Raw genomic sequence first — 72,089 nt, forward strand, 5'->3', positions numbered from 1 at the left:
TATCACCATGATATTACGCCGGAGGGTGTACAGAAAAGCAGTTTTTACTGCTTTTCTGTGCACTTTCCCGGTGCCGGCAGAAATTAACGCCTACCTTTGGGTAGGTGCTAATTTCTGAAAGTAAACTGTGCAGCTTGGCTGCATATTTTACTTAGTGAATCTCACGGGAATAACTAATAGGGCCATCAACATGCATTTGCATGTTGCGGGCGCTATTAGTTTTGAGGGGGTTGGACGCGCATTTTCGACGCGCTATTACCCCTTACTGAATAAGGGGTAAAGCTAGCGCGTCGAAAACACGTGTGCAAATGTTGGTTAACAGTGCGCTCCGCCAGAGTGCACTGTACTGTATCGGCCCTAATGTGCACTAATCCTTAGTTTTCCTGCCAACAATGACCCCACTGAGCCCCTGTGCCTGAGCATGAATCAGGGCAGGGGCTACACTCATCAAAGAGATTGCTAATTGAGGGAAAACATGAAATGCAATTACATTCTTGATCAAATATGAAATGTGAAAGACAATATGAAAGGCATACTAATGCCTTCTGCAATTGATTTCCCAAACAGTTCAGTAAGGTCCAAATCATCCATGGAAAAATATCCTTCTCCATGCATTCATTATTTCATCTGCCTCACATCTTTTACTAGCTGGTAAATAATAGATTTTATAAGGAGGAGGGGTAGCTTTTGCAGGCAGTTTCAGAATCTGTGAGAGGTACCTTTTAAAATATCTGTTGAAATCACTGAGCGAGACTAAGGGAAATTATGAAAACATGGAGGTCGGGTGTCTGAATAGATTTTCTAAAAGTTCCACTTTAGGATGTATCACATGACATAGGTTTATTAGTAACAGTGGCCTAGTGGTTAGAGCTGTGGACTTATAAACCCAGGAAGCCAAGGGTTCAAATCATTCTTCTCCCACTGATATTGGTTGTGATCTTAGGCGAGTCACTTTTATCTCCCAGTTCCTCAGCTACCCCTGTTGCTCGTAACCTCTTTGGGGCAGGGATTTATTGTACCTGAATATTTATTGATTTTAAATTTAGCACCTGCCTTTTCATTAGTAGCTCAAGGCGAGTTGCATTTGCAGACAGTAGAGCATTTCCCCTGTCCCCAGAGGGCTTACAATCTAACAGGTGAATTTCGAAAGCCCGGCGCGCATCAAAACCAGGAGATGCGCGAACAAGTCGGTTCGGCACGTGCCCAAATTTTAAAAGCTGTTCAAGTATTGTGCATATCTCCCACTATGTGTACAAAGAAAACGTTTCCAAAAAGGGATGGGGCGAGGGTGTGGTCTGGGTGGGGCCTGGGCATTCCCTGGATTTTAACTTGAAAGTAACACCTAAATATGCACGCGCACAGGTGCTCGCCTGGGACCCCTGCCGAGTAACTTTACTTCTGCTGTGGATGATGCGTAAGTTGTAAAACAAAAAAAATTCTTGATAGATCAGATCAGCGGGGTTTGAAAAGTCGGGGCTAGCAGGGGAGAAGGGAGACTATTAAACTGGGGGGGGGGGGGGTGTGTCCCCTGGAAGCCCTTTTCCTTACCCAGGCAAACTGGGAACAAACTGGGAAAACTGGTAATGGCATAGGGATGTGCAGAGCAAAAGTTTATGTCCATATGTCCATATGTCCAAAGGGGGTCCCATTTGCGGTCAATATGGACATAAAAAAAATTAAATGAGTTGGGTATATGTCCATATGTGCAAAAAAAAAAATTTAAACCCCCTCACCCTCCTTAATCCCCCCCCCAGACTTACCACAACTCCCTGGTGATCGAGTGAGGAGTGAGGACGTCATTTCTGCAATCCTTGGCGAGAAGCATGTGACGTCGGCGGCACGTCGAGTGCCGCCGGCGTCACGTGATTCCCGGCGAGTTCGCGCCGGAAGGCTCGTTCGGCCCAAAAAGAACTTTTGGCCAGCTTGGGGGGGTCAGGAGGCCCCCCCAAGCTCGCCGGGAATCACGTGGCGCCGCGTCACTCGACGTGGCGCGACGTCACATGCTTCTCGCCAAGGATTGCAGAAATGGCGTCCTCACTCCTCGCTCGATCACCAGGGAGTTGTGGTAAGTCTGGGGGGGGGATTAAGGAGGGTGAGGGGGTTTAAATTTTTATTTTGGCTCAACAATCGCGATTTCCAACATATCCAACATAGCTATGTTGGATATGTTGGATATGTGGGAAATCCGATCGTATATGTCGAATCCTTTTTTTAAGTTAAAAAAAAATATGAGTAGCGTTTTACATATGCGGTCAATACGAATGCACATCCCTATAATGGCATCGGCATGTTGTCTTTTGAAATCCTCCCACTTAACCGGTATTTGCATGCGCAGGTATGTGTCCCATATCAAATTGCATGCACATGTGTGCTCGTTCAGGCTATTGCATGACACGCATGAATATATGCACGTATGTTACAAAACGGCCTTGTCCCTGGGCACGGGCCCGACGGATGTGCACACAAGTGCACCTGTGAGCAGGTTTAAAAGTTGCTCTCCCTGAATCTGATTTACTAAGCTATTTTCCAATCGTTTTCTCCTTCATACTCCTATTTTTGATAAAAGAGGAAATATATAATAATTAAGTATAACTGCAAGAAAAATATTAATTAGTACTGGTTATAGTTACATCTGATTATCCCATACACCTGAAATATAATTACATGTTAATAATGTAAACCACAGACCCTGTGGGAAGACAGCTATATCGTGGCCGAGATGCAAGATGTGACCTTGGCAGCAGACTCTTTAGTGGTGTCCTACAGTGGTGCAGTTCAGTGCCCTCTAGGGATGTGAATCGTTTTAGGACGATTAAAATTATCGTCCGATAATTTTAATATCGTCTTAAACCGTTATGGAACACAATACAATACAGATTCTAACGATTTATCGTTATAAATCGTTAGAATCGTGAGCCGGCACACTAAAACCCCCTAAAACCCACCCCCGACCCTTTAAATTAAATCCCCCACCCTCCCGAACCCCCCCCAAATAACTTAAATAACCTGCGGGTCCAGCGGCGGTCCGGAACGGCAGCGGTCCGGAACGGGCTCCTGCTCTGAATCTTGTCGTCTTCAGCCGGCGCCATTTTCCAAAATGGCGCCAAAAAATGGCGGCGGCCATAGACGAAAAAGATTGGACGGCAGGAGGTCCTTCCGGACCCCCGCTGGACTTTTGGCAAGTCTCGTGGGGGTCAGGAGGCCCCCCACAAGCTGGCCAAAAGTTCCTGGAGGTCCAGCGGGGGTCAGGGAGCGATTTCCCGCCGCGAATCGTTTTCGTACGGAAAATGGCGCCGGCAGGAGATCGACTGCAGGAGGTCGTTCAGCGAGGGTTCCGGCGCCTCGCTGAACGACCTCCTGCAGTCGATCTCCTGCCGGCGCCATTTTCCGTACGAAAACGATTCGCGGCGGGAAATCGCTCCCTGACCCCCGCTGGACCTCCAGGAACTTTTGGCCAGCTTGTGGGGGGCCTCCTGACCCCCACGAGACTTGCCAAAAGTCCAGCGGGGGTCCGGAAGGACCTTCTGCCGTCCAATCTTTTTCGTCTATGGCCGCCGCCATTTTTCGGCGCCATTTTGGAAAATGGCGCCGGCTGAAGACGACAAGATTCAGAGCAGGAGCCCGTTCCGGACCGCTGCCGTTCCGGACCGCCGCTGGACCCGCAGGTTATTTAAGTTATTTGGGGGGGGGGTTCGGGAGGGTGGGGGATTTAATTTAAAGGGTCGGGGATGGGTTTTAGGGGGTTTTAATGTGCCGGTTTTTCGATTTTTCGATTTTTCGATTTTTAACGATTTTTCACGATATTTTACCCCCCCAAACGGCAACAATACGATTCCCTCCCCCTCCCAGCCGAAATCGATTGTTAAGACGATCGAGGACACGATTCACATCCCTAGTGCCCTCCTCCCAGCTGGGTCTCCCACAAGGGCAGGGGCCTACAACTCATTCAGCAATGACTCCCAAGATGTGGGAGGTGGCAGGGATAGAATCAAAGGATGTAACTCTCCTTTCAAGTATTAACAGCGCAGCAATCTTTATTTTGTGTTCAACAGTTATTCTTATTACTCTAACTATAATGCCTTTTCCAAACAAGAAACATATTTATCATTCAACAGTGATAACAATAACAAAATACCTATAGTACCTGAATGTAATCTGCTTTGATGTACACTTTGAAGTACCAAAAATCGGAATATAAACATATACATAAAATAAAAATTCTCATATCTTTCTATTCTCTATAAACTCTGACTGGTGAAATGTATAGTATAGCATGCAGTTAAACTAATTAGATAAGTAATCTGCTTACTTAAGCTACTCTTGTTTCAATTGTTCTTATATGCTTCACTTTGGTATAAATAAAGAATTGATTCTTTGTGTACAATTTTATGCCTTTCAGGTACATAATGTGTATCTTCTCTGCATCCTTGGCTTGATGTTCCTTTCCTTTTCCCCCCTTTCTCTAATCTGAGGTGGCTTCCCCTTTCCTCTTTTATTCCTTCCTTTTCAATTCCTTTTCCTTTTCCTGTTCGTTAGGTAGCATTTCACTACTGTCTTTCTTAGCTTAGGTCTGCTATTTTTAAAATTGCACGTACACACTTAGATGTTTCAGTTGTTGTAGCTGACGTGTCACAGTCTTCTACCAGTACTGGAATCTCATCACCTCAAAGTCTTCTCCTTCTCCTTAGGAGTCTTGTCCCTACTACTCTATTTTTCAAAATGTCATTAAGAGAGTCTATCTCCCTTTCCCTGTTAGCTATAGGTGCAGAGTTCCCGATAAGTGATGTCACGCTGGCTTAGTATAGCTGTTTTGTTTCTAGCTAATAAAAAAAAAAAGATAAGCGTAGAAGCCCTACGCTATAAGGAAGAACAGTGAATTTAGACTTTCACTCTTCCGCACACACTGATGAACAACTGCTATTAGTCTGCTGGCACTATTCCTTTTCTCTTAGGGAAACATGTTAACCTTGTAATCCTTCCCTATTCCTGGCAATTTTCTTACTGTGGGTGCCTGAAGGAGATTCTGGTAAAGGTTGATCACTTTGGAAAATTAAGCTCCCTTTATTTGGGTTTTAACCCCCAACAATTTTAGTTTTTACCAAATTCAATTAAATAGGACAGGGTGGCCAATTTTTCATGTACCAAGGACCAAGAAATTAGAACGCACAATAACAAAGAATCTCACATTTAAAAAAATGAGGGGCTAGATGGGAATACCCTCGTCCAATGGTATCCCTCTCTTAATCCCCCAGCCCTGTCCTTACCAGGCTCTGTCTCTCAATCTCACCCTGTTCCCACTAGTCTTTCTCAAACTCCTTACAAGTCTCTCTTGAACCCTCATTCTGTCCCCAATCCTCCCACCCTCTCCCCATCATTTTCTCTCAGTTCTTCCACCAGTCTCTCTCTCTCTCTCTCAATCCCATTCTGTTTCTCCAATCTCTTGTTCTTCCTGTCTGTTTCCCCACTCTTTCGACACCTGCTTCTCTCAATCCTCTGTCCCTGTTATTACTTGATTCTGACCCGCATCTCTCTCTTTCTCTCCCATGCACTGCCCAATGCCTGCTTTCTCTCTCTTGTCCCCATCAGTCTCTCTTAATCCCCCACCCTGCCCCTACCAGTGTCTCTTTGAGTAGCATCAGCATAACATTCCCCAAACCCCACAAGAACAATGACAGAGGTGCAGTGGCTACATTAATTCTCCCTCCCCAACACCTGTGCTACTCTGATCCCTCTCTCCTCACCTCTGCCCACCACGAGTATCTCCTCTGTTCTCATACCCTCTTCTCTGTCCACACTCCCTAATGCTCACTCTCTCTCTTTCCCTCTGATACTCCCCTCTAGTGTCCTCTGTAGCTCTTTTACGAACACCCATTGCCATTACCACTACTGGCTCTCACACATCCACCATCTCTCCTCCAACATTCACCTCTTTTATAGTCATTCCTCCCCTCTTGCACTGCCCCCCCCCCCCCCCAATCCCTGTGTGTCTCTCAAATCCTTCCCCATCCAATCATCATCTCTGGCTCTATCACCCCTCTACTCTCATCACATCTCTAGCTTAATTTCTCTCCCATGCCCTATCAACCCTTCTGGCTTTGTCACCCTCCTTCTCCCCCTTTATCCCCTCTAGCTCTCTCTCCCCTTCTTTCCATCTTCACTATCTACGACTATCACCCATTCTCACCCTCTATTTCCTTTTAGAGATGTGAATCGTGTCCTCGATCGTCTTAACGATCGATTTCGGCTGGGAGGGGGAGGGAATCGTATTGTTGCCGTTTGGGTGTGTAAACTATCATGAAAAATCGTTAAAATCGTGAGCCAGCACACTAAACCCCCCTAAAACCCACCCCGACCCTTTAAATTAAATCCCCCACCCTCCCGAACCCCCCCCCCCCAAATGCTTTAAATTACCTGGGGATCCGGCGGTGGTCCAGAACGGCGGCGGTCCGGAACGGCCCCCTCAATAGAATCGTGTTGTCTTCAGCCGGCGCCATTTTTCAAAACGGCCGCCGCAAAATGGCGGCGGCCATAGACAAAAACGATTCGACGGAGGAGGTCGTTCCGGACCCCCGCTGGACTTTTGGCAAGTCTTGTGGGGGTCAGGAGGCCCCCCCAAGCTGGCCAAAAGTTTCCTGGGAGTCCAGCGGGGTTCCGGGAGCGATTTCTTGCCGCGAATCGTTTTCGTACGGAAAATGGCGCCGGCAGGAGATCGACTGCAGGAGGTTGTTCAGCGGGGGTTCCGGACCGCCGTTGAACATGATTAACTGCAACATAGTACACACGATCTCCTTTCCTCATCCACTAAAAAGAAAATAAATGATACAGATGCAAGCAAGTTTGGAAAACCACTTCATTTTTTAATGTAAAACAAATGATGGAAATATTTGTCAGTGTGCTGCAGAATCTGTGGAGCTGTATCTTAGACATTCTGTTTCCTGTTGTCCAACCTTACAGGGGAAGGAGTGAGTCCATAGCACTAATAGTGCATGGGGGTGGCAACAGGGTTGCCAGCTGGCTCCAGATTTTCAGGACAGGTCGATCCAGTCCTGGCTTTACTCCATTGCTTGCAGGTATCTACAGTCTTGCTTTTATTAGGGAATCCAATAGGGTAAATCAGAATAAGTCCCAGCGTGCAATGGGGGTAAAACCAAGCCTGGATCAACCTGTCCTGAAAATCTGGAGCCAGTTGGCAACCCTAGGCAGCAAAAACCTAAATCTGTCACTGTACCTCATGTGGCATTAGATCTGATTGGTTCATATGAGCTGTGTGTGTGTGTGTGTGTGCTGTCATTTGTCACACTGGTATGAACCAATTGGATAATAAATAGTCAGTTCTGCGGATTGCATGAGCTTCTTCCAAACAGTGAGGAAAATGGTGGGAAAGTGAGTGTAAAGAATGGATCAAAATGAATTACTTTCGCAGTAAAGTGCTTGATTGACTGGTGCCACGTGGATATTGCAACTTGGCGTGTGGCACCTTTGAAGTACTTACTGGCAGAGAACGAATACAGTTTTCCTTTCAATAATTTAATAGCCAGAAAGCTTGGCTCTGCTGCTTACAACGCTGTCAAGGAGCACACCGACCAGCTTTTTGATTCTCTCCCTAGCCCCCTGACGGTTATTAATAAGGAATGAGCCACTAGTCCAGTCTCTTCAAATTCCTCAGGCGTGTAGTAATGCCAAGTCTTCTCCTTGGAAAGTAGTCAGTCTGTTACTAGACCCTGAAATGGCAGTAGGCACTGAAAGAAGAAAAAAGATAATTTGTTTTCTATTTTATTTTATTTGAAATGGTGTGTGTTTGTGTGTGTGTGTGTCACACGAATCAGTGGAACACTTTTCTTGGATGGAAATGCTTTAGGTCAGGCCGAACTACCGCTTTCACTGCTTAAGGAAAAGAACCAGCTGCTGAAAATTACCTTTAGGGGGAGGAGGACCGGGCCCTGAATGACAGGCAACGCTGGGAAGAGTATCCCGAGAAGACCTGAGCTGAGAGAGAGAGAGAAAAAAAAGGCTGAGCTAAGACAGAAAGCACTCCATAGCCGTAACTAATTGCAGCCAGCAGCAGCCACAAGGCGGGAGAAATCCCAGTGCCGTTTTATCGTGCCCAAGCAACAAGTCAGAGAACACCCTTCCATCCCTGGCAGGAGAAAAGATCCTGTTGAGACGAGTTCCATAAATCATCCATTCATTTAGAGTTCAGGGCTCTCTCGGCCAGAGTGCTCACTAGCACCGAAGTTATGGGCTTGATGGAGACTTCCTCCTTCGTTGTTTCAGATTGTGTGGCAGGCATGCAGAAAGAACCGAGGCTGAATTAGACTCACAGGCGAGAATATGTTTTTTGGCTGTCACCATGATCACCGGCTAAGATAAGAGACTCGCATGCTATTTTTTTTTTTTTACCTCGGCGCGCACTGAGGGGAGTGGAAAACACAAACCGCTCTTGTTTCAGGCCCCCGCTAGGAGAGAATCGCCTTTTCCTCCCCGGCGTGCACCTACGTCAGCGATGACACGGCCGCTTCAGGGGGAGGGGGACGTGGCACCGAAAGGACCCTCGCCTAATTGTATCTGCGAGAGCGAGCAAAACGCATGCTTGTTCAAGACACTTGTTGTATCGTCGTAAATCAAGGCCATCTTTTTTTTTTTTTTTTTCCTTCTCTGTGGTAAACGTGAACTGTTTTTAAAGGCCAGACTTAGCATAAAATCTATTGGTTGCTATGGATACCACTTACCACACAGGACTGCACTCTGCTCAACTCTGAATTTCCCTCTATTCAAAGGTTCAGCATTGTCAAAGAACAAATTACTTTTTTTTTTTTTTTCCCAGTTGTTTATCTGAAAGTTCATTATGAAAAGAAAAAAGGATAGCATGTAATGCAAAATACAATGTTATTCATTTGCAGCTAGCAGAGATACTGGGCTACGGCTTGGATTTTACATTTCTTCAGCTTTAGGATTTTTTATTTTTTTTTTGAGGAGTGATTCTTATGAAACTTGGCTCTTATCTGCATGTCAGAAATAAAATAGGCTTTCAAATTGTTGTCTACATGAGCACGCACTGTAGCAAAGTGCTGGAAGTACCTTCGAGTCTCGTCTTGTCAGAATTATGTGGTAATAAGCCATTTCACACCTACGCCACACTGAGAAGAAAAACTATTAAGGGCAGAATAAGCCCTAACAGAGTGAAACTTTGTGCCTGTGGTGCATTTGCTTCCTTATGTAGGAAGAACGGTTTGGAATCAGGACCTTGTTTTTGTTGAACTATTCATGCTTTCTTTGCGCTCTGTATCTTTAAGGCTGAACCGAGCTATGTATACATTTTTTTAATTTACAGGAGCAAACAGTCCTACCTGCAGCAGGACGCCGGCTAGGGCTTCTGGCTAACTTGTACATCTGATCCCCCCCACCACCACTTCCCTTCTGCCCGATAGCATTCAGCCCTCAGCTGCCATCTAATTGTGCTGACTATTTTCAATCACACAAAAAAAATAAAAGCTGAGAATTTGTAGAAAGAAGTGGAGTCTCTCAAATTACCAGAGGGTATTCTGATACATAAATTACTGTCAGCAAGTTCTCTCTGGTTTTTTTTTTTTTTGTTTTGTTTGTTTTTTTAATGCAGGATTTTGTTGTAATTCCTAATTAATTGGAGAATGTCTCAGAGCACTGATGTGAAAATGGACTACTATCACCGGTTAGGCACACTCTAGCCTTCTTGATTCTGGCAAGCAGCATGACAACAAATAACACTTGAAACTAAAATTAAATTTGTGCTTTATACTATAATAGAGTATGGGCTTTAATTTTAGTCAACATCATTAAAGATACCATCTTGTCTCTCTCTCTCTCTCTCTCTCCCTCATACATACCTACACATATATAAAAGCCTTGTACACTGAACACTTAAACATCATGAGCAAGGCTTTTTAGTAAACAAATAGTAGGGGTGTGCTGGCCAAAAAATGTTTGTTTCATTTTGTTATGTTTCGTTGGGTGGTGGTGTTTTTCCAAATGTTGTTTCTTTGGGGGCATTTTTTTGGGGGGGAGGGGTGTTAAGATTTTTTTTTGGTTTCTGCAAATAGTGCATGCTATTCAGAATTTGTGTGCACTACAAACCAAAGAAAATAAAATACAAAATTGTGTGTGTGTGTGTGTGTGTGTGGGGGGGGGGTTTCTATCATTTCTTTTTTAAAAACAATATGAAATGATATAGACAATGTCGTTCACATTGTCCAAGTCGTTTCATCCCTAGCAGATTGACCTTTTCAGATTTGATCCTCTAGTTCAATACATTTTGGAGGTAATTTTGTGAGATTGTGCATAATTTAGCCAGGAAACATGCAGATAAGTGATACCAATTTTCAGAGTGGACTTGTAAGCATAAGTCCATTTTGAAAATTATCCCACCAAATCTACATGCACACAATTACACCTGCTTATTGGTGCACCAGGTCTTGCAAAGAGAATTTACATGCATACATTTTAAAATCAGGGAGCCCAACTTTCAAGAGGGCATGTGAGGCACTAAATGGACGCGTAAATTGGTCCGTGAAGATTTATGCTAGTATTTTATGAACTGTGTGGTGGGAGCCACACAGTTCATAAAATGCAACACATTTTTGCCCCGAAAGTAGGCATGTATTTATCAGAATTTGCATATGTCTGTAATGCAGAAGAACGCATACTTTCTCTCCCCATTTTATAAAATTCCATATGTAATAATGTGCGTGTAATAATTATCCCGAAATAAAGGCGAAGGCAGATATTTTGTAAAGTATGCGCATATTCTGCTTCTGAAAATACTTACTTGTGTGTATACTTGGAAACACCAGTTCGCCGACACCTTCACCATTCCAACAAAACCTTCACCAGTTCAACTAGATACTCCAGCACTTCACCTGGAGCCCCAACAAGTTAACCCAGACCTTCCACCAAAAAACTACTGACAAAAGACAAGTATGATTTCAATTGCTTGAGTCAATTAGAAGGTGCAAGAGCATATGGACAAATTTGATAATATATGCACTTATACCTCTTACAAATAGCAACTCATTTGTGTATTTCTGAACTCCAACCCAGAACACCTCTAAACCTCCCCTCTATTTTCCCTGTTAACATTTATGGATGACACTGTAATTATGTGCATACTCTCGAGGTTTATAAAATAGCATAGACGTGGATACAAGCTATTTATGAATGGATATGCTAATTTCATGCACACAATCCTTGTGTGACTCTCTGAAAATTACCTCCAAAAAGTACAAGGTGAATTATGAAGTGGAGTTAGCTCGTCTAACTTCACGCTGGTAACGGAAGTGAAGTGAGCGGCAGGGGTTAAAAAGAGGTGAAAGAAAGGTCAAAGAAGGGATAATAGTGGGAAGGGTGAAGGTGGCCTATAGAAGCAGGGTATTTCAAATGGGTAAATCGTGATTGGAGGAAAAGGGAGGATATAAAGGGAAGACGGTTGCCCGCCTCTGTCTGAGAGGAACGGCTGAGGCAGCGGGCAGTGGCTTTTTCCTGGGTTGGGATCAGCGTTAAACAAAAAACAATTCAGTAGGTGGCCTTCATATAAAATTAATAATAATTTTGGTAATACTGAGAGCAGGTTCCAAGTTTAAGCTAGTGTTATAGCTGTAGAGTGCAGTTTCAGATGGTGTTATACATATAATACTAATACCATAAGAATATATTTAACTGTAATTAGTGCTAATTATCACCAGAAGCTTTAGTTGTTTAATTCCTGCTCCGGACCCCCCCCCCCTTTTTCCCCCCGCGGCTATTATGCCCAAAAAAGCCCCGCTCGTGGACGGCTTCCACCCCGTCTCCCTGGCGTTTCGCCCCGTGCTGTGCCTACCGCCTCAGCCTCGTTCCCTCGGCCTGCGCGCGCTCCCCGCCCCCCCCCCCCCTTGTCCCGGCGCACGCCCCATACTGCCCGCGCTCCTTCTGAGCCTGTTTGTCCCGGGCTGCTCGCCTCACATCCCGAAAGCATGCAGCGGATTGCGGCGGTCGACTCCGGTGAGAGCGGCCCCGAGCCCGAAGTAGTCAGCGATGAGGTGCGAGATAGGGTCCCGCCCACGGAGGCGGGTGAGAGCGAGGACATAGCAGAGGTGTCCCTCAACGCCTCCGTTTTGTCATTTAGTTTTTTGGAGCAGCCCGTGCCTTCCCCCCCTCACAGCAAGCAAGTTGTACCTGAAGCTGTCGCCCCAGCGCTATCTCCGGTGCGAGCGCCTATCGTGCGCGGTAAGGGGGCGGGGCTAGCGATGGTTCGCGCCGGGTCGGCGTCGCTGCGTGGGTCGAGTCGCAAATCAGGAGGCAGGAGTAGGGAGAGGGCCCGAGGCAGTATGGGAGGATTGCGTAGTAGCAGTGCGGGAGGGGTCCTCGATCCTTTGCCCTGCTGGGCGCCGGTAATTCAGCTGAAGGGTTTTAAAGGGTCAGGCAGCAGAGCAGCGTGGGACAAGAGGGAGGAAGGGAAATATCCCTCCAGTTTTGTACCGGAAGTAGGAGGCAAGGAGCAGCCGGGCAGCTGCGCCGGTGTCGGAGTGAGGCAAACGGCAGGTACAAACAGTAGACGCGGTAGGGGAGAGGGTTCGGCAGATAATAAGGGACGGGAGGCTCTGTATGGGAGGCATGCGAAGGGGATTCAGACGGAGCCTTATAGCGATGACGGACAGGATTTTGGAGGGTGGAGGGCATGGGAGCAGGATAGTTTGGGGAGTAGAGTACTGGTTCCCAGCAGCGGTCCGATGGGTGTGGGGGCAAGGGGTGACTTGGGGGGCCAGTCGTTTAAGGTCAATATTAGTAAAAGTGGAAATAGGGAGGTACAGGGTTGGTGCGGGTCAAGGACCAATACAGAGGGAGGAAGGGAGGTGTTTTGTCTTTCAGAGGCGGAGGATGATGCACAGCCTGGGACATCGAGGCAAGAAGCATGGAGGACAGGGACTTCGTGGATGAAGGAAGGTGACGAGGTTCAGGATCGGAGAAGGGAAGTCGGGGAAAAATTGCTAAGCGAGTGTGGGAGACAGCACAAGCTTCAGGTGAGGCATTAAAAAAGAAAAAGTCTAACAAGGGGAAGGCTAAGAAGAAAAATGCGAAGGTTTCGAGCAGTTCGTCGGATAGCGATGCTGACTCATCTGAGGAGTCTTCGGAATCAGGTCCAAGGTATCCTGTGGTGTTGGCTGAAGGGCTGAAGGGCCATTACACGGGGCAGGGCAGTCGGCCTGTGCTACATTAGCTGAGCTGTGGGTGGGAGTTCCTAGGAAATTGCGGAGACGGATTCGTAAGCGAATGTATGTGAACATCTTTCGGTTATTGGAAGGGAGGAGAGGTGTGAAGAAGAGTAAGAAGAAGGATAAAAAGAAGCAGACTAAGTTAGGGGGGTTAAAGTGGCAAAGAATATAGTCAATTGGGTGAGGGGATTTTTGAGGTTAGCGAGCGTGGTGGGACATTATGACTCGTCACAGTATGGGGCTCTATTAGCATATGCTGATAGTATACTAGGGGCGTTCCGGGATTACGAAGGTTGGGCGTGGCTCAACTATGACGAGAAATTTTGGGACAAGATGGCGGGGACTAAAGCCAGTGTAGGGACTAGCGGGATTAGTGAAGTTAAGGGATTTCGCGGCAGTAGTGAGGCAGGGCAGTCCTTTCGGGCGGGCGGATTGGCTGGGAGGGGATTGCAAGGAGTTAGGCCGAAGGCGGGAGGGAATGACGTGTGCTGGAGATTTAATAGAGCAGCCTGCTTATTTCCGGATTGCAAGTTCAGACACGTGTGTGCTACCTGCGGAGGAGCTCATTCTGCACTCAAATGCGCACAGGGTAGCGGGCTGTCAGGAAAGGGTGGAAAAGTTTGAGGGTTTGCATGACTTGGCGTTTTCGCCGGTATCATTGTCTGCCATGAGTCCCTGGTTGGTCAAGTATCCTAAACGGGAAGTGGGGAGATTTTTATGGGAGGGGTTTAAGGAAGGTTTCGTGATCCCATTTGTGGGTTCGAATCGTGGGGGGAGGGGTAGGAACGCGAGGTCGGCTAAAATATTCGCGGAGATAGTTCGGGATAAGATAGGGACAGAAATTAGGTTAGGGAGGGTAGCGGGGCCGTTTGTGTCGCGGCCATACGTGGAGATGTATTTATCCCCGGTGGCGGTTATTCCGAAGAAAGAGGCGGGTAAGTTCCGGTTTATATTAAATTTGTTTCATCCTAGAGGATCCTCGGTAAATGATCAGATACCTCGCGAATTTTGTTCGGTGCGATATGCTTCGTTCGACGAGGCAGTGGGCCTGGTACAGTCGGCGGGAAGAGGGGCGCTATTAGCGAAAGCGGATATAGAATCAGCGTTTCGTTTGCTGCCCATTCATCCGAGCTGCTTTCCTTTGTTGGGTTTTCAATTTGAAGGCAATTATTATGTAGATAAATGTTTGCCGATGGGATGTGCTGTGTCTTGCGCTTTTTTCGAAGCGTTCAGCACATTCTTGCATTGGGTGGTTGAGCAAAGGAACGGGTTGGGCCGCATAGTACATTATTTAGATGATTTTTTATTTGTTGGCCCTGCTAAATCGGACATTTGTGGGAGACAGCTCAGGGGATTCTTGCAGGTAGCTAATGAGTTTGGGGTACTGGTTGCAGAACAGAAGACGGAAGGGCCAGTATCGAGCTTAGTATTTTTAGGAATTGAACTTTATTCTGTGAGAATGGAAGCTCGCTTACCGGAGGACAAGGTGCAGAGATTACATAAGTTAGTTTTGAAAGTAGCCCGGGCAAACAAGGTTACGCTTCGCGAAATGCAGTCGCTGATTGGGGCGTTGAACTTTGCTTGTCGGGTGATCCCGATGGGTAGAGCCTTTATTAGGCGGTTATCGGGTGTGACAGCGGGGATACGTGTCAGTCATCATTTCATTAGGGTGACACGGCGGGTGAAGGAAGAATTGAGGGTTTGGGAGGAATTTCTATGGACATTCAATGGTGTATGCCTCATGCAGAGTAGTGAGGTCACCAATAGGGAATTGGAATTATTTACCGATGCAGCGGGGGGCGTGGGTTTTGGTGCCTATTTTCAAGGAAGTTGGTGCGCGGCGCAATGGCCGGAGGAGTGGCGGGTGGACGGGCTACTCGAGAATATAACTTTTCTAGAGCTCTTCCCTATTGTGGTTGCGCTTTGTATCTGGGGTAAATGGTTAGCTAATAAGAAAGTTTTGTTCTGGTGTGATAACTTGGGTGTAGTTCAAGTTATTAACAGATTGTCTGCAAAATGTCCTAGAGTATCGGAATTATTGAGGGAATTAGTTTTTCAATGTCTGACTTTGAATGTCACTATTAGAGCGAGGTATGTGCCAGGGGAGCAGAATGTAATTGCAGATGCACTCTCTCGTTTTAAGTGGCAGGAATTCAGAGCGCTGGCGCCAGAAGCCCGAGCCGAAGGAGAGCAGTTCCCAGAACACCTGTGGAGGCTGGGACGGTTTCCGCGTGGACGTTGATCGAGAAGTCGTTGGCGCCCGCTACTTGGAAAACGTATCAGAGAGGATGTAGGGTGATCAGTCAGTATTTGGAAGGAAGGGGATGGAAGGGAGGTCCGGTACAGGATCGGGTGATGGTGGAATTTGTCTTATGGGCAAAAGCGGGGGGATACTCATTAGCAGTAGTACGCTCATATTTGGGGGGGGGGTTTCATTTTTTCAGAAATTAAAGGGATGGGGGAATCTCGGAGGGAGTTTTCTATTGCAACGGGTGTTAAGAGGGTGGACCCGGGAAGCAGGAAGGGCGCTGGATAGGAGACTTCCCATTCGTTACGAAGATTTGGGAGTGTTGGTCGGCAGTTTGCCGGCTGTTTGTGTATCCGGTTATGAAACGCTTTTATTTCAGACCGCGTTTGTGTTAGCGTTTTTTGGAGCCATGCGGGTGACTGAGTTGGTTGCTACTACTAAAAGGTGTACATCAGGAACAGGATTGTTAGCGGAGAATGTGTGGTTGGGTCACGAGTCTGTGTCCCTTTGCATTCATCGTTCTAAAGTAGACCAGTTAGGTAAAGGTCAAGTGGTGACATTAGTTCCAGCTGCGGATGTATTGGTGTGCCCGGTACGGTGTCTGCAGCGATTTGTGGCTGTAAGACCTAGGAGGGGTGGTTTATTGTTGTTACACCAAGATGGTTCGTCGGTTACGGTTTACCAGTTTGTTCAAGTTCTGAAAAAAGTGTTGCGGTTCGTGGGATGAGATGAACAGAGGTATACTTCACATTCGTTCCGGATCGGGGTGGCGACGTCGGCGGCGGAAAGGGGTCTTAGTAGCAGTGCCATTCAGTCCATTGGGAGATGGAAGTCTAATGCATTTTTGACATATGTCCGGAAAAATAAAAAAAAATCAAAAAAAAAAAAAAAAAAAATCAAACACGAGTGCTGATGGATGATATTAATATTGATATGTTTCTTGCAGAGAAGAGACAGCGATCGGGGGCACAGGAATGGGTCTGGGTAGTGGGCCATTCCTTTATTCATTGGGCGCAGCACAGAGCTGAACGGCGACCTTATGGAACACATTTGGAATTGGAAAGAAGGCATTGGAATGTCAGATGGCTCAGTCGTCGAGGAATGCAATGGGATGGACTGCTACCTTTCTTGCAAACCTGTGTGTTGGAGATGCCGATGCCAAAATTGTTGTTAATACATTTGGGGGGTAATGATCTTGGACAAGGGGCCTGCAAGGACTTGATTGCAAGAATCAAGAAGGACTTTGGTACATTGTTCAATGCGTTGCCTGATACGAAATTGGGGTGGTCAGATATAAGTGTGCGGATAAAATTTCTGGGCCTGCCATTATGGTGCAAGATAGTGAAGAAAATGAACAAACAAATTGGAAAATGGGTGGTACAGCAAGGAGGGTTTTGGGTTCGACATGAATGGGCATGGGAAGTGATTCCGGGTTTTTTCAGGGCTGATGGCGTGCATTTATCTGATATAGGGAATGATCTGTTTAATAATGATATACAAGAAGGTTTGGAACATATGATATTTAACTTGGAGGCCGCAGGTGGGGGGGAACAATGATAAAGGAGTCATCATTGTTCCTGTGGCGGTAATACCCGAGCCCATAAGGTTTGGAAGTTATGTAATGGTTAAAAGTTGGAAGAAGAGGGGGAATCTCGTGTAGTGCGGGGGGGCTGTTACTCGAGATTAATGATGAGCAGGAGGGGGGCCGATGCTCAGAGGATTGTATTAATTATGCTCTACCACTGGAAGAGGTGGGGAGCAGGATTGAAATATGTAAAGGGATTATGTATTGTATGAATTGGTTGAGGGCTCGGGTAAGGTTAATAAAACTGCGGCCTTTATTGTTCCAAACAAAAGATTCTTGTCATTTGTGAAAGTGAAACGGGGAAAAAGGGTAAAGGGTGGGGGTGAAGGATATTAAAGCGAATCTGATATCTTCCAGTTATCATCAGACTGTTGCAAGTCAGGCTTCTGCGCATCAACCAAATTTTAAATGCCATCCAGATGCGCATATATCAGCGCATCTCATTTGATTTTAAAAAGGGCGTGGTTTAGCCGTGGTCTGGGTGGGGCGTGAGCATTTCTGGGTGTGGCTAAGGGAGACGTGAGTGTAAATATTTATGCTCCACGGTGCACGCTCAGGTCCATTGCCATGCAACTTTACTTCTGCTCTGGAGGAGATTTAACTTAAAAAATAAAATAAATTAGCCATTTCTGCCGGGTTTAAAGGATTTAGGGTAATTGGGGGCAGTGCAGGCTATCAAACTAGGGGGACTTAGCTCTTAGCTGGGTGAACTGGTTGATGTAAATGTAAATGTCATGGACACACGCCTCTTATAAAATACCCGGAGTTACGCAGTAGAAATGGGATTTGTGTGCCTAAGTGTGTGTCTACTTAAAATTGGGCTCACACGTGCACACGGCAAGGCAGTTTTATAACGTGTGTGCATTTGTGCACACACATTAAAATGAGCCACATATCTGGGCATGTGCCGATGCAAAACGCCAAAGTGCACCCGTGTGCCGGTTTGAAAGTTACCATCCGTGTGCAAGTCCTAATCTCTGCTGCCCCGGAGCGCCTCTCCCCTTATACCTGTAAAAGTACACACTATGTACAGTGCGTATGAACACAATTTTCCAGGCGTATCAGCCACACAGTTTTCTATAGGGCCATTTCTGCAGGTAAAGCATTACTTCACCTACCTTTATTCCCTAATCCCTGTTGGAAATTTAAAGTGTGTTCTTCATTTAGCTTTTTGCAGTGTTGTCACGGTCAGGGAGAAGCATCGTTATCTTTTCCCAGTGCAAACAACTTTTAAGTTCCATTAGATATCATTTCTACAGGGTGTGTGCACAAATAAGCCAAAAGTGTGGACTGGTGGTAGAATGTCAGGCAGATGGTCAAAGACCTGCTGAATATTTCTTGTATGCACATTTATTATGGCTATGTAGTATTATAACTGATTTGTATGTTCTGCATGCCTGCTCTGGGCAGGTTTATTCCTGGAAAGGCAGGTAAGAAATGCAACTACATAAAATAAACACATACAAAGCCCATAGAAAATCCATTTACCCATGGCAGAGGCTGTTTATAAAGGAGGCCTTCCACAGTGCGGGTCAGTTTAGGAAAGAAACCTCTCCCAAAAAATGTATGTACATGTACGACAAGTTGATCTTAAAAGCGTTGCTCGCGCAAAAATGCCCACGTATGCATGTATGTGGGCCGCGCACAAGCAATGCAAATTTTAAAAAGCCACGATTTATTTGCGTATGTACCTGTGCGCGTGTGAAAAATAATGGGTGGAAAGGGGGCGGGGCATGCCATTCTGGGGCGAGGCCAACACTTGCGCGTGTCACTTTGTATTTTAAAAACGGAATCCACGGCGCAAGAGGCTTCTTATCTGCATAACTTTACTGCTGCTTCTGATGGGGAGCAAGTCTGTAGATCTGGAGTTTTAGGGCTTATTGGACAGGGTGAAGGGTGGTGGAAAAACTGGGGGTGTGCAGGATGAAGGACGAGAGGGGTCTGGAAGACCTCGTTGTTAACTGGACAAACTAGTGGACTAATTAGAAAACTAGGAATGTCCCTCACATGAGCATGTTTTAAAATTTGCTTACATAGGCATAAAAGCCAACAAAAGTCCTATGGAAGACATGAGCATTAGCTTTGTTCGAGTAGCCTCTTAAAATTAGGAGCATACATATGCGTGGTTGGTGTATTTAAAAAAAAAATACATGCACAATTGTGCGGAAGATTTAAAATCCCAGCGTATCTTCACTCACGCGTCGATACATGTGTCTATGGGTGCATGTACGTTCGTTTAAAAATTAGGCAGCAAGGATGTTGCCTTGGTGCTATTATTTTACCCTGATTAGCAGTAGTTGCTGAATTTTTAAAACGTTGTATTCCTTTATAGATTACGATTTTTTTTTGTTAGCCTTCATGTTTTATTAATGGTATTAATTAGCTCTGTTTTATTAATGTTTTTTTTTTTTTTTTAGAGATTACATTGTTTATAATCTTGCCATTGTTTATTGTTCTAATGGATTGTTGTAGCTTGTTTTGAGCATGCCGCTGGAAAGGTGTGTCATATATGAAAATGTTCTGTTATGTAACGAAGACGAGGGATCCAAACTTTAAAAGCCTGGCACTACAGACATGCAACCCCAGACCTCCCTTGGATCCCTGGTGGAAGAGTTTTAGAGACAGGAGAACTAAAAGACTTGAGACCCTTGTTAATAAGGACCTGGAGCATGAAGGAGATTTGATTGGTTTTAGTCATTTCTGATTCTTAATAAACAATTATATAAATGTGATAATTCATTCATTCCAATTAGGACAGTAACTTTTAAACCGGCGGACGGGTGCACATTGGCGCACGTGCACCGCCTCGTGCCCAAAGATGTGGCCATTTTATAACATGCACACGTATATGCACGCGTGTTATAAAATAACCTGGCCGCACGCACATGTGCACCCAACTTTAAGTGGGTATACGCATGTGGTACAAATCCCACTTCTACCACGTAAGTTGGAGGATTTTAAGAGGGGCGCACGCCGATGTCATTCCCAGTTTTACCAGTTCATTCATCGGTTTGCTCAGTAGGTCCTGCCAACCCCCTCTAGTTTGATGGCCTGCATTCCCCCCAATTGGCCCATAAACCCCTCAGATCTCTCTATTGTTTAACTTTTTAAAATGTACACTTTGCCCCTAGGAGAAAGAAAGTTACACGGTAGGGAACCTAGGCGCGCCCTGGTGTGCGAAAGTATTTATGCACATTTCTCTTGTATGTGCCCTGAAACGCTCATGCCCCACCCAAACTCCTCCCAGACCACACTCCTTTTGAAAACAAATGAGATGTGCGTGCCATGACAGATTCAAGTGCATCTCGGGAGCTTTCAAATTCGTTTGGCATGCACCAGCCCAGCATGCGCAAAATTAGGGGCATGTGCGCACATGCTGGGCTTTTAAAATTCACCTTCAAGCATTTAAGGTTGACGGAGTGATTTATTTTTTTTTATATCTGGCTAAAATACAGAGTGAGACTTCATATTACAACTGAAAATTTAAATCCATTTGAAAGAAAGGGCAGTGTGGGTACATCCCCTGGAGGAGTTTGGGGTATCTGTGTCTCCTGTAAATATAGTAGGGGTGTGCATTCATTTCCAATGTATTGGCAATCCACAACGTATATGCCATATTCGTTGTATTCGTGGGGGTCACGAAATGTATGGCGAACCCCCACGAATACAATGTATCACTAACGAATAAACCCCCACCCTCCTGACCCCCACCCCAAGACTTGCCAAAAGTCCCGGGCTGTCGGCTGCCGGTATTTAAAATGGCGCCGATAGCCTTTGCCCTTACTATGTCACAGGGGCTACTGGTGCCATTGGTCGGCCCCTGTCACATAGTAGTAGCACAAGATGGCACCGGCTGTCCATTGCTCCTACCATGTGACAGGGGCCGACCAATGGCACCAGTAGCCCCTGTAACATAGTAAGGTCAAAGGCTATTGGTGCCATTTTGAATATCGGCAGCCGACGGCCCGAGTGCAGGAGATCGCTCCAGGACCACCAGAGACTTTTGGCAAGTCTTTGGAGGGTCAGGAGGGTGGGGGGTTGTAGTTAATTAAATTTAAAGGGTTGGGGTGGGGTTTTTTTGGGGGAAACCAATACATATGTAACTAATGAACGGATCGGGATCCCCCGAGAACGGATGCAACGGATTTGGGTCCCGACGAATACGAATACCGAATGGGACGAATTTCAAACTGTACACGCTAGGACAAAGACCCTGAATACGTTTTATTTTTACCAATTCTCAAAATGAAAGAAAACGCGTACTTTTACTTTGGAGCTTGCCGTGGGTGCAAGTAGGCGATTTTGCTTGCACCTGCTTATTCTGCGTAAAAGGTTTTGCTGGAAAGGAACTCATGAAGGTCTGAAAAATGCTATCTGTGGAGGAAACCTTCACAGAGTTATGCGGTGGCTGCGTGTGTAACAAGCACTTAAGCATGCAACACGCGTATATTATATTCTATAAAGCTGAAGAATATGGGCATGCTTGCGGCATCCCAGGAAAGCAGCGCTGGAAGTGTAAGTTTGAAGGCAAGCTTACGCTTCCAGCGCTGCCTCCGTCAGAGTGGGGCAGAGGGTCTCTCGCTCCCAGCACGTTAAAAGATGATATGAGGGGGGGGGGAGTGAAGGGGGTGGGGGTGGCACCTCTTAATATCCTGTGGGCTGGTGGATGGGAGGGAAGGGAGGGGTGCAGGTGATCGCATAATTTTTCAAAAACTGGGACAGCAGGCAAATACAATACCGGAGATTTCTCACAGATTACAAATAGGTTTGAAGGTGGTGACAGCACGGCCCAACAAGGCCTTTGTATGATGGTTTAGAGGGAGGGAGGGGATTGTCCCTTCTGGCACTTTATTTTCCTGTTTTTTCATTTGCTTATGACAGCGCTACTTAGCCGGATATCTTTAAAGATAGCTAGTTAGTTAGCACTTTATGTAAAAACCTACCCAGCTATTTTCAAATATAGCCGGTTAGGATTTTTGCTATCTGGCTACGTGTGCATGTAGCCGGATACCTTTAAGCTTGTATAATCAGCGGGTTGTTTATCCCGCTGAATTTATGGGTTTAGCCGGATAACTTGTCCACTAAACGGCCTATTGAATGAATATTGGCCTCTCTGAAAATTGTAGGAGGCCGTCCCCTGCAAACCCTGCTTCCCCCCCCCCCCCCCAAAAACAAACCTAACTAAGTCTTTATTTTTCCAAGTTCTAAAAATCTCTGCAGACGACTCAGGGGGACAAGGCTGGATCATTCCCTATCACGCTTAATGGTGACAAATGCTTAATAAATGTTCCATTTTTTAACATGTTGATCCCATGTTCTAAAAAACTGAAATTCACCAGAGGATTTATTCTCTGAGATGATTTATCTGTGTTGCTCAAGAAGCCATAGAGCCTCTCCCAGCTCCCTATGAGGATTAATGAGTCGTTCAAGTTGTACCTAAGTTTTAGACTCATTCCTTAAATATCAGTCATTGACGGCTCTCAGCTGACAGGTATAAGTGTTAATGTGTTTGGCACTACTCATCCTCCCTTGGCTTTCTCTCTAAAGAATTGTTTACTTGGCAATTCTGGGAATTTAATTCCAAAGACTATCTGAAAATTTCCTTTGCAATCTTTTAATGACTCCTCCCGGTACAAATACTGGTAAGGGCTGGAAGAAATAACATAACTGAGAGATTACTGACATTTTCAGAGTAATGATTCTTCCTATTCATGAGACACTGTTCTTAGTCTAGCACTCTACTTTTTTTTTTTTTTTCTGTGTTCTGGGAAATTAACTTTATATAACTTGCCCAAGTTCCCTGCTAATTGTATTCCAAAATATTTAATGCTATGCTGTGCCCAGCTGAATACAAAATTAGTTTGGATCCTTTTAACTTTTGCCTCTTCTAAAGTTAAATTAATAATTTCTGTTTTATCGTATTTGAATTCTGAAGCTGTCCCAAACTCTTAACACTTTCTGTAGATTTGCAAATTATGTATGAGATTTTGGATTGCCAACAGGATGTCACCTGGAAATACCGCTGAAATGAGTTTTATGTTTATCGATCGTGACTCAATCAGTCCTGAGATCATTACGTATCTGGGATGCCAAAGGTCCTACCACTAAGGGAAACCTTACCGGGGAAGGCACACCTGTTTAGTCCTCTCTTCAAATCTTAAATCCTTCCACGTACTTCCCTTTCACTGGAGAGGGGGGAACTTTCCAAAGATGTTTATGCAATTTACCAGGGGATATTCTCCCTCCATCCTGCTACAAGTATGTGTGGAACTTTAGCTGCATTCAGAGGAGGCATTCCTGGAAGCGTTCCAAGCGGGACCAGAAAAATAGCACGCATGGGATGAAATATCAAAGCCACGCCAGCTACTTTCCATGAAAATTCTACCCACACAAAAAGCTGGTACAAAAGTCCACAGGTAAAAAGATACTTGCAGGTGTTCCATCTACGCACATGGTTTGAAAATTGCTCCCTCAATCCTAGCTTTTGGTTGTTCATAGGACTTGTGAATTGATTGCGTCCCAGTCCAAATTGTTTTTTGACACACTAATTTTGCAGACATCTAAGCTACTTGGTGAAATGCCCTTTCAGCACAGAGCTTACATAGCTCCTGGCGTATTTCCCTTAGCTGCCTAAGAACATAAGAGGTTGTCTTACTGGCTCAGACTGAGAGTCCATCAAGCCCAGCATCCTGTTTCAAACAGTGGCCAATCCAGGTTACAAGTACCTAGCAAGTACTCAAACATTAAATGGATCCCATTCCACTAATGCCAGTAATAACTAGTAGCTGTTCCCTAAGTCAACATGAATAATAGTTTAAGGACTTCTCCCCCAGGAACTTATCAAAACCCTTTTTAAACCCAGCTATACTGTCTGCCTTTACTACATTCTCTGGCAATGAATTCCAGAGCTTAATTGTACATTGAGTGAAAAATAATTTTCTCTGATTTGTTTTAAATGTGCTACTTGCTAAGTTCATGGAGTGCCCCCTAGTACTTGTATTATCTGAAAGAATAAATAAGCGAATCACAATTTTTTCATTTTAGTGCTTTCATGATTTTATAGACCTCTACCATATCCCCCCTCAACCTTCTCTATTCCAAGCAGAACAGCCCTAACTTCTTTAGCTTTTCTTCATAGGGAAGCCATTTCATGCCCTTTTTCATTTTGATCACTATTCTCTGTACCTTCTACAGTGCAATCATCTCTTTTTTGAAAGGTGGAAGCCAGAATTGCATACAGCATTCAAGATGCAGTCTTACCATGGAACAATACAGAGACGTTTTAATATTCTCTGTTTTATTCACCATTCCCTTCCTAATAATTTCTAACGTTTTGTTTGCTTTTTTGACCACCGCAGCACACTGAGTCAACAATTTCAATGTATTATCCACTATGACAGCTAGATCTCTTTCCTGGGTGGTAGCTCCTAATATGGAACCTAACATCATGTAACTATAGCATGGGTTATTTTTCCCTATATGCATCACCTTGCACTTATCCACATTAAATTTCATCTGCCATTTGGACATCCAATCTTCCAGTCTTACAAAGTCCTCCTGCAATTTATCACAATCCGCTTGTGATTTAACTACTCTAAATAATTTAGTGTTATCTGCAAATTTGATTGTCTCACTCTTCATACCCCTTTCCAGATCATTTATAAATATATTAAAAAGCACCAGTCAAAGTACATATCCCTGAGGCACTCCACTGTTTACCTTTTTCCACTGAGAAAACTGACAATGTAATCCTACTCTTTGTTTCCTGTCCTTTAACCAGTTTGCAATCCACAGGATTATCCCATGACTTTTAATGTTCTTAGAAGCCTTTCATGAGGGACTTTGTCAATTCCCTTATGAAAATCCAAATACACTACATCTACCTGTTCACCTTTCTCAACATGCTTATTCACCCCTTCAAAAAAATGTAGCAGATTTGTCAGTCAAGACTTTCCGTGAGTAAATCCTTGCTGACAGTATCCATTAAACCATCTTTTTTCTAGTGCATATAATTTATATTAAAATCTTTACACAACTTATAGCTTCAATTTGTTAAAACTTGTTACGTATTAAGTATTGTAATTATGTAAGTATGTTTTAAAATGTGACTAAATTATGTATGTTCAAATATGTGAACCGCCTAGACGGATAGTTTACCTACCCATTGTTGCGGTATATAAGACTTTTAAATAAATAAATAAATAAAATGTCTGTCTAAATGTTCTCTGATTTTGATCTTTAGAATAGTTTTCATGATTTTTCCAAGTACTGAAGTCAGGCTCACTGGTCTATAGTTTCCCAGATTACCTCTGGAGCCCTTTTGAAATATCGGAGTTACATTGGCCTCTCTCTAGTCCTTAGGTACAATGGATGATTTTAATGATAGATTAGAAATGACTAGTAACAGTTCTAAAATTTCATTAAGTCCTTTCAGATCCGTGGGGTGTATACTATTTTGTCCAGGAGATTTGCTACTCTTCAGTTTGTCAATCTGGCCTACTACATCTACCAAGTTCACCGTGATTTGGTTCAGTTCATCCAAATCATCACCTCTGAAAACCGTCTCCGAAATGGGTATCTCCCCTACTTCCTCATTAATAAATAAATACAGAAGTTAAGAATTAATTTAGCTTTTCTGCGATGGCTTTATTTTCCCTAAGTGCCCCTCTTGATCATCTAACAGTCCAACCAACTCCCTTACAGACTTCCTGCTTCAGATATATTTTTAAAAGTTTTTATTATGAGTTTTTGCCTCTAGAGCTAACTTCTTTTCAAATTCTCTCTTCAGACTGTCTTATCAATGTTTTACATTTTACTTGCCAGTGTTTAAGCTTTTTCCTATTTTCTTATGGATTCTTCTTCCAATTTTTGAAGGAAGTACTTTTGGCTAAAATTGCCTCTTTTACCTCACCTTTTAACCATGCCGGCAATTATTTGGCCTTCCTTTCACCTTGCTTAATGTGTGGAATACATCTGGACTGTGCTTTGAGATAGTATTTTTAAGCAATGTCCATGCCTGTTGTACACTAAGGGGTAGATCTTAAAAGCCCTGCGCGCGCCCGCGCGCCTATTTTGCACAGGCCGCCGGCGCGCGCAAAGCCCCAGGACTCTCGTAAGTCCCGGGGCTTCATAAAAGGTGTGGGAGGGGGTATGTCCGGGGGGGAGGGGGGCGTGTCGGCCTGCCGGGGGTGTGTCTGGGGGCGTGTCCGGGGTCAGGGGCAGTCCAAGGTGGGTCCGGGGGCATGGCTACAGTTCGGGGGCGGGCCGGGAGGGTGGTCCCGAGTCCTCCGGCACTGCAGCCTGTGCCGGGGGATGCCGAGGCAGCGCACACAAGTTACGCCTGCCTCAAGCAGGCGTAACTTGTACAGCAAAGGTAGGGGGGATTTAGGTAGGGCTGGGGGGGGGGGGTTAGATAGGGGAAGGGAGGGGAAGGTGGGGGGATGCGGAAGGTAAGTTCCCTCTGAGGCCGCTCCGATTTCGGAGCGGCCTCGGAGGGAACGGAGGCAGGCTGCGCGGCTCGGCGCGTGCAGGCTGCCAATTTTGCACAGCCTTGCGCGCGCCAACCCAGGATTTTATAAGAAACGTGCGGCTATGCACGTATCTTATAAAATCCAGCATACTTTTGTTTGCGCCGGTTGCGCGAACAAAAGTACGCACGCACGTACTTTTTAAATATCTACCTCTTTGAACATAAGAACATAAGAAATTGCCATGCTGGGTCAGACCAAGGGTCCATCAAGCCCAGCATCCTGTTTCCCATAGAGGCCAAACCAGGCCACAAGAACCTGGCAAATACCCAAACTCTAAGAAGATCTAATGCTACTGATGAAATTAATAGCAGTGGCTATTCCCTAAGTAAACTTGATTATTAGCAGTTAATGGACTTCTCCTCCAAGAACTTAACCAAACCTTTTTTGAACCCAGCTACTCTAACTGCACTAACCACATCCTCTGGCAACAAATTCAAGAGCTTTATTGTGCATTGAGTGAAAAAGAATTTTCTCTGATTAGTCTTAAATGTGCTTCTTGTTAACTTCATGGAATGCCACCTAGTCCTATTATTTCAAAGTGTAAATAACCGATTCACATCTACTCATTCAAGACCTCTCATGATCTTAAAGACCTCTCATATCCCCCCTCTCATGATCTTAAAGACCTATCATATCCCCCCCTTAGCCGTCTCTTCTCCAGGTTAGGGACTGAACATCCCTAACCTCTTCAGTCTTTCCTCATAGGGGAGCTGTTCCATCCCCTTTATCATTTTGGTTGACCTTCTATGTACCTTCTCCATCGCAACTGTATCTTTTTTGAGATGCGGCAACCAGAATTGTACACAGTATTCAAGGTGTGGTCTCACCATGGAGTGATACAGAGGCATTATGACATTTTCTGTTTTATTAACCATTCCCTTCCTAATAATTCATTACATTCTGTTTGCTTTTTTGAATGCTGCAACACACTGAGCCGATGATTTTAAAATATTATCCACTATGAAGCCTAGATCTTTTTCCTGGGTGGTAGCTCCTAATATGGAACCTAACATCATGTACAGCTTTGTAGCTGTACTTTTCAGTTTTTTTCAAACTATTTTCCTCATTTTATCAGTTTCCCTTTTGAAAGTTTAGTGTTAGAGCTGTAGAGCTGTCCCCCTTCCAGTCATTAATTCAAATTTGATCATGTTATGATGACCATTGCCAAGTGGCCACACCACCATTATCTCTTTCACCAAATCCTGCATTCTACTAAGAATTAGGCATGTGAATTGTTTTTCTAACGAATTGAAATATCGTACGATATTTCTAAATTCATTAACACTTTTCCCCCCGAAGTTTCGTAAAAATAGTTTTTCGGGTTAGTGCGCGCTAAGAAAAAAAGTTTATTTTTGTTATTTTTTGTTACTTTTTGCTACTTTTGTCAATGTGAACTAACATGAGTTAGGGCGCACTAACCCGAAAACCAATTTTTCACGAAAAAAAAAAACCCGGGGGTCCATGGGAAAACAAGATTTTCCCGCGGCCAGACGAAACCGAAAGAGGGAACGACTGGGCACCCGATTCACATCCCTACTAAGAATTAAATAAAAAATAGCTCCCTGTCTCTTCAGTTCCTGAACCAATTTCTCCATGAAGCAGTCATTTATTCCATCCAGGAACTTTACCTCTTTAGCATGCCTTGACATTACATTTACCCAGTCAGTATTGGGGTAATTGAAATCCTCCATTATTACTTTACTGCCAAATTGGTTAGCTTCCCTAATTTCTCAGCATTTCATCATGTCTTATCATTTTGGCCAGGTGGACGGTAGTATACTCCTATCACTATATTTTTCCCCAAAACACATGGGATTTCTACCCATAAAGACTCTATTGTGCATTTAGTCTCTTGCAGGATCTTTATTCTGTTGGACTCTATGCCATCCTGGACATAAAGTGCCACACCCCCTCCAAGCTGATCCTCCCTATCATTGTGATATAATTTGTACCCTGGTATTACACTGTCCCATTGATTATCCTCCTTCCACCAGGTCTCTGAGATGCCAATTATGTCTATTTCATCATTCACTGCTAACTCAAAACCGCCACGAGCACATTACCCCAGCACTTCAGTCTTTACACTGGCTACCAGTGGCTTCCAGGATAATATATAAATCTATGACGCTGATACATAAAGCCATTCAAAACAGAGATATGCACTGGTTCACCGATCATCTACAATTCAATACTTCATCCCGCCCAACGAGATTCCAGCATTTAGCCAAATTAAAGATCCCAGCTCCCAATCTGACTAAACTTTCTAGTACAAAAGAACGATCATTCATCATTGCTGGATCAACAATATGGAACACCATGCCCTCCGAATTACGCCAGGAACTTTGTCACAAAAAATTTAAACAAAACCTTAAAACCTGGTTATTTAAAAAAGCCTACTATTAATGATCTGAGTCCTCTACTATTCTTTACAATTTCCACAGTCTCTCATATATTGATTATATTCTATTAATACAAAGTTATACATGGTATTGTATTCGTTCAGTTACTATATTATATTGTAAAGCGCAATGCTGAATTATTCTTTGAATGTAAACCGAGGTGATGTTACTTACGTACCCCGGTATATAAAAATCTGTAAATAAATAAATAAATAAATAAATAAATAACTCTCCCATCTTACTTCTTATACTTCTGGCATTGGCATACAGACATTTCAAAGTGTGTTTTTTTGTTTGTATTAACAACTTGATTTTCAGTTGACAGGGATAATTTGGAAATCTTTAGCTCAGGTGATTCTTTACTTATAGGCACATTGACTACTTTTGCTTTTATTGGAACCTCTCTGTTGTGATGCACTAACTCCCCTGTTTCATTATATCCTTCGAAGATACCTCCCTCCGAACCAGGCGCGACTGTGGGCTTTCTCCCTTTTTCTGCTTTAAAAGCTGTTCTATCTCCCTTTTAAAGATTAGCTTCAGGGTTGCATTCATATAGCCCACCATAGACTAAAATCTGCGGCTACTTCCTCCTCCCCTAGAGTGTAGCCAGAATTTTCAAAACAGAACTATGCACATAAATCCACTTTGAAAATTCATGGTTGAATGTGGGACCCCTTGCACCACACACACACACACACATACACACACACACACACACACACACACAAAGTTGCAGCCACTTGAGAGAGGAGGTGTAATTTTATGCATGTGGATTTACATGCATACTTTTCAAAACTGCAAGTAAGTCCATAAATCATTTTCCTGCCCCCCCCCCCAACTCCAATTCCTCCCCTGATATGCCTACTATGCATATAAAAGTGCATGGTTAGCCGTGTTTCATACATACTTTTTTGTGTATACACACCCCAAATTGATTTTCTAATGGGCCTTTATACGCAGAAATCCTGGTTTCTATGCATTAATTTTTTTGAAAATGAGTCCCTCAAAGTTTTTCTAATATTATCATATGAATGCCTTCCACATACGAAAGCCCTTTTGATCTCTGGGAACTAGTTCGAGAAGAATTTTGTTGAGTCTTGTGAAAAGTACTTTAGCAAACATCTTAATCTTAACATTTAAAAGCGATATGGGTCTAAAAGAACCCCGAGAGCAATAGCATCTTTATGCTGTTTCGGTATTACAGGAATGCCTGCAGTCATCACCTTGTCCAGTAATTTTTCTTCTACCAACAACTAATTGAACAAATTTACCAAATGGTCAACAATTTTTTTACCAAATAGTTTATAAAAATTAGGAAGAAATCCATCTGGACCAGGCAATTTAATTTAAAGATTTTAATTGTAATAAATATTATTTCCATTGTAAATGATTATTCCAATCATATTTAACACATTTTTTGACTCTCAGAAATGCTATATTTAATATTCTGCTTGATGATACACAGATCCTTTTTATGTTGAATAGTCTTAGGTTTTTCCCCAGTTTATGTTAAATCTTTTACTACTTCCTTATTTCCAGTTCTCTTGCTTTCATCTTCTACTTGTTTGATTTGGCTATTCAGGCTTTTCTTGATAGTAGTAACTTATTCTGTCTTACAGAATGTTCCGTTAAGATAACCGCTTGTTTCTGCTTCGAATGCATTCCATGTCACAGCATGTTTAATAGCTCCATTATTATTGAATGCAAAATATTTTCTGATTGTTTTTTTGCTGTATTGCATCAGAAAGTATTGTTTCATTCAGTTTACAATAATAACATTTGTCAGGTTCTTGGGAGATCTGAATATCTACCCAGAGGGGAATATGATCGAATCACGTGACTGAACCAATTCGGGCATCCTTTAACCATTTTCTCATCTTTCCATATTTCTACACATTTTCTCATCTCTCCATATTTCCACAGATATACTAAGCTAACCAGCTTTCATGCAGAAATCACTATTTTTCATACATGACTTTTCTACTGGGAGTTCTATGCAAATGAGCCCATTGCAAAGCTACACACACAAGTTTTCCTCAGGCGACTTTGCAAAAAAGATAACAAGGGCTTACAAAGTCTTTTTCACACTTGTTCTTGCCACTTTGCAGAATTTAGCATTGCAGCAGCTCATTAATGATACATTAAAATTTTCGTGTGTAGCAAACTTTAAGGTGAATTTTGAAAGGCGCGTGCAAGCATCCACCTGATTTTAAAAGGCACCCACAAGCGTGCATATCTCACTTCAAACCAAAAAAAGGGCATAGTTTGGGCGTGGTGTGGGTAGGGCGTGGGCATTTCATGGCAGGGCCAAGAGATGTGCTCGTAAATAGGTACGCGTATGGGCACCCGCCCAGGTCTAGTGCCAAGTAACTATAGATCTGCTATTAAGAATGTTTAAATCTAAATAAAATTATTTTCAGGTATCTCTCAGCTGTTTGAGGGGGTCTAGGTTTACTGGAGAGGGATGCAGGCTAAAGAACCAGTGGGGTTAAGAGGACTTAAGCTGTATACTGGCCCTAAAGTGAAATGATAAATGTCCCTGCAAGTTACTTATCTGGCCAGTTTTGAATATCTACCCCTTGATGTCTTTGAGTACTCTTCCCTCTGCTGATGATGTCTGCCTACAAATTTCACTAATCTTGAACAGAAAATCCCCAGTTTTGAAGCTCGGAATGGGATGCATTGCTTCCCCTTTTGACTTTAATGGAAAATGAATAAACAAATGGCATTAAAAAATGGAAAAAAAAAAAACTTGCTAGTCAGTAAGTCACAGATAGGAATCTATTACCTATAGGCAGTTGCTGTCTTGCATTTTTGAGAATATGTGTATGCAGTGATTTTAATGATTTAATTATTAAGTATGTACCTTGTAAACTGCTTCATGCACTATTGTAGACTGAGGTATATAAAAAATATATATATTAATAAATAAATAAAGACGTTAAGGGACGTCCAGCTCCAAAAGGCTCATACAGACTTCATATAGAGTCCAAAAATCTTTAATACATATTCCAAGAGAGCTTCTTCATAATAGATAACCACAATCAGACCTCTGACACGGGACATGTTTTGCGAGAAACACTGCATCAAGAGGGACACTACTATCAATAAAGAACACCCATGAGTGTAAACAAAATCTGAAAGGGACTATAAAATGTCACACCTCCAAGAACATACCTGACAATAGACAATAGACAATACTAGATGGTTCAGAAGATTTTACCCCTGTGAAAGGTGAAACAAAGACATTCTGAAAATGCGTTATGTGAAAATAGCCCAATGTAGCGAGCATTAGATCTTTATTAGAGCCCCCTTTTAAATTTGTGGACATGTTTCTTCAACCATTTGTCCCCTTGGCTCCATCATATGTACGTGACACTGACCATTTTATTTCTTAACTATATGATCTGCAGCCTCCATCTTCCCTTTTTTTAGCTAGTGACTATATATAGTCTATATATAGTCTATGTATTTTAATATACCACAAGAAGAAGCCATCACTGTAGTAGAGACTGTATTAGATCAATGCCCCTGGGATTGTCATGTTCTCAATTCCTTTCTTATTGATCTTACACACATTGCACTGACCATTTGTTTCAGCAGATCAAGGAAACAACTATGGGGACCTCTTTATATTGCCAATTTTGAATCAGTTTGGCTATATAATTTAGAACGCTACCCTTTCATCATGATTTGACACACATATATAGACCATGTTTTCTTGATTTGACAAGGGACATATATTTAATTTTTTCCCTTTTTTGGGATTGGTTGAACACTCGTGACCCTAATCTGCATTTTTTTCTACACATTCACAGGACTCAGATCTCGTTTTTGGACATACTTATTTTGATCCAAGTTTGCTCTTTGGTTACCTCAAGTTTTAGGAAGCTAACAGACAGGAATACTCTTCTGTCTTATACTAGTTATCAACCTCAGGCTCTTTGTGATAACATACTGATTGGGCAGTTTTTTTAGTTTACATCAGTTGTGCATCTCTCGTTCTGATTTCATATCACAAACTTGGGTAATGGCATGACAAATTGCATCAAGAAGCTAACTCTGATACATTATTAAGACAGCCTACAAGCAGCCAAGCCTATTCGTTAATCAGAATTTGTTATTCATGCCACTTCTAGCAGATCCCTTGGATTGTTTAACTTGTATTTTACATTATTTAGGCCAAGCTTGGAAGCTTTGTGTGATTACCAGACATCATTGGTCTGTCTTATCCCCTCATGAAGATTTTCCAGAGCTTCCTTGTTTCATTTTTCACAGAGGCAAATATCTTTGGGACCATCTGATCCCGTCTTGTTTATGAGCCTCTGTTACCCTGAGTCCCATTTTGGGTCATCAGCCCTGTGGGTTCTACCAAGTGTCGCGGGCACCTCTGGAGTTCTCACCAGCGAGATGTAGTTCCTTCACTCACAGGGCTGTCATCCCTCTAGGCATCGCAGCAAGGCTGAAACGGTTGGGCTCTGCTGCAAATTCAGACGTTCTGGCAATTCTTGAAAACAGTTTAGGAGTCAACCTTTTGAACGAGGTTTCCCCTTCTGTCTCTGACTGTCCCTCCTCCAGTCAGGTATTTTTCCTGAGCTCTCATCGAGATGCAATTATCAGTTCTTCCCCCTCCTCCACTGAGGAAGGATTCACAAACAAACATATAATAGTTTATCAAAAATCCAGGTCTTTTTTCCTTTCCTAAGATTGGGCAGAAATTGCAATTCACTATTGCCTCTGCACTGAAACCGAAATGTCTGTAGTCAGGCTTCTAACCTTGCACTGACTACCCAGCGTGAGGATCCAGCATCAACTCACCCCTTCTCCCCTACAGTTGTGCTCCCCGTCCTGTCTCACCTCTATCTCTTGCGGTAATCAACCTTGTCCTCCTTGTAAGTGTGTAGTGAAACCAGGTAACACCAATGCTGCAGGACACCCTCACTCCGTCTCCATGTCAGACGCAGATGAATCCTCAGAAGGCAGCTCCCAGTCCATCTCCTCCTCACTCTCCATGCTACTGCTCTCTGAGCTTTCTTCCTCACTCCTGGACACACCCTCTGCTTCCCACAGCATGCTCTCAGCTGCCTCTAATTCCTCCAGATTACCCTCGGCCTTCACCTCAGCCTCCTTCTGGTTAGGAGCCTTCCCCTGCCGCTCTGGGATTCTGGGAACTGTAGTCCACACAGGGTGTCTGCACGCCCCCTGCTGTTTCCCCTTGGTATCTTTGGACCACTGCTTAACGGGGACCTGTAGAATATCCTGCCGTGCTAGGAGTTTGTCACTCTTCTCCTGACACAAGCTAGCCACTTATTAATGACCATTAAAGAATTCCATCATCCGACTATCAATATTAAGCTCTGTTTACATTTTTCTTCTAACTGTGGCTCCTTCAATGTTGTTTATGCAATATTATGTCCATGCCCACACTTGTCATGGGCAAGACTTAACCATAACTCCAAAACTTGTATATATGAGCGCTGCAGTTGTATATGGCGCTCACATACAGAGGCACCATTAATCACATACATGCAACAGGCACAACATGATATTATGGATCTCCATGTTTTTGTAATCAAGACAGTCCACTGATCTGTCCGAGAGAGTAACCATGGCAACATCCTGCTTGAACACAACAGTGCTGGATATTGAAATTACAATCGCTGCAACCTGCAGGTTTAAATTGCAAAATTGAGTGGTTTAACATTTGTCTAATTTTTTTTTTATTATATGTATATTGTTTTATTCTTTTTGCTTTGTGATTTTTGCTTTGTGAATTTTTTTGCGCTTTTTTGAACTTTTATTTATGCATCTATCTGACTCTGGTTTGGTGTTAAGCCTAAATATGGATGGTACTTGAACTCTGTATGTGAATACTCTATGAAAATTTCAGGTATGCTCTTTTCTATATGTCCTTGGTAATGTGACATTTTATAGTCCCTTTCACATTTTTATTTACACTGATCTGTATTTCCTGGAAGAAAAGTCCTTAACATTATTAAGGTGGATTTAGGGAAAACCACTGCTTATCCCCAGGATAAGCAGCATGGAATCTATCAATCTTTTAGTTTAGTTTCATTTATTATAAATGTATAGCCTACACTCATTACAAGAAAAAGGTTCCAGGTGGATTACAAACTTTAAAACATACATAAAATGACCCATACAAACAGATAAAACAAAAATAAACATATGTATAGAAATAACAAAAAAATAACAAATATCTTCTATCTTATCTTATAAGGAATTTAGAATGGACCACAAAAGATCTAGACATTCTGCATTCTTCCTTGGAGGCAGTTCATGATGGTATTCATATTAGCACAGGCTGCTACTGCTGCAGGCTTGGTTAAACAAAAATGTTTTAATGCCTTTTTGAACAAATTATGGGGGTCATTTTCAAAAGCGATTGCACGCGAAAAGGGACTTTTCACGTGCGATCACTAAATGGGGGCGGAGTCGGGGTGGAATTGGCCCCAGAAGAGGAGGAGTCGGGGCGGCACCGGGGCCGACTCTGCGGAGACATCGCTGGCGGCGAAAGGTAAGGATCCTTATTGCCGCCAGTTTCGGAGGCCCACCCCCCACTTCGCCCCCTGTTACCGCTGGATTTTCTAAGGTCTGTGATCTTAAAAAATCCAGGCCTATGTGAGACAATAGTTCGAACCTCATCTTGAAGTGAATTCCAAAACAAAGGTCCAGAGACAGAAAAGTTCCTTTCCTTAGTAATCGATGGGACCTTAACTAGAACTTTCATCTCTGATCTCAAAGAATGTGATGGTCTATAAATTTGCATTTTGCAATACAGAATTCATCCAGCAGTTAGGATCATTATAAAAAAAACCCTGTGGATCTGCGATGCCATCTTATATTTGCATCTACATTTGATCGGAAGCCAATGTAAGGCTTGTGGACTATGAGAAATATGCTCTCACAATGGAGCTCCTGTCAGAATGCATGCAGCAGTGTTCTGCACAAGCTGCAGTGGTCTCAAAGAGGTGGTGGGAAGTCCATTACAGTAGTCTAAACCTTGTAAGACAGTTCTAAAGTCACTAGTCTCTAAGCGGTGGATTTATCAAAATGCGGTAAGTACCGCATGCGATAGCAAAAGGGGTGTGTTTTATGCTAATATAGCATTTATTGCAAAGAGCTAAGTTAGCACAAATTGTGATACCATTTTCAGATTCTGCAATAAGTGCCTGACCTGTTGTATTTCCTTCATTCAACCACCAGGGGACCATTGTTAATGGTCCTAGACACAAGAGAGAGAGAGAGAGGCCATAATATCATGGCCCATAGGGAGGTATTTGTATCCCTATGGTAGGCCCACCTAGTAACTCGAGGTGGGGTTTAGGTAAGAGTGTAGGGGTTAGGGGCCACTTTGACATTCTACGTGACACCTATGAACAGAACAGTGGTCTCTTGTGAAGATTTGATGGCCTTCGGAGTGAGGAAACTCACTCCAAGATGAGATTTGTCCAATGTTCTCTCAACCTAGCTTGATGTTACCCAGGTAGAGAATCCATCAAGCTAGGTTGAGAGAACCTTGCCCAAATCTCATCTTGGAGTGAGTTTCCTCACTCCGAAGGCCAGCAAATCTTCACAAGAGACCACTGTTCTGTTCGTAGGTGTCACGTAGAATGTCAAAGTGGCCCCTAACCCCCTACACTCTTACCTAAACCCAACCTCGAGTTACTAGGTGGGCCTACCATAGGGATACAAATACCTCCCTATGGGCCATGATATTATGGCCTCTCTCTCTCTCTCTCTCTCTCTCTCTCTCTCTCTCACACACACACACACACATGTCTAGGACCATTAACAATGGTCCCCTGGTGGTTGAATGAAGGAAATACATACAGCAACACAATTCAACTGCAGGAGGTCATTCCAGACCCCCGCTGGACTTTTGGCAAGTCTTGTGGGGGTCAGGAGGCCCCCCCAAGCTGGCCAAAAGTCCCTGGGGGTCCAGGAGCAATCTCCTATGCTCCTGACATCGGGGGACAAAAAACAAAATGGCGCCGGAGGTCCGAGAGTAAAGGATCACAGCGGGACCCTTCCTCTGGACCCCAGGTAATTTAAGGCATTTTGGGGGGGTTCGGGAGGGTGGGGGATTTATTTTAAAGGGTTGGTGTGGGTTTTAGGGTTGTTTTAGTGTGCCGGTTTTCCCGCCCTCCCCCTTCCCCCGATTTACGAGTTTTTGACGATAAATCGGGGGAATTGTTATTGTATCGCGGCTCTAACGATTTTTGACGATTTAAAATATATCGGACGATATTTTAAATCGTCAAAAAACGATTCACATCCCTAGAAGGTATAAAGAAACCATTTTAAAGGTTGCAATGAATATCCTCTGCGTATATTCTATAATTCACCCCCATAGAAACAAACATTTTGCAGATTAGTGCAAGATAGATTTTTAAAAGCATAGCTGAAATAGTAGAGTTTTAAAATAAACTAAACTCAAAAAGTTCCAAGACTAGGGAACATTCAATGACATTACTAGGTGATGCATTTAAGACAAATAGGAGAAAATACTTTTTGTTCAATGCATAATTAAACTTTGGACTTCGTTTCCAGAGAATGTGGTGAAAGCTGTTAGTGTAGCTTGATTTTTAAAAAGATTTGGACAAGTTCCTGGATGAAAAGTCCATAAATCATTATTAAGTTGGACTTGGGGAAATCCACTGCTTATCCCAGGGAAAAGCAGCATGGAATCTATCAACTTTTTGGGATTCTACCAATTACTTGTGATCTGCATTGGCCATGGTTGGAAACAGGAAGCTGGGCTTGATACACCTTTGGTCTGACCCGTAAGAATATAAGAACATGCCATACTGGGTCAGACCAAGGGTCCATCAAGCCCAGCATCCTGTTTCCAACAGTGGCCAATCCAGGCCATAAGAACCTGGCAAGTACCAAAAAACTAAGTCTATTCCATGTTACCGTTGCTAGAAATAGCGGTGGTTATTATCTAAGTCAACTTAATTAATAGCAGGTAATGGACTTCTCGTCCAAGAACTTATCCAATCCTTTTTTAAACACAGCTATACTAACTGCACTAACCACATCCTCTGGCAACAAATTCCAGAGTTTAATTGTGCGTTGAGTGAAAAAGACCCAAATGTTTACCCTCCCTAATCTTTTTGGGTGAACTAAGAGGAGCAGGCGGTTGGGAACAAAAGTTGTCTCATGGAGGGGGTTACACTTTGTCAAATGCCCTCTCACCTTTACCTACATGTTTATTTACATATTTAAAAAATCTAAAAATTTTCATATTGAAGTAGAAGAGGCAGACTAGTTATCTGTAGACATTACTCTGGAAGAGGTATCATGGACAACAAAAGCACTGACAGGCAGGAAAAGCCGGGGACCCAATGGCTATCCGTTAGAATTCTATAAAGCATTTATAGAGGAACTGGGCCTTTTTCTGTGTGAATTATTTAATTATCTTAGAACCACTGGAGCCAGAGTTGGTACCCTTACAGGAACTCTAACAGTACTGATTTTTAAAGCAGCTAGAGACCCGTTTGAATGTTCCTCATTCAGACCTATAAGCCTTATTAATACAGACTTAAAGGGGTAGATTTTAATACCTACATGAGGGCGTCCATGTGCGTGTGCTACTCAGCACCCACACATGTAAGCCCGATTTTATAACATGTGCAAGCAAGTGTGTGCATGTTATAAAATTGGGGGTCGGCACGTGCAAGGAGGTACATACTAGTGCATCTTGCATGCGCCGATGCTCGTGGCTTTCCCCTGTTCCCTCCCAGGCCGCTCCTAACCCTCCTAACCTCCTAACCTAACTTAACCTCCCTTCCCCTTACCCTCCCGCCCCCTAGCCCTATCCTAAACCCCCCGACCTTTGTTTTACCTCTTGCGCCTTCCTCTGAGCAGGTGCAAGTTGCGCGCACCGGCAGCCTGCCAGCATGTGATCCTCCAACACAGCAGCAAATGGCCTCTGTGCCGGAGGCCTCTGATCCCACCCTGCCCCCTCCTCACCCCTTTTTCAAAGCCCCGGGACTTACGTGTCCCTGGGCTTTACGTGCATCGCTGGGCCTTTGTAAAATAGGCCCGGCGTACATAAATCCCCCTATGCACGTAAATCCTATGGATTTACGTGTGTAGGGCTTTGAAAATCTGCTCCAAAGCTTTTAGCAAAAATGTTTCCAAACTGCCTGGAAGACATACTGCTTACCCTGATCCACAAGGACTAAACGAGATTTATCAAAGGAAGACTTTCTACAAACAATATGTGGTGCCTGTTCAACATATTATACTTGGCCAAACAAAAAACTGTGACTGGAGTCGTGATATCCATGGTTGCAGATAAGGCTTTTGACCGTATTTCTTGGCCTTATTTGTTCACTGTCTTGAAGCATTGTGGTCTCCCAGAGATGTTCATTTCTTGGATACATGCCTTGTTCAAAATTCCTATAGTGAGGAAACTAATTAATGGAATTGTTTCAGCTTCTTTTGTAATTGGCAGAGGAATGAGACAGAGATGACCCTTTTTTCCATTGTTATTTGATCTTGCAATAGAACCACTAGCTCAGGCTATCAGAAGTTCAAGGAGAATAGAGAGGATCTCATGTAACAAGGTTTGTCATAAAATCTTGCTCTATGTAGATGATGCTTTAAAATATCTAACTAATTTATCAGGTTCACTACCAGCACTGATATTGCCCCAAACCTCTCTTATAGAGAGGTTTGGGGCAATATCAGGATGTTCAAGCAATTATGCTAAATCTGAACTGATGTTAATAGGCCCAGTGAGGAAATACCCTTGTGAGGTGAATTAATTTAAGAGATCTTTGGAAGGGTTTAAATATCTCGGTATGTGAGTCTCCAGGTCTATAATAAACTATATAAAGACAATTATCTACCAATTTTTAATAAGATCAAAGCTGACTTAAGGAAGTGGTCTTCCCTGCCTGTGTTGCTTTTAGGCTGGGTAAATCTGATAAAGATGGCCATATTACCAAAGCTTATTCTGAGCCCCATAGATGAATAAGCTTTTGCGAGATTTCTTTTTCATATAGTGCTGATTGGAACATTATATATAATATAGATATTAAATGTCTTCTCTTCTTTTACAGCTTAACACTCCTTCAACCCCCATGCTATCCTCTATATCTGAATTATCCAAAATAAGATTTGTAATACCTTTATATAAATGTAAATATAGATATCGAGTCATATTGGGGATTTGATATTCTCCCATTAACTCTGTAAAGGTTTTGACTTTCCTATCTTCAAACATTTGCCCTAAAAAACATAGTCCTTCTGCTTCCCACAATTCAGTATAGGGGGAGAATGCATACCAAAAAAGGTTTGGATTTTGCTATAGCTGTCATACAGGACCAGGGAATATCCAATGATTTTTTATGATGTTTCATTGACCTCCTCATTTTGAGTGTGTGTGTGTGCTATTATTGGATGTCCTCATGTGATACATCTATATGTATTGGATGAATGAGGCACGTGCAGCAAAGTCACCAAGCTGCATCTTCTTGCTCCCTCCCCCTCCAAAGAAAGCCATGGCTCTGATAGGGCTGTGCCAGTCCATATTTGTACATATGAAAGTCTACATGCCCAATAGTACCACTGAAAGTGTGGCAGCCCAAAGCCCCAACCTCTCTAACCATAGCATCATGTTTTAACCTTGGGGGGGTTTCTCTTCAAAGAAAATAAGAAATGTCCCCCTTTAGAGTCTGTAAGGTCTTTATCGGGACATCACATATGAGGTGTATAGTAATGATTGGAAATCCATATGGAAGATGTCATGAAACATTACATTATGTAGCAAGGGGCAAGAATCATTGTACAACTTGTTAAATAGACTATACCGAACCCCTATTTTCTTTACTAAGTTTAGTAAAGTGAGTCAGTATTGTTGGAGAAGGTGTGGGCAGGTAGAAATGTATTTACATATGTGGTGGGATTGTCAGGAAACTCAATTGTTCTGGAATAAACTCACAGACTGTATCTCAGTAATTTGTGGACAACAGTTAGTAGTAAATATTAAACTTTTTTTTATTGGGGAAATGGTCTAATAGATGGGAAAAGAGAGGTCGTAGAAAATTGGTGGGATACATGTTGCATGTGGTATGGCTGACTGTAGCTCATCAGTGGAAAAGATTCCTAACCATGTGGATATAGCTACATTGGATAAACTGCTGCATGTACTCAAAAATCAGACAGATCATTATTATGAAGGGTGGAGACCCTACTGGCTTTGAGAAGAGAACATTACCCATGGACAATTACAACCAGATAGACAGGAAATGTTGTGATAATTGTTATACGTTAAGTAGGGTAGATTGAATGACACTTTTTTTTCTTTTTTTTGCCTGGGAATATCACTGTCATGCTATTGTATTGGAACTGAACTGTTACTGTCAATATGTTGTCAATGTATTGGTGACTATTAAAAATCTTTACAAATCAAGGGACAGATTTTCAAAGGCTATGGGGCGGATTTTAAGAGCCCTGCTCGCCGATGCGCGCAGAGCCCCGGGACTCGCATAAGTCCCGGGGTTTTCTGAGGGGGCGTGTCGGGGGCGGGGCCGAGTGGCGCGCCGTTTTCGGGGCGGGACGCGGCATTTCGGGGGCGGACCCGGGGGCGTGGTTTCGGCCCGGGGCGGTCCGGGGGCATGGCCGTGCCCTCCGGAACCGCCCCCGGGTTGCGTCTAGGCGCGCCAGCGGCCCGCTGGCGCGCAGGGATTTACTTCTCCCTCTGGGAGGCGTAAATCCCCCAACAAAGGTAGGGGGGGTTTTAGACAGGGTCGGGGGGGTGGGTTAGGTAGAGGAAGGGAGGGGAAGGTGAGGGGAGGGCGTTAGCGAATTCCCTCCGAGGCCGCTCCGATTTCGGAGCGGCCTCGGAGGGAACGGAGGTAGGCTGCGCGGCTCGGCGCGCTCCGGCTACACGAAATCGGTAGCCTTGCACGCGCCGATCCAGGATTTTAGCGGCTACGCGCGTATCTACTAAAATCCTGCGTTCTTTTGTTGGCGCCTGGAGCGCCAACAAAAGTACGCCAACGCGCCGTTTTTGAAAATCTACCCCTAAATCGGTAGCCTTGCGTGCGCCGATCCAGGATTTTAGCGGCTACGCGTGTATCTACTAAAATCCCCCATACTTTTGTTGGCGCCTGGAGCGCCAACAAAAGTATGCCACCCCCTATGCACGTAACATATGCGCGTAACCTGAGAAAATCTGCCCCTGCGAGCGCCGAGCCTATTTTGCATAGGCTCGGCGGCGCGCGCAAGCCCCGGGATGCGTGTACGTCCCGAGGCTTCGAAAAAGAGGCGGTCCGGGGGCAGGGCCGGGTCCAGGGGCGGGGTCGAGTGCTCCTGCACAGCGGCCTGTGCCGGGTCACAGCGCACCGGCAACCAGCCAGCGCACGCAAGTTACGCCTGCCTTGGACAGACGTAACTAATGCAACAAAGGTAGTGGGGGGGGTTAGGTAGGGCTGGAGGGTGGGTTAGATAGGGGAAGGGAGGGGGAGGTGGGGGGGAGTGGAGGGAACGGGAAAAGCCATCGGGGTTCCCCTAGAGCTTGGTGTGCGCAAGGTGCACAAGTGTGCACCCCTTGTGTGCGCCGAGCCCGGATTTTATAACATGCGCGTGGCTGCGCGCATGTTATAAAATCGGGCGTAGATTTGTTCACGCCGGGTTGTGCGAACAAATCTACACCCGCCCGTATTTTTTAAGATCTGGCCCAAAGAGATTAAAAACAAAATCTAAAAGTTTGGTAAGGCAAGAACTCTCTTTGCTAAAATCATGTTGACCCTTCCCTATTAAGCCATGTTTATCTATATGACCCGGTATTTTATTTTTAAGAATGGCTTCTACCATTTTGCCTGGCACTGACATCATGGTTACCGGTCTATATTTTTCCAGATTTCCCCTGGAGCCCCATCACTTTGGCCACCTGTCAGGCTTCATTTATTGTGGCTGTTTTAAATGATAGCTTACAGATTATCAGTAAAAGGTTTTCAATTTTAAGGTGAATTTTAAAAGCCCGGCACACGCCAAAACCGTGAGGCGCGTGAATATGTTGGGATACTGCGTGCCAAGCGGATTATGAAGAGTGCCCGCGTATGCACTTATCTCCCACTGCACGCACAAATGAAAAGTTCCGAAAAAGGGGTGGGGCATAGTCTGGGCGTTCCTGGATATCAAATTCAAGTCTGCGCATGTATACGTTGGCTCACAGGTGTGCGCTGTGGTCCCCTGGTGGGTTTTAAAGGTTTGGTGGGTTTTAAAGGTTTGGCGCTAACAGGGGAAACAGGAGGCTATTAAACCAGGGGGGGTTTAGAAGTCCTATCCCTTGCCTGGGTGAACTGGGAACAAACTGGGAAATGGCGTTGGTGCGCGCGTCTACTAAAATCTCTCCACTTGCGCAGTAGAAGTGGCATTTGCGCGCATTGACATGCACCCACTTAAAATTGTGCACCCATGCGCACGTGGTCAGTCTATTTTATAATATATGCGCGTATCTTATAAAATGTCTGCGTACTTGGACGCGGGCCATCAAACACGCACACATGTGCCTGTTTAAAAGTGACCGTCTTCATGTTTTAGTTCTTTTAGAAGTCTGAAGTGGATGTCATGCAGTCTTGGTGATTTGTTACTCTTTAGTTTGTCAATCTGATCTATTAAATCCTCTGTTATCACAGATATTTGCTTTAGTTGCTCAGAATCTCCACCATTAAAGACAGTCGCAGGCACGGGTATGTTCCCAACATCATCCTCAGTAAAGCCTGAGGCACAGAATTCATTTAGTTTTTCTGCTATTTCCTTGTCCTCCCTATGCACTCCTTTGGCTCCTCAGTCCTTTAGTGGCCCAGCTGACCCCCTTAAGGCTCTTTGCTTTGAATGTGTGAAAAAGATTTTATTATGTACTTTTAACTCTTCGGCAAGCTTCTTCTCAAATTTTTCATTGGTCTGTCTCACTACTGTTTTATATATAAATTGCTACTGCGCATGCTCATGCTTGTCTTGTCTAGCCTTGCTGTGCCTGCCTGCCTTGTCTTCCTCATCCTGTTCAGCCTTGCCTTGTCTCTCCAGCCTGCCTAGCCTCATCTCTTCAGCCTGCCCTGCCTTGTGGTATCCACTTCCAATTTTCTCCCAAGCCATCCTGCAGTGCCAGTCCCCCTTGCCTCATCCTTCTCTTCTCTGTGGACTGACTCCCGGTTCTGACCTTTTGCCTGGATACTGACTATGCCTGTTTGCTGCCTGCCACTGACCCTTTGCCTGGACATTGACCTTCCTTGCTTGCCACCTGACTCTGACCCTTGCCTGGCCCTGGACCATCATCTACGCCATTCCCTAAGAGATTTTCGCCTAAGTCCTGTTGGCCCCCGGAAACCATGGGCTCAACCTGTGGGGAAAGGGGCTGGTACAGGTGAATCCCTAGACCGGTCTCTCACCAGCGAATCTCTGCCAGCTGTTGGCGAGGGCCTGTGGCGTTCGTTCCATAGGTTGCGTCAATCTCACCACAGCAGCAAAGGATCACACTTGTTACAACTGCTTAGCAACCCCAACACAGTAACCCTTTGTATCAAGTTATGTGTTCCACTGAGGACTAGATCCAAAGCAGCTGCCCTTCTCCACATCCCTTCTCCACATCTTTCTGGCTGTCTACCCTGATGCTGATTTTGGTATCATCTGCAAAAAGACAAACTTTTCCCAATAGTCCTTCCGCATTATCATTTATGAAAATGTAGAAAAGAATTGGTCCAAGGACTAATCCCCGTGGCACACCATTAGTAATGCCTCTTTTCTCAGAGTGAGCTCCATTTACTATCACACTTTGTCGCTTCTCACTCAACCAATTTGTAACCCAATCAGTCACTTTAGGGCCCGTACCAAGAGGGCTCGGTTTATTTGTCTCACCCAGGTATAACTGTGTCAAAAAACCTTAACCGAAATCCAAGTCCTCTACATTTCTGGTCACTCAGCTAGAGAAATAGATCAGATTTGTCTGACAAGAATTACTTCTGGTAAACCCATGCTGCCTCAGATCTTGCAAGCCACTGGATTCCAGAAACTTCCCTATCTTCTGTTCTAGCAGCGATTCTGTGAATTCACTCACCACAGAGGTCAGACTAACCAGCCCGTGCTTTTCAGCCTCCTCTTCCCTTCCACTTTGGTGATGAGAATCACATCCACCTGTCTCCTGCTCCTCATTATCCAGGACTCCCAAAACTATTATTTTTTTTAAATTATATCTTTATTAATTTTCAAACATACAAATCAGGAAACCCTGATCACCAGGAACTTGGCAATAACATGTAACTAATCCCAACAAAGAAAATATGCATTAAAAAAAAAGAAAAAAATTAACTTATATGTAATTACCCCTAATTAGACCACAAAGGGGGAGAGAATTCAAAAAGAAATAGAAAAAAAAAATCAATTACAAGTCCCATATTGTTATAAGTTCTCTCCTAAAGTTCATGAAACAGTCTCAGACGGTACATTTCTAATTTGCGAAAAGCTTTCCAGTTGTGTCTGTCAAAGAATTTATATTTCACACCTTCGCATATACCAAAACATTCACAAGGAGATTTCAAGTTAACTAGTACCAAGCACTACCACCCTCAGTTGCAAAAGAAAGAAACATTATTCTCTTCTGCTGTGTTTCCCTGACAACATCAGGGAACACAGATATTTTTTAACCCAGAAAACAAGTATCCCTGAGGTGAAAGAAAAGCCTTCATGTCCATTGTCCACAGAATATCCAATTCTTGAACACAGATAACCAAGAGGGTTGCCCTATCAGCTACAACTGATTGAGATTGTTCCAGAAACCCAGTCAGGTCAAAGTTTTCTGGTGTCACTTCAGCCTTTCCAGCATTTTCCAAAGAAGACCTGGTCTGGAGAATAATTTACTTTGGGAAAATGATGGAACAGATTCTTCAGAGATTTTCAGGAATTCTATTTAGAACTTTCTCATTTCCAAAGGCTAGATTAAGATGTATTGGGGAAAATTTTAAAAACATAGTTTTAACCTTCTTATATATCTCCCATATTTACTATTTTACCATGTAATAACTGATTATCTTTAATTAACTCCACACTTCAATCTTGTGACCTAGAATTTTTACTAACCAATTGGAAGATGCATCAAGCTGCATTAAATAGCGTATATCACGTGATATGTGCTGTTGCATGATACAACCCTATTTTGGTGATAGTATACATGGCATTGTGCATGGCCCTGTTCAGATTCCCTCCCCTGTTACAATGAGCTGCTTTGCATGCGATTTGCAAGCATGAACTTTGCAAATCAATGCAAAACAGCTCATTAATAGGCTCTTCTATGTTAATAATTTATTGCAGCCAACTGAGAAAGTGGCCAGCTGCGATGAATTAACAGCACCTCTCTGGGAAACGTAAAATCTAACGTTAGAAACCTAACGCCGCTCCCAAGGCTCCCATTTTAGATTTAAAGGGCCATGATTTAAAAAAAAAATATGCTGTGGCAAAAAATAAAAATTGTAGCGGGGATCAAGGCTGAGCCCTGGCTCAATCCGGGCCTCTTCCACCCCATCCCCCAAATGTATGAAAAATTTGTTGGTAGTTAGTGAGACCCCTCCCTCTGGCCTCCCCCACTTCCCAACCCCTCACCTTCCCCCCGCATCCGCAAATCTCCAAAATTTGTAGAGGATCCCGATGGGGTTTGGTGTGTTATTTTTCAAAGTGACTCCAGCCCGATCGGACCCTCGACCGCGTGAAAAGAGAAGGCCAATATCAGCTGAGCTGCTTGGCGTAAGAAAGGAGGCCGCTGACTACTGTGCCGCTAAGCCAAAGAGAGGAGGCCGCTGTTATCCAGGCTGCACAGCTGAAGAAAGGAGACTGTTACTGGGGGGCTGTGCCGCCAAAGAGACTCTTACGTCTTTAGGGACGCTTGGTCGAAAGAGGCTGTTGTACCTGCGAGCTATACAAGAAGGATGTTGCATCAGAGGGGGTCATGCGCCTGAAGAAAGACGGTGGATGCTACCTGCCCCTGTATGTTCCACGGAGAGAGAGAAATTGGGCAAGTTAGTGAGTGAATGTGTGTGTGTGTGTAAATAGAATTTAAGATGGAACATGTGAGCAAATGGCATGTAAAGCAGCATGTGTGCCAGAGACGCTGCACAGGACCCAGGAGGAGGAGGCTGCTGTTGTTGGTATGTTCCCGAGAGAGAGCATATGTATGCGTGAGAGAGGATATGTGTGTGAGCAAATAGCATATAAGAAAGCATGTGAAAGAGCATGTATGTATATGAGCAAATAGCATGTAAGACTGCATGTCTATGTGTGTGTGTGTGAGAGACAGAGAGATACTCTACGCAGGCCCAAGGAGAAGACTGCTGTTGTGTGTATATTCTGGGAGGAGACAGAGAGTGTGTATGTATGAGAGAAAGCATGTGTGTATATGTGTGTGAGAGAGAGAGAGCATGTGTGACAGCATATGTGTAAGAGAGATAGATCATGTATGTGAGAGAATATGGGGAGAGAAAGAGAGCATGTGTGTGAGTAAGCAAGTGTGTGTGTGCATTGGAGAGTATGGAAATGTGAGAGAGAGAGAGGAGAAAGTTTATACCAACCTCTCCCCTGCCCCCCCCCCAACTAATCCATGACAATCTCAGGGTGATAAGGAATCAAAATTCCCAGGTATGGAGAGCAGGGGATTTTTTTTATCCTTAGTTTTTATTATTAGGTGTTATTTGATGTGTCTTCTGTTTTTAAATATTTTATTTATTTATCTGATTTATATTCCATTTCTATTGATGTTTGAGAAACTTAAAAATGGGTATTCTTTTCATCAGCTATATTGAAATATTTATTCTTTTTATAATTATGGCTTTACTATTATAATGTTTTATATTTCTTGCTTTTATTATTTGATGTTTTATGAGAATGTAATATTTTTGTTTTTCCATTGTTGCATTGCATAAAGAGTCAGACCTGTGGTTTCAGGTTCAGTTTTTGGCTGCACATTTCTGTTTATACTTTACAATCACTTTATTCTTTGGTGAGGGCTATGTTTGACTGAGGTAAAGTATTCTGCTAGTTTGAAGTTTCTGTATAGAGATTTATAGCAGCTTGGCTTGTCTATTTTCCTAATAGGAGATTTCTTGGTGTTTTAGGGCCTGGTGTAAGTAATATTTGCAGTGTTGTATTTTCATAGGTAGGGCTGTTACTGTTTGGGTGCTGGCAGTTAGTGCTTTTCGGTATGGAGATTTACTATATTGTAATTATAATTCACTTTTTCAGAGGATTTATTATTAATTTGTTTTCAGCATTAAATTAAAGACATCACAATTTTTGAATATTTACAGTACTGTAACCCAAAGTCTGTATGTAAGTAGCTGTGTGTTGTGCCATATCTGGGTCCCTCAGCTGGCTATGAGAGCACATTAAGAAGCAATCAGTGAAGAGTGTAGATGATTGATGCACTCATAATATTTCCATAACATTTGGAGAAATGAGCAATGCACGCACACAATTAATGCAATGCATGCATCTATGTAGATTACGTTCTGTCATTCTTATGGTGTTTCAAGTTGATTCATGAGTACATCACTCATCATTGATGGCCCTATTGGTTCTCTTGATCCATTGGAAGATTGTTCATTGCCACTGTCCTGGGGGATGCTAGAATAGAAGGAATAGATGGATGAAAAAGAGGAGGCAGGTTCAGGGTCGGAGGTGGCAAATTTGTTCAAATAAGGGAAGGGTCCCAGTCCTCAAGGGTTTTTTTCTGTGGAAAATTTGGCATCCTTGGGGTGGGGGGTGTGGAAGGGGGAGGAAAGGACCTATGGGCCCATTCCCCATATCTTGAAGCACTTAGCAATAGCTTTCTTTAGTCTACCAGGAGGAAATTGTCCAAATCTCTTTTAAACCCTGCTGTGCTAGTCGCCTTGATCACATCCTCTGGCAACAGATTCCACAGCTTGATTCTGCACTGAATGAAAAAGTACTTTCTATAATCTGTTTTGAATCTGCTGGTTGTTAGTTTCATGGCATATCCCCTTGCTTTAATATTATTTGAAAGGGCAAACAACTCGTCTTTATTTACCAGCCCCACCCCCATTCATGATTTTATAAACTTCAATAATGTCCTCTCTCAGTTGTATCTTTTCCAAGCTGAAGAGCCCCATCCTCCTTAGACTATCATCATTTTTGTCACCCTCCTCTGCACCTTGTCTGTTTCTGCTAGGTCTCTCTTCAGATGGGAGAGGCCAGAACTGCACAGAACACTGAAGGTGCAGTCACACCATGGATCGATGCAGAGGAAACATGAGATATTCCCATTTATTCTCCATTCCTTTTCGGATCATTCCTAACATTCCATTTGCTTTTTTTTTCACCACCTCTGCACACTGAAACTCCTTTCCTGATCCCAGAGCCTCCTTTCTGTTGAAAAAGGCCCATCTCCTGTGCATTTATTCCTTGGAGGTATTTAATGCCTCTTTTCCTCCACAATGGGGCGGATTTTAAGAGCCCTGCTCGCGTAAATCCGCCCGGATTTACGCGAGCAGGGCCTTGCGCACTGGCAGGCCTATTTTACATAGGCCTGCCGGTGCGCGCAGAGCCCCGGGACTCGCGTAAGTCCCGGGGTTTTTCGAGGGGGGCATGTCGGGGGCGGGGCCGATTGGCGCGGCGTTTTCGGGGCGGGACGCGGCGTTTCGGGGGCGGGCCCGGGGGCGTGGTTTCGGCTCGGGGTGGTCCAGGGGCGTGGCCGCGCCCTCCGGAACCGCCCCCGGGTTGCGTCTAGGTACGCCAGTGGCCCGCTGGCGTGCAGGGATTTACTTCTCCCTCTGGGAGGCGTAAATCCCCCGACAAAGGTAGGGGGGGGGTTTTAGACAGGGCCGGGGGGTGGGTTAGGTAGAGGAAGGGAGGGGAAGGTGAGGGGAGGGCGAAAGCGAATTCCCTCCGAGGCCGTTCCGATTTCGGAGCGGCCTCGGAGGGAACGGAGGTAGGCTGCGCGGCTCGGCGCGCGCCGGCTACACGAAATCGACAGCCTTGCGCGAGCCGATCCGGGATTTTAGGTCTACTAAAATCCAGCGTACTTTTGTTTGCGCCTGATGTGCCTACAAAAGTACGTGAGGGCGCCCTTTTTTAAAATCTACCCCAATATGTTTAGATATTTGACTCTGTCCCTATATGTTTTATGATGAAGATACTTGACCATTTTAGTAGTTGCCCTCCGGCCTGACTGTATTTGGATTATATCCTTTTAAAGTGCTGTCTCCGGAATCGTACACTCACTGTACTCTAAATGAGGTCTAACCAGATTCTTTTGCAGAGGCAATATCACTTCCCTTTTCCTGCTGCCAGTTACTATTCTTGTCTACTCAAGCATCCTTCCGGCTTTTGCCATCCACTTATCTAGCTGATGGTCACCTTAAGATCCTCAGATATGATCATCCCCAGATTTCACTCCAGTTCTGCACACAGACGTACCTCCCGTATATTGTACTGCTCCCTTTGAGGTCTATTTTAAAAGTGTTGCTTGCGCTAAAATGCCCATATACACGCGTATGTGGGCCACGCATGAGCAACGCGGATTTTAAAAGCTGTGATTTTTTTTTTATGTGTGTATATGCACACGCGCAAGGCAAAAGTAAGTGGGGGGGGGGAAACGGGCAGGGCATGGGCGCACATGGAAGCGCCGATTTTATAACATGCGCGCGTCACCATGTGCATGTTATAAAATACGATTATATCGGTGCGTGCATCTGTGGGCAGGTCATGACTTGTGCACACAAGGGGGGAAGTTTCCTAAAAAAATAAGCGGTGACGCAATCAGGTCATTTCCAGTTCCCTATCCCCCTACCTACTCTTCCTCCCTTTTTCCATCTCCTCCCTGACCCCTAACCCCCTCCAACTATTCAAAATTGTTTTGTTTTAAAACTTACTTCCTCTTCGGAGTTGAAGTAAGTTCTGCGCGCCAGCCAATTGCTGGTGCGCACTTCTCCGAGACAGGGCCTAATGATACTTCCACACATACCGGGAGATACGCGTGTCTGAGCCATTACAAAATGCTCTCGGTGCGCGCTCGGCCGTATCTCCCAGTATTTGTGCACATCATGCTTTAAACATTTACCCATAAATGAATAGATCCCAAGTTATTAATCCATATTGATTTATAGCAGTTTATAGACTTCTGCTCTAGGAATTTATCCAAACATTTTTTAAACCCAGCTACACTAACTGCTGTAACCACATCCTCTGGCAATGAATTCCAGACCTTAAGTATGCACTGAGTGAAAAATAATTTTCTCCAATTTGTTTTAAATGAACTACTTGCTAACTTCATTGAGTGCCCCCTTGTCCTTGTATTATCCGAAAGAGTAAATAACCGATTCACATTTACCCATTCAAGTCCTTTCATGATTACCCCTCAGCCGTCTCTTCTCCAAGCTGAATAGCTCTAACCTCTTTAGCCTTTCCTCATAGGGGAGCCGTTCCATCCCCTTTATCATTTTGGTCACCCTTCTCTGTACTTTCTCTAGTCAACTATATCTTTTTTGAGATGCAGCAACCAGAACTGCACATTATTCAAGGTGCAGTCTCACCATGGAGGGATACTGAGGCATTATGACATCCACCATTTTATTCGCCATTCTCTTCCTAATAATTCCTAACATTCTGTTTGCTTTTTTGATAGCCACAGCACACTGAGCTGATGTTCTCTCTCTCACAACACACACGTGCTTGCTCTCACAAACAGATTTGCTCTCACAGACACACAAGTGCTCTCTTACAAACACACATGCTCTCATAGACATACATGCTCTCACACACATTTGCTCTTTTTCACAAGCACATATGCCCTTACAGACACACATGTATTCTCTCTCACTCACATGCTCTCTCTCATACACACGCTCTCACAGACACATACGTGCTCTCTGTCTGACATGTACATGCTCTCACAGACACAAATGCTCTCTCTCATAAACATATGCTCTCAGAGGCATATACACTCCTCTCTCATACAAGCTCTCACACCCTCACCTTGAGCCCAGGCCTGATGCCACCAGATGTGCAAACCATGCAATTCCAAAGGGCAGCATTCTTGGTGGGGTAGCATTGGGAGCAGGGAGAGGCCCGCGAGGCCACCGATGGAGTCTATCTCACTGGCAACCCGGAAGAGGAATCAGCCCGTGAGGCTGCTGGTGGACCCAATCGCACCGGCATCCCAGAAGAGGAATTGGCCCATGAGGCCGCTGGTGGACCCCTACGTTTTCACTCTTCAACTAGACCTATCAGAGGAGCTTATAAAGGCACACTCTATGTTCCTTCAACAATATCCTTACATCAGAAATGTACCATTTCTTTAGCAGGACCTGTCCAATGGAACATGCTCCCGCCAGACATCCGCCTTGAGATCTGCTTCGCGTCCTTCAAAAAGAAAATTAAAACCTGGCTGTTTAGCCAAGCTTTTCCAGAACTTTGATTATTTTCTACCTCCAGCTATCAAGATTTTCTCACCATCGCAATCCCTTTTGCAGATCACATTTATCTTAGACAATTACGCCTTATTTTATGATTTGATTTCTCAGAGACTTTACAACTTTATCAGTGTTATTATTCGAATCTGTTTTCCATGTTTTCCAAGTTCTATAACCTTGTTATATGTACCGCCTCTTGGCATAATTTTTATGTTTCAATGTAAACCGATGTGATCTGTATTTTAATACAGGAACACCGGTATATAAAAATCTAAAAATAAATAAATAAATCTCACCAGCAGCTGAAGAAAGAAGAAGGAGCCCGTTATCTTACTCCTTCTCGGTGCCGGCATTTGCTTTCCATAGCACGTTTTCTATGCTGATTTTGCGATGCACGAGATCAGCACAGAGGAAGTGCTAGGCTCGCCTGGTTTGATTAGCACATGGGCTGGCACATGAGGAGGAGCAGTAGAATGGCTCCTGGTGGTATGTATGTGTGTGTGTGAATGAATGAGAGCCTTATTGGGGTGTAGGGATGTAGTGTGTGTGAATGAAAGCCTGACCTGGGGGTGAGGTGTGTGTGTGTGTGTGTGGGGGGGGGGGGGGGTATGTGAATGGGAGCCTGACTGGAGGGTTGTGTGTATGTGAATAGAAACCTTTCTGGGGTGTGGGTGGGTGTGGGTGTGAATAAGAACCTGTTTGGGGTGTGTGTGTGTGTTCTTCTGTGTGCATGAGAAGCTGACTGAGATGTAGGGGGGAGGGGGTAGATATCCATCTGGGGTGTGGGTGTGTATGTGAATGGGCACCTGTCTGGGGTGTATGTGTGTATGGGAACCTGTCTGGGGTGTGTATGTGTGTGTGTGTATGGGAACCACTCTGGTGTGCATGTGTGTGTGTATGGGAACCTCTCTAGGAGGTGTGTGTGTGTGTGTGTGTGTGTGTGTAAATGGGAGCCTGCCTGGGGATGTGTGAGTGTGAAGAAAATTTGTGCTGCCTCATTAATCCATGCCTTACTCAGGATGACTCGAAATAAAATGTTTTCAGGTTTGGAGAGCAGTGAATTTTCCATCCTTATTAGTTTATCTTATTGGACGCCTATGTCTGCCATTTTGAAATAATTTATTGTTGTTTGGGAAATTTTTTAAATTTTGTTTGAGCTCTTAATTATTGGATGTTATTCTATTCCTTAGATTATTATAAAAGGAATATTGCCAAGTATGGTTTTAATAATATGGTTGATTTATATTCCTTGATTTTATTGTTTGATGAATGATTTATGAGGACTGGTGGTGTTTCTCCATTGTTGCATTTCATACAGAGTCTGGCTTGTTGTGGTTTGCGGTTTCTGGTTCAGTTTCTGTTTATAATTTATAGTCTCTTTATTCCAAATTTGGTGAGAGTGAGTCTGTGTTCTGCATGTTTAATCGAGGTGGGATATTCTGTGTTAAAAAAAACAAAGACGAAAAGGGGGGCAGCACAGTAATTGTTCGCACAGGGCAGCAAAAATGCTAGCACCGGCCCTGCTTAGGCCTTTTCCTCTTTATTTCCTGGAGTCTGCGGGGGGGGAAGGGCTCCCATGGCCTTCTCCTTTCTCATTTATTTATTTATTTATTTATAATTTTTATATACCGGAATTCCTGTATGCAATACAAATCAATCCGGTTTACAAGTAACGAAAAGGTTGCCCTGGTCTGGGAGGTTAGACTGGGGGTTTTTACATAGAACATTGAACAATAACAATCAACCATTGAACGTTATTACAAGGAACAGTGAAAGTAACAATAGTATTTAACAAGTAATTAATATTATTATAACATTAACATTATTCATGTTTTGAGCTGAGTGTGTGTGTTCACATTTTACAAGGAACTTTAGTAGCGTATATAGTCTGCAAGTAATCGGTTAAATAATATAATATGAAAAGGATGACTGTTAAATAGATATTGCGAATAACCAAGTCCATGTATGAAATTAAGTGTCAATGTGTTAGTGACACCTTGCAAAGGTTGGATCTGAAAGACAGGAGGAGGTGCCTAGTTACACTCTGGGAATTGGAACGCTTGCCTGAAGAGCCAGGTTTTTAACCTTTTTTTGAACTCTGGTAGATTGGGTTCGAGTCTTATGTCTGGTGGGAGCGCATTCCATTGATGTGGTCCCGCAGTGGATAGTGCTCTTTTTCTTAGCGTTGAATTGGCGGGAGCTGCGGCTAATGTGCCTTTGTAGGCGCTTCTGATGGGTCTGGCCGATGAGTGTAGGCGAAGTTGAGTTTGTAGAGATATAGGTGCGACGTTATGAATTACTTTATGGATGATGGTTAAGGTTTTATATATGATTCTCTGTTTGATGGGTAGCCAGTGGAGGTTGCTCAAGATGGGGGTAATATGGTCTCTTCTATTAGTGTTAGTTAGGATTCTGGCTGCGGCGTTTTGTACCATCTGTAGGGGTTTGATGCTGTTGGAGGGGAGGCCCAGTAAGATTGAGTTGCAGTAATCAAGTTTCGAAAAAATAATGGATTGAAGAACGAGGCGAAAGTCATTGAAGTGAAGGAGTGGCTTTAATTTCTTTAGGACCTGTAGTTTAAAGAAGCAATCCCTGGTGGTTGTGTTTATGAATTTTTTAAGGTTAAGTTGATTGTCAAGCCAAGTTCCTAAATTCCTGATGTCTGCAGAGAGCTCCATGTTTAAAGATGTGGTTTGTGCCGGACTAGGTGGGTGGTTGTTCGGGTTGTGTGAGATTAGTAGCAGCTCTGTTTTGCTGGAGTTTAGAATCAGGTTTAGGCTGGAGAGTAGTTGTTTAATTGGTTGAAGACAATTCTCCCAGTAGACGAAGGTTTTTTGAATTGATTCTGTGATGGGGATTAGGATCTGGATGTCGTCTGCATAGAGGTAATGAGTAAGCTTGAGTTGAGATAGCAGATGGCAGAGGGGGAGGAGGTAAATGTTGAACAGGGTAGGGGAGAGGGATGAACCTTGTGGTACGCCTTGGTCTGATAGGATGGGGTTTGATTCCTTGTTGTTAATTCTGACCTTGTAAAACCTGTTGGATAGGAACGATTTGAACCAACAGAGAGCTGTGCCTTTGATTCCTATGTTTGATAGTTGTTCTAGGAGTTGTGAGTGATTTACCGTGTCGAACGCTGACGATAGGTCTAGTAGGACCAGTAAGAATGACTGTTTTTTCTCCAGGTTCAAAAGTAAATTATCAGTGAGAGAAAGCAGGAGGGACTCTGTGCTTCGAGATTTGCGAAAACCATATTGTGCCGGGGAAAGAATGTTGTGCTCCTCGAGGTATTCGGAAAGTTGTTTATTTACTGCTTTTTCCATCAGTTTGGAGATCAGGGGCAGGTTTGCAATGGGTCTGTAGTTGGCTGGGTCCATGGGTGATGCAGTTGGTTTTTTCAGTAGGGGTTTGAGGATTGCAAGTTTTAGCTGATTAGGAACTGTGCCCATGGCTAAAGAGGTATTGATGATTTCTGCAATAGGTTTTGCGACGGTGCTAGAGATGGCAGTGAGCAAATTAGTAGGGAGTGGGTCCGAGGGATGTGCAGATGGTTTAATTTTTTTAAGTAAATTTTCAATCTCCATGGCTGATGTGGGCTCAAATGACTCTAGTCTAGAATTCAGAGTGAGTTGGTATGTGCTATGAGGTGTTGGAAGAGTTTGGTGGGTTGTAAGGGAGAGGGTGAGGTTTGAGATTTTTGTTTTGAAGTAGGTGGCTAGTTCGTTGGCCTTACTGAGCGCTAGTTGGTCTGGAATGGATGGTGGTGTTGGTTTGGTGAGCGAAGAAACGTAGGAGAATAAAGCCTTCGAGTCGAAGATGAAGTTATGAATTCTTTTTGCATAGAAGTCCTTTTTTGTTTTGTGTATGGCGTTTCTGTAGGTGTTGAGGGTAGCTTTGTAGTCCAGTCTGGATGTGGGAGAAGGGTTGTTTCTCCAGCTTTGTTCTTTGTTTCGTAGTTTCTGTTTCAGGGTTTTGAGTTCCGGGGTGAACCATGGTTTTCTGTTGTCTCGTGTCGGTTGGATTTCTTTTGAGGAGGTTGGGCAGAGTAGATCAGCTATTTTGTTCGTGAGTTTGATCCATGAAGTGGTGGCTGTGTTGGCGTCTGAGAAGTCAATTTGTTTGAGGTCTTTGGAGCATTGTTCGTTAAGGTCTAATGTATGACCTGCTTTGTGAGTGGGCCCGCTGATTATTTGTGTGAATCCAAGGTGACTGAGGGAGGTAAGGAAGGTTTCGCAGTTAGTGGATTGAGGGGTGGAGTCTACGTGAATGTTGAAGTCTCCCAGTATGATGGTTGGTTTGTCTGAATTTAGGTGTTTGGCTATCATCTCTATTAGAGGGGAGGGGTTAGCCTCTAAAGTTCCTGGTGTGGCGTAGATGAGGAATATTTGTAGATGTTGAGATTTGAATATGGAGCATTCAAGTTTTGAGGTGGAGTATGATTGTTGTAGTGTTATACCCAATTGTTTTTTTGCAGCAAGTAGAATTCCTCCTCCTTTCTTTTTCGGTCTAGGTATTGAGAAGAGGTCGAAGGATTGTGTAGGTAGTTGGTTTGTTAATGATATGTCCGTGGGTTTTAGCCAGGTTTCTGTAATTGCACATATGTCGGGGTTGTTGTCAATTAGGTAATCATTTAGAAGGTGCATTTTTTTTGACAGTGACTGTGCATTGAATAAGGTTAAAGTGAATAATGAAAGGCCAAGGAGTTCTCATGCTGCCAGCAGGTTGGGCTGCGGTGATGGCAGCCCTGTGGCATTTTTCAGTCTTCAGCCACTGGCAGGATAGGTGCACCGGCAGCCTGTTGGACCTTTTTCAATCTTCAGCTGCCAGTGGGATGGGTGCGCTGGTAGCCTATGGGCTTCTTTTGATCTTCAGCTGCCGGCAGGATAGGTGCGCTGGTGGCCCTGCTGCCTTCTTCAGTCTTCTCTGGCTGGGGTGCACCGGTGGCCCATTGGGCCTCTTCTTTCACGGGGCATGGGCTATCTTCTCTCTGGGCTCACTTCCTATGGACCCCTGTTATGGTCTGGCAGACCCCTAGGTATACATGGACCAGAGGTTGGGAACCACTTCTCTGAACCATTCCTCAAACTTCACTAGATCCCTACTCATGTTGTTCCCATCTTCTAAGATGTCTACTTTGTTGCATATTTTGGTGTCATTTTTGTAAATAGACAAACCTTTTCTGATAGCTCTACCACCCTTTTGCTTTACAAGAAAATGTTAAACAGAACTGCCTACACCTGTCAAGTATATGTACCTTTCCCTCCAGCTTCTCTCTCATTCTCACATCTTTCTGTCCACCGCCGCCTCAGCCTCCAAGCTTCCCAGTTATACCTCCCCATTCTTCATCACTTTCAAGTTCTAATGCCTTCTCCAAGCAACCGCTTAAATCTATACGCTAATCTCCTCCTTGCCTTATTTTGATTATAGCTGCAGTTTGCTCCTTGTGGTATAGCCCAGCAACTTTCATAGGCTGGAGGCAGGAACCGGGCTGACTGCAGCCCTTCTTGCAACGTTTAACTTTATTACACTTATCAACATATAACAACAACAGACTGCCTAGCTTTCCGTGGTGTGCTCACACCACAGCTTCCACCAGAAATGGTTCAGGATCTGGCTTTTCCTGGAGACAAGGGGGGCCTCCTCTTCCTAGCTGGGCTCCACCTCACATCCTGCCCAGCAGGATCCCACCCACAGAGCTCTCTCGTTTTATGGGTTTTAAGGTGGACCAGGCTGCACAGGTTAAGGAGGGGTAGAAGGGCCACTCCTTTACAGCCCCATGCTTACTGGGAAAAAGAGCATCCCCGAGCAAACCTGGGGCAACAAAGGCTTCAAAGATTATAATTATTACAAGTTGCTGGCAACTTTGGGATATTAGTTTGTCAGGGGCCGGTGCAAGGGTATTAGGCACCCTAGGCAAACCTTCTGCCTTGCGCCCGCCCGCCTCCTCACGGTCCAGGCCCTGGCCCCACCTCATTCACTCAGACAGGCCCCCCCTCTCTTACACACACTTAGGTTCCTTGTTTCATTCACACACGCACCCTTTACACAGGCTCCCTCCCTCTCTCGTACTAACACCATTGCTCTCTTGTACACACACAATCCCTCTTATACACACACACACAAACAGAGGCGCCGCTCGTGGCCTGCCAAGACTCTGCTTCTCTTGGCTGCGAGCAGGATGGGTGCTGCTCGCGACCCGCCGAGTATCTGAATTTCTCGGCCACGTGCAGGATGGTTGCGGCTCGTGGCCGCTGAGTCTCTACTCCTCTCGGCCGTGAGTGGGATGGGCTCCGCTCGCAGCCCCACGTGGCTGTTCTTTGCCACCCCTTAATGGCTAGGGCCCTAGGCAATCTCCTCGTTCGCATAGTGGGACGCGCCGACCCTGTAGGTTGCAAAGGAGGAGATGGATGTGGTGTTCAGTTTAGTCCTTTTAAATTGAACTTGTAGATTTGGGGAGAGGGAGGAGGGGATTTGGGTTAATGACAGATTAGTCCTTGTATTTTTAGTGTAACTGGGTCTCCAGGGAATTGTCTTTTTTTATTTTTGATGGGAAGCCAGCCAAGTCCATTCTCACTGTGCTCCTTACCATTGTAGAATTGAACCAGAGGTAGAATTTATGTGTATAATACTTCTGAGGGTTATCAAGCCAATTAAATATCAAATCCATTTACTGTCAAGCAGTCCACACATTACACTCTTCATTAACTTGTACAGGAAGGTTGAGTTTATTATCCAGGTCCATCAGCAGTAAAACACAGACTAAACAGCACAAAACACTTCCTTGTTAAGAAAATTCACAGGGCACTTCTTCAACTTGATACATAGGAGAGTTAATTTTCAAAGGTATGCAGTTTGTGTCCGTGAATTACGATTATCCACATGGAAAACTGTACAGATTTAGAATCAGTATTAGATGTTTATCAGCTCAGCTGAATATCAAATTGCATGTCTCTGTGGGTTACCTACTTGGATGTTTAAATGCATAGTTTAGGATGAAGCACCTAATGTATACTATATTTAGAGCTCCACGTTCCTGAAAATGAGTTCAGCACATCTGATATAATCCACTCCTCCTCTAAACTACTTTCTTTTTTGTATATCAGTCTTTAAGCATTTAACTATGATTAGACATGCATAGTCAAAAGCATTTAGGGGGTCATTTTCCAAGGTGTTATCGCGGGAGATAATACCGCAAATCACGCTAACAGCCGTTAACGCGATTTATGCAAATTCGTAATTTTATATTCAGGGGGCGGAGCATATGGGAAACAGCCAACACTTTCATTCGTGTTACGTTGTGCGCTATGGACCAGTAAAGAAAGAAAAAGAGAGAGAGAGAGAGAGAGAGAGAGAGAGAGAGAGAGAGAGAGAGAGAGAGAGAGAGAGAGAGAGAGAGAGAGAGAGAGAGAGAGAGAGAGACTTGCTATAGTGCCTATGCCCTAGACAGGTATTTGTATCCCTATGGGAGGGCCACCTAGTAACTCGAGGTGGGGATTAGGTATGAGCGTAGGGGGTTGGGGGCCACTTTCACATCCAACATGAGACGTAGGGAAAGAACAGTGGTCTCTAGTGAAGATTTGCTGGCCGTCGGAGTGAGGAAACTCACTCCAAGAAGAGATTTGGGCAACATTCTCTCAACCTAGCTTGTTGTTGCCCAGGTAGAGTGTCCATCAAGCTAGGTTGAGAGAATTCCCCCCCCCAGAGGTGTGAGACAATTGCTCAGTTTCATATAACATGTTGGACACTTTCGTGTACTGCGAAGATTCATTGGTTGTTTTATCGCGGTGTACGATGGTTTCGCGATTTGCGAATCCATTTCCGCAAATGGCGAAAACATCGCGTCATGCGATGTTTCCCCGCTGCACGAAAAATGCCTTATTTGCATGGGACACGCCCCCTCATGCGTTACCACTGCGATATTGGAAAATGAGGCCCTTAGCCAGATAACTTAAAGGCATTCTGGGAGCGTAACTGGGAGGAGTTGAATTGGCCAGATTAGTTTTCCAGTTAACTCTGGTCGGCACATAGACCTGTCCTAAAGTTAATAGGATAAAGTTAGCCAGATAATAAATCTGGCTAATTTTATGATAGATGGATATATTCAGTGGAGTGGCTGCGCAACTGAATACATGGACTAAGTTAACTGGATAAGTTTATCCAGCTAACTAGCTGAGCCACACAGTAGCTTAACATTGTGCTTAAGAGGACAATGTTCAAAGAACCAGAAAACAGATATCTTATCTGGCTAAAGTTAGCTGGATAAGTTGTCAGGGATATTCAGCAAGCTAAATACCCCGCTAAATATCTGTGAAACCTGACTAGCTATGTTAACAGGCTATATTCAAAAGCCTATAGCTCAGGGGTCGGGAAACAATGGCTCGCGAGCCAGATGTGGCTCTTTTGATGGCTGCATCTGGCTCGCAGACAAATCTTTAATAAAAAAGTAAAAATCTAATAAAACCCCCCACCCTCCTGCCCCCAAGACCTCCAAAATTAATTTACTACAAACCCCCCCCCCAAGACCTGCCAAAAGTCCCTGGTGGTCCAGCGGGGGTCCAGGAGCGGTCCGGGAGCGATCTCCTGGACTTGGGCCGTCGGCTGCCAGTAATCAAAATGGCGTCGATGGCCCTTTGCCCTTTCTATGTCACAGGGTCTACCTCTGCCATTGGTCGACCCCAGTGACATAGTGAGGGCAAAGGGCCATCGGTGCCATTTTGACTATTGGCAGCTGACGGCCCAAGTCCAGGAGATCGCTCCCGGACCGCTCCTGGACCCCTGCTGGACCACCAGGGACTTTTGGCAGGTCTTGGGGGGGTCAGGAGGGTGGGGGGTTGTAGTAAATTAATTTTGGAGGTCTTGGGGGGCGTCAGGAGGGTGGAGGTTTCTGTTAGATTTTTACTTTTTTATTAAAGATTTGTCTGCGAGCCCTGGACCCCCGCTGGACCACCAGGGACTTTTGGCAGGTCTTGGGGGGGGTCAGGAGGGTGGGGGGTTGTAGTAAATTAATTTGACAGATCTTGGGGAGCGTCAGGAGAGTAGGGGGTTGTAGTAAATTAATTTGGTAGGTCTTGTATGGCTCTCACGGAATTACATTTTAAAATATGTGGCGTTCATGGCTCTCTCAGCCAAAAAGGTTCCCGACCCCTGCTACAGCTGGTTAAGTGGGGGGCACCTCCCCCCCCCCCCCCCCACACACACACAAATGATAAGCAGAGCGGGTCTATCACTTGATCCTCCACCCCTTAACCCAGGGGTTGGGAACCTTTTTGGCTGAGAGAGCCATGAACGCCACATATTTTAAAATGTAATTCCGTGAGAGCCATACAAGACCTACCAAATTAATTTACTACAACCCCCTACCCTCCTGACCCCCCCAAGACCTGCCAAAAGTCCCTGGTGGTCCAGCGGGGGTCCAGGGCTCGCAGACAAATCTTTAATAAAAAAGTAAAAATCTAACAAAACCCCCCACCCTCCTGACGCCCCCCAAGACCTCCAAAATTAATTTATTACAACCCCCCACCCTCCTGACTCCCCCAAGACCTGCCAAAAGTCTCTGGTGGTCCAGCGCGGGTCCAGGAGCGGTCCGGGAGCGATCTCCTGGACTTGGGCTGTCGGCTGCCAATAGTCAAAATGGCGCCGACGGCCCTTTGCCCTCACTATGTCACTGGGGTTGACCAATGGCGGCGGTAGCCCCTGTGACATAGTAAGGGCAAAGGGCCGTCGACGCCATTTTGATTACTGGCAGCCGACGGCCCTTTGCCCTTACTATGTCACAGGGGCTACCGCCGCCATTGGTTGACCCCAGTGACATAGTGAGGGCAAAGGGCCGTCGGCGCCATTTTGACTACTGGCAGCCGACAGCCCAAGTCCAGGAGATCGCTCCCGGACCGCTCCTGGACCCCCGCTGGACCACCAGGGACTTTTGGCAGGTCTTGGGGGGGGGGGGGAGTTTGTAGTAAATTAATTTTGGAGGTCTTGGGAGGGCGTCAGGAGGGTGGGGGGTTTTATTAGTTTTTACTTTTTTATTAAAGATTTGTCTGTGAGCCAGATGCAGCCATCAAAGAGCCACATCTGGCTCGCGAGCCATTGGTTCCCGACCCCTGATTTAGACAATGCTGCTTGAAAGTGCTTTGCTTTTTAGATTTGGATGTAGAAACAGTCCTGTACTTTATCCCTACTGTCTGCATATCAGTATCTATCCTACTGAAAATGATCCTGACCCAATAAAAGTGAAGTAATATTCAATAGAGTCAAAGCTGAAAAGCACTATAAAATCCATGTATAAGCTTTCGTTTTACTTGTCTGTACTTCCACACACATGCCAGATTTCCTTAAGTCCTATATATCTTATAAATAGAAAAGTGCTGTTTTTTTTCAAACAGTGTAACATGATTCATTTTTTTTTCTGATAATCCATTATTCCCACTGATTCCTATGGAGCTAGACCATATTAAGAGCTTTTTGAGATCATGCAAATAAGGTCATTTGGTGAGTGAAATGTGGGCTTTTTTTTTAACTTCTTATCCTTAGTTCAAACTCACATCATGGCATGAACATGCTCATTGTGCTTCCACTGCTCAAATCGAGATTTTGTCACTGTCAGGAGAGTGACTTTGTAGTTGGAAAAAGGATAATGAGAGCCATAGATATTGTAAAGAAGCTGATATAGTGTTATAATATTCCAGCTAGGGGTGGATCAATGTGAAGAGAGTTTGCATGACTTTTTTTGAAACCTGCAGACCTCTGAGCTGCAATTTACTGCTCTACTCACCAAAAAGCGGTTAAATAAATTTGATTACTAATTATTTTTTGACCCAGCAATTTCCTCCTCCTCCTCCTTTAGGATTTCAGCTTAATCAGAATTGATTGTGAATGTTTTTCAATCCTGAATTTGGGTGAATTGAGCCCATAGTTCTTTGGACTATTATTTATGTGTATTTGATTGGTATTTCAAACTTATAGCCACCATCTTAGAATATAAGGTTCACGTCTTCTTCAATTGCTAACTCGTTAGGCAGTTGACATGAGAGAGAGAGAGATAGACAGATAGACAGACACACACACAGAAAGAAAGAGCTGGTACAATTGAAAAATGCTGAGGACAGTCATTTTCAAAAAAAAAAAAAAAAGTGCCAGATAAGCACCAGTGGTGGCTTCTGCCTTCTATTCCAGCCACAACAGGGATTGAAAGTGAGTTCCAAAAGGCAGCAGATTAGCATCATAGGATTCCAGATCGGTGACTTGGTAGAAAACCAGCACTGCCTGAGCAGACCAACCATCTGCAGTGCCCCAGGTCTTGTGCTTTAGAGTGGGGAAAGCCAAATTAGCTGAAAAAGAGGTGCTAATCTCTTTCAATGGAGATTACAGGAATATAATGAGAAGGGTTTATGGAGTCTTCTCTGCTAATATAAGTAAGTCTAAGGCAGAAGAAATTTACAATTCCGTTGTTCATGTACTTTACTTTAAAAAAAACAAACACTATTCAGGACAAACTCTTCCAATCTAAGGAAAAGAGTTAGAACATATTGCCAAAATAAAACCCCCATTTTACAGTAAAAATATTGCAAAGCAAGTAGCTTGCCAATATGTGATGAGATATTCTTATAACATATGCTTTCAAGATTTTCGTAGGTTTTCCTTCTTATGAAATTTTGCAAATGTTATGTTCAAGGTGGGGGATTGGATGACTCAGTTGATGGGCACAGAGTTACAGTACTTTTCACCATTAGGTCAGCGGTCCCAATCTGATTTAGGTCAATAGTGACTGAAAGTCATCACCATCTGAATGTTACTTGCTAGCCAATGTGAAATAAGCTAGTGGTCTCAGTGCAGCTCCCAGCAGACAGATGTTCACATCACTAAAACACCATTACAATTTGGCACTAATTGGTACTGTACTGTACTAATTGTACAGGCATGGAGCCTGGATTACCCTCAAACCCTTAGAGGTGATCCCTCCAGAGCAGGGTCGAGGAACATTAGCAAGGCAACATGGGAAAGCTTTTACTATTGTCGTCTGTGCTGCAATCTTCTCCTTGGATAAATGGGGGATTTCAGTTTCTAGTGCTGTTAATCTGGCAACTTTCAGGAGCACTAAAAATAATTTGTTTTCAATGTTAGATACAAGAAATATTTTTTTAAACATTTCCCTTGCAGAGCAATCGGATTGTTAGTGGTTTTCTGGTTGGTCCTATTATTTGCTTTTGATCACTTTTCTGGTGCTCAACATTTTTCCCAAATTAACTACGTTATTCATCAAGGCGTGTTAGGATCTTATGACACGATAAATGGGGTCTTATGCGTATTAGACATGCAGTGTTTATTGCGTCGCATGTTAGCATGCAAATATGATAATGAGTATGCAAAAGCTAGAAAATTATGCAAATTTAACATGGGAAATAACAAAACCTTTTTTTGTGGTAGAGGGGGAAAAAAGGATTTATTGCGCCATAGCGGATGTTATCACAGATCGTGGCTATTATTGCATGCAATAAAATGAGGCCTTCTCTCAGACACAACTCTGCTGGGCCAATAAAAATAGCTTTTCTTCCTGCCCTGTCTTCCGAAAGCTGCAATGTTAGGGAGAAGTGTACTAGTAGTGGGATACTGGCTGCTTTGGGCTGCGTAACAACAACAATAACTGCAACAGGCTAGGGAGGTTCAAATGCTTCCTAGGGAAGTTAACGCACTGGGGCCAGAGTCACATGCCCTGCTGGTAGAGTGCCCTGGCCCATAGCGGGGTTTGCCAGGCAGGAGGGCATGCAGGTAGTACAGGGAGTGTATCTTTCATTCACAAACCACATTGCTAGGGATGCCAGAGGAGCACGTGGTTACCAGGTATCGCCTCAGCTCTCAGGCCATCATGGAATTGTATCAAGAACTGAGAGGGGATCTGGATCCGATCACAGAAAGTTCCCATGCTATACCAGGCCTCACCAAACTATGGTATGCCCTGCTTTTTATGGCATTTGGCCTTTTCATTAACAGTCAGGTTCATCGGGAAAATGTCTCAAACCTCTTTTTCCCGCTGTCAGGGCCAGGTCATAACAGCTGTATGTGGCCGTATCAATCATCCCTCATAAAAGGCAGGTCTTGTTGGACTTGAAGAGAGGTTTTTATGCCATTGCCAACTTCCCTAATTTTCTGAGAGCTATTGCCTGCATTCACATAGTCATCATCCCATTCCATCGCAGGGAGGAGATCTACACTGGGGCAGTGTGTAACAGAACCACTTAGGCAACATCATGATAATGGAGTAATATGTTCAATAGTCAGTAGTAGACAAAGTAGACACTAAATAAACCTAACACCTGACTGGCCTATTGTATTCATGGTGACTGTCAGTCCAAAAGAGTCACGTTTCACCATAGCGTTCATGTAGGACTGCCAATATTGTGTACATAGCTTGCCATAGTTTCTGCCTTCTTGCTTGCCTGGGCAACACCATAGACCCTGTCCTAGCCCTCATATGTTGGCGAGATAGTAGCATAGGTATGATGGAACTCCAGCAGGGCCTAGGACATGGAGCCAAGTGCTCTAGACGTCATATAAATCACAAGTGACTCAGATGTTTAAAGGCACAGCCTGAAGCTACAAGTTGACAGTTACAATTACCAATCACAGACTTGACATGTTACAGCCAGATCCCCTAGCTGACATCCATGTGCATCTGAAGATATCTACATGTACAGCGGATGCATAGTGTCACATGGGCTTGCAAAGACACAGCTATCAGCACTGCCTCAGCTGTTTCTGAGACAATGCTGACATCGGAGTATTCACAAAGCAGGCCTTCACTTACAGCCATTTGGGAAGTATATGTCATATATTGTAGCAATCCCAAACTTCTCACAGGTCATTGCAAGCTAGCATCTGTGTGAGATTAGCCTTAGCTAAGAGGTATGTACAGATTACCATCCCAAGGCAGTACAGAGGTAGGAGACAGTGTATTTGAAGTCTGCCTTGTCCCAAGCAACAGCAATCAGGCTTAGCTAAGAAGTATGCATAGATCACCAACCAAAGGCAATGCAGGGGTGGGAGACAGTCTATTGAAGTCTGCCTGGTCCCAAGCAACAGCAGGCCTTATCACTGTCTGTTCTTGGCCAGTGGCAAATCTCTATCAACCACACCTCTGTGACTCATCCAGGATGTCCTCTAGAGATATACATTTGTCTGACTTGACACTATGAGACAGTACCCTTAGTGTTCCCCTATTTACTTCTGCAGGACTGTTATGCATATGATTGAAACTGTGAATAAAGATGTAATGTCTTAAGAAAGGCTGGAATCAGACTAGATTATGACTCCAGGCCTGTGTGAATCTCCGCTTGGTTCCATATATGGTGACATGCATGGGATTTTTTTCTAAAGCTTTGCACAGAAAAAATACCCCCAGTCTCCATGAAAGTGTCTGTTTGGAGTACAGAAAGAGTTGTGAAGAGGACCTATAGTTCTAAACATAGTACAGAATACAGGGGGTCTGTGACTCTAAAACAAAGTACAGAGCACAGAGGTGCACAGAGCACAGTAGCTTGTGAAAGGGTATTGCTCAGAAGCTGCAGTGAAGAAAAAAACCCAAAGTTTAAACATTTAAGGTTGGGAGGAAACTGTGAGTGGGCAGGGACAGCCAGGAAGTGATAGGCTTGTACTAGCTAATGGGAAAAGTCTGGCTGGAGGTAGATTGGGATTAAAAGTGATTTAGTCAATGCTGGCTATGCAGGCTTTTAAAACTTTTTTTGTCTTGAAATAAGAAAAGAGGAAGGAACACTGATGCAGCAGGGCTGTGCTGAACAGGTTGCAGCCCTGGAAAAGCTTCCAGAGTGGGCTGTGAGTGCGGTGAATGGAAATAGGGCAGGACCCTCTTCCAGCAAGCAAGCTACTCTGCAGGGAAGGAGTGCAGTCATGTACGTCTGGCTGGTAGGAGTTCCCTTTGGCTCTCCAGAGCCAGAGGGAAGAGAGAACCTGAGGCTGAGGTATGGGTGCTTGAGAGGCAAGCTGACACTAGGAAGCTAGAAAGCCCACTCCCAGGTGCCTGACCGGGCAGGGAGATGGATGGGTGCAAACAGTGGCAAAGTTAAAGGTGATTGCAGCAGAGATTGACCAGCTGCTCAATGAGCTCTGGCAATGTGCCCTAGGGGGAGAGGCTGAGGCAAACCCAGAAGGGGGCAGCATTGAGAAGCCAGAGGATGGCACTACAGGTGGTCCTAATGAAGACCCTGTAGGGTGCCCAAACACTGCAGGGAGCCGAGAGCCAACTCTTGTGAGAAGCCCAGAGAGAGAGAGACGGCATGAGAAGTCCAGCGAGAGATGCCATGGAAAGCCCAGAGAATGGTGCTGTGGAGACCCCATTGAGTAAGGCTGTGGAGGAGCCAGAGACCAGCATGGGTGAGTGGCCAGAGTGTACAGAGGTGGAAAGCACAGAGAGCCCAGAGGGAGGCACTGCAGAGAACCTGGAGGAAGAGTCCACGGAGAGCTCAGAGGATGGCGCTGTGAAGACTCCAGCAACTGAGGATACAGAGGAGCCAAGGAGAGGCTTTACATCAGAAATACCAGATGCCAGGAAGCGGGCGCAGCTAGTTATAAAGAAACAAGTACTTGGGGTTCCCCAGTTGGTCCATAAAGCTCCATTGGGGTGGAATTCAAACCTGGAGCCAGCAAAGGACTCAGTTAAAAGACTGGGGATCTGAACTGCGTGAATGACACACTGGGTGGTGGTTGGGGATGAGCATGACACTAGGTCCCCATTCCCAAGCATAACTGGTGGGAAGCCAGAGGAAGGGGACTGGGATGTGTTGGACTCTCCTGGATGAGATCCAGGAGGGAGTAGGGATGTTTGGCCTGATGGGGTCCATGCTGAGGGGAGGGGTATGTGAGATAATGCCCCTAGTGTTCCCCTATTTACCTGTGCAGGACCAGGTTAGACACCTGGTCTACCTTAAATTCCCTAAGGAGAGTATGCTCTGTGGTCGGGATTCTGCAAAGCAGGTGGAGTTCAGAGGGCATGACCATAGACTGGGGAATAAAGGTCTGAGTCTAGCTAGGATCAGCAGACCAGGCCTAGGTTTCCAGGAGGAATTGCAGCTCCTGTTGAGTAACACTGTCCAAACACTGAGACAAAGCTATGTGAGTAGAGAGAGTACATTGTCTCAAGGTAAAGACAGTCTACTGTTGTGTATATGATTAAAGCTGGAATAAACATGTAATGTTTTAAGAAAGGCTGGAATCAGACTAGATTATGTCTCCAGGACTGGGTGAATCTCTGCTTGGTCCTACAGATACAGTGATTAGGACTGAGGCAAATTGCAGAGTCCCCAGCTTCAATAGAAGTCATGTACCCTCATGATGGTCAAGATAAACTGTGGCTGATGTGCTAGCTGACAGAGCACTAACAGGCCACAACTGACCAAGGAGTCCCTGTACTGTGGACACAAAAAGGTTGACAAGTGACATTTCAACAGTTTCAATAGAGAAGAAATGAACAGTCACTTGCTTAAAGTTAACAAGTTGAAAGTCTGTAGTGCTAGGTCACATACAAAGCTTTGTGGCAATTGTATTGTTTGGGCACGCTACATTAGTTGGCCTTTTCAGCATAAAGAGAGAAAGCTGGGCCCTAGCACTACATAGCTTTTCATTGAGGTTTGGCCCTGGCAATATGAGCTTTTCATTGAGGCCATTTTCTGGAATGAAATGGTCTTCTAGCAGGCTGCAAGTAGATGACATTATTTTTAAACATTCATACCTAAAAAAGTTTTTTTTACTGAGTACCTTTTAAGTGAAGTGAAGTCACAAGTAAGGGGCTCTAAGTAATCTCTTGTGGGTGATTAATGTCACAGCACCTAACACCATACAAGGTTTAATTATACACTATGTGCTCTCTGGGCATGGACTTGCAGCTGCACATCTCTGCTCCCTAGAGAAGAACAAGACTTAGTACTTTATGTACTTTTCAAGTACGATTTTGACTAAAGACTTATTTGATGACAGCATTTAGTGGTAGAATCAGAGAGAAGGCCCATTGTTTGGTCAGAAGTGATAGATCTTTACTATGGAAGAGGCCAATGGTTTGTTATAGCTACACTATGATATTTGAATAGCTATACAAGCTATTGGTCACCAACAGAGAGAAGACATTGCTACAGTACCTCTAGCAAAGCATTTCTACACCTCTTCCACTGGACAGTATATGACGGTGAACACTAGCTAGATAGTAGAGATGTGAATCGTGTGCCCGATCGTCTTAACGATCGGGTTCGGCTAGAGGGAGAAAAAAATCTGATCGGTGGTGATGTGAATCGGAATCGGTTCCGATTCACATCATTAATTTTTTTTTAGTGAGGCCCGACCCTTTAAAATTGACCCCTTACCTTCCCCCACCCTCCCTGAACCCCCCCAAAACTTTTTACGAGTACCTGGTGGTCCAGTGGGGGCACGGGGACCGATCTCCTGCTCTCGGGCCATCGGCGCCATTTTGGCTGCCACTCAAAAATGGCGCCGATGGCCCGATAAAAAAAAACCAACCCACCTGACCCTTTAAAAATGACCCCTTAGCTTCCCCCACCCTCCCAAGCCCCCCAAAACATTTTAAAATTACCTGGTGGTCTAGTGGTGGTCCCGGGAGCGATCTCCCATTCTCGGGCCATCGGTTGCCACTCATAAAGATGGCGCCAATGGCCCTTTGCCCTTACCATATGACAGGGTATCCGTGCCATTGGCCGGCCCCTGTCACATGGTAGGAGCACTGGATGGCCGGCGCCATCTTTAAAGATGGCGGTGGTGGCCATCTTTAAAGATGGCGCCGGCCAGCCAGTGCTCCTACCATGTGACAGGGGCCGGCCAATGGCACGGATACCCTGTCACATGGTAAGGGCAAAAGGCCATTGGCGCCATCTTTATGAGTGGCAGCCGATGGCCCGAGAACGGGAGATCGCTCCCGGGACCACCACTAGACCACCAGGTAATTTTAAAATGTTTTGGGGGGCTTGGGAGGGTGGGGGAAGCTAAGGGGTCATTTTTAAAGGGTCGGGTGGGTTTTTTTTTTATCGGGCCATCGGCGCCATTTTTGAGTGGCAGCCAAAATGGCGCCGATGGCCCGAGAGCGGGAGATCGGTCCCCGCGCCCTCACTGGACCACCAGGTACTCATAAACAGTTTTGGGGGGGTTCGGGAGGGTGGGGGAAGGTAAAGGATTAGTTTTATAGGGTCGGGGTGGGTTTAGGGGTTGTTTTGGTGTGCCGGTTTTCCCGCCCTCCCCCGATTTATGATTTTTCATGATAAATCGGGGAAATTTCTATTGTATTGCAACTCTTAACGATTTTTGATGATTTAAAAAAATATCTGACGATTTTTTTTAAATCGTCAAAAAACGATTCACATCCCTACTAGATAGTGCCCATCTCAAATACATGCCTGTATACCTAAGAGTTAGCCAAGAGTATACTGTCTGGAGAAGGCAACAGAAGCCAATTGTGAAGCTCCACAGAAAGTAGTTTTCTGTTTTGCTCTTGCTGACTGCCTTGGGAGCATACTAGTAGTTTTCTGTTTTAGGATCTAAGCCATATGGTCTTGCAAGTGAGAAATGTGCCTACTTGGAATGGCCAATGGTGCTCTAGCATGCAAGGTCATGTGGGTCCCAAACCTTTTTCCTAATGAACCCTTAAGAAAAAAAAACACACAATGAAAAGATGCAACCAGAAAGGGAAGTTTCAAAGCATGGAACAATTTTTATTAAACAAAAATTGTAGTCACCAGATTCAAAGCAAGTCAACATCTTTGGTAATCACATTCTGTAAGGACAAGATAGCAAAGAGTGCATGACATTGTAACTGAAATGACCAGCACGTTTAGTCGAGACATATATATAAATTGTTACAAATGGCAACATGACATATACAGTATTATGACCTTATCTTTTTGAAAAATCATGATTACTGAAAAGAACTTAGAAAGCAAAAGTGGCAACCCAATAGCTACAGTACAGCTCTAATGTTAGAGCTGATGCCAGCACAACTATGTGATGGCAAGTAAAGGTAATACTTAGTTACCAAAAAAGTAAGATGAGTGTATGTCATAATGATCACATATACTGCAAATAATAAATGTAGGAAAGTTTTATTGCTTCCTCAAAGCTCAACTATCAAATTTATATGAAAACAATTTTCTATACAAATATATCAAAGTACAACTGCAACATCTATTACAATAACTTAATCATTCAATATATCATATATTTCTATACATATTTAAATCATAATGTTACCTTACAATGGAACAATAATGAACCCACCATATACCCACTATTAAAAAACATTCATGCAATGCTCTAACTAATCCAATCACACACATACACCTCCCCATGCATCCATATAAAATCACTCTTCACTATGCATATATCTAAAATATTATTCTAATATAAGTAATACTCTAAATATATGTGACTTCTCACAAGGCTTATATATGTAGTATCTTTCCAATGCACATCTATAAATAAGAAGCCTTCAAATCATGATATATCTTTTTCTTCTGATGATAGTTCTTCAACATTAAAACCAGCTCACCCAAAGGGGGGCAGCCTAAGGGCCATAGCAGCAAAGTTCAAGTAGCAGGCAGTAGGACCAGGATTGGACAATATGGCATGTAGGCAGCAGGACCAGAACAGG

The 72,089-nt window shown here is 44.2% G+C and overlaps 1 long non-coding RNA gene across 1 annotated transcript; it reads right to left on the minus strand.

Annotated features, from left to right (window-relative positions):
• Window positions 1-20,131: 20,131 nt before the first annotated feature.
• On the minus strand, window positions 20,132-34,168 carry LOC115079896. The gene is made up of 3 exons (XR_003853436.1): window positions 33,840-34,168; window positions 32,657-32,662; window positions 20,132-20,143 (listed from the first exon to the last, which is right to left on the minus strand). It is a non-coding gene; the product is annotated as an uncharacterized LOC115079896 (long non-coding RNA).
• Window positions 34,169-72,089: the final 37,921 nt, after the last annotated feature.

The sequence above is a fragment of the Rhinatrema bivittatum genome, chromosome 1 (genome assembly GCF_901001135.1).
Source record: "Rhinatrema bivittatum chromosome 1, aRhiBiv1.1, whole genome shotgun sequence".
Taxonomy (NCBI): domain Eukaryota; kingdom Metazoa; phylum Chordata; class Amphibia; order Gymnophiona; family Rhinatrematidae; genus Rhinatrema; species Rhinatrema bivittatum.